This window comes from Marmota flaviventris, chromosome 2 (genome assembly GCF_047511675.1).
Source record: "Marmota flaviventris isolate mMarFla1 chromosome 2, mMarFla1.hap1, whole genome shotgun sequence".
Taxonomy (NCBI): domain Eukaryota; kingdom Metazoa; phylum Chordata; class Mammalia; order Rodentia; family Sciuridae; genus Marmota; species Marmota flaviventris.
Genome location: NC_092499.1, coordinates 145,895,403 through 145,967,491, shown reverse-complemented (window position 1 = coordinate 145,967,491; position 72,089 = coordinate 145,895,403).

Below are 72,089 nucleotides of genomic sequence, written 5' to 3'. Positions count from 1 at the left end.
TGCTTTGTATCTTATTTGTGCTTAAATATAATGAGTGTATCAGTTAGGATAGGTAAGGTTAAGCTGCAGTAAGAAACATCTCTAGGTGTTAGTAGCTAATAATAAAGATTTAATTCTGATTCATGCATAGTTCATTGCAGAGCTGAATAACTTTCCAGAGTGCTGTCCTCTAGGGGACAGTTGTGAAATTCACCTTCTCATCAACATATATTTTAGTGACTGCCAAAATAGAGTAAGAAAGAATTTAAGTATGGCAATTAAAAGCTTCCAAGAACTTCCACTCTTTGTGTCTACTCACATTTCATTAGCCAAAGCAAGTCACATGGTCATGTCTAATTTCAAGGGGATGAGAATTATAATCCTTCCATGTATCCACAAAAGGGGAACCAGATATCAGTTTACAATATATTTCACAGAGGTCTTTGCTAGTACTCTTTGAAGATAATATTTTTTTTCTTTGAAAAAAAGAACATATTTGCACTTAAGAAACATGTGTCTTAATAACAGAAAACCAAATTTATTCTTTGTGACATTACTGGAAGACCTACTGGTATTGTAAATGGTATGGTTTAAATATGGCCCACAGTATGAAACCATTTATTGGTTAGTGTCCCTCACCTAATTTGAACATTTTAATAGTATGGATGAGGTCCTTTTTTCTACACTTCCACCATCTAGAAGGAGCAAACACTAAAAACCTCCCATATATTGTAACATTAATAACTTTTTATTTCATATGCATTCAGAAAAAGAGGCAAATGGAATTGCCTTTAAAAAGAAAAGTATACTATTTTATCACATTAGTAAGTACTAAAAAATTTCCATAGTTGGTCTTCTAATGTATTTTCTAATTACATATTAAGAAAAAGAATGAAAAATGACTATAAGGAAACATTTTTCTAATTTTGGGAAAAAGTTTGGTTAGGGCGTGGTGAAATTCAGGGTGTGTAATGTTGTGGGGAGTTTCCATAGAAATCCTGCTTTGTAAATGGGCTCAGGTAACCCTGCATGTGGTATGCTGCATGTGGAGGAGCACATTCCAATTCATTATTTCTTAAGAATCATCTATGAATCTATCTTTCAGTATGTACTTAAGTGTCTTAAGTCCATGAAAAGGCTAAACTATAATAAAATTCTTAAGATTTAGCTCGCTTCTTTTCTCCTTAAATTTTATTCTCCCATTCCTAGTAATTCCTTCTAGTATATTTAAAATAGCTCCCATTCTCATTGGTGAGGCTGTCCTTGGAAGGCTTTCAACATGTTCATTCCTACTAGCTGCAATCCCTACTTGATGTCTGTGCTCTTCCTTCTTGTGCCTATTGCCCTATTCCATGGCCTCCTGGTCACCAACCAAGGCATCTGAATTACACAGAGGCAATGATTCCTTGATACACAGGCAGTTAATCACACACTTGCGTGATTTTCACTTAAGGTTCTTAATATGAAGCATGAATAAAATTTTACTTTTAGCCACTTTGCACTTCAGCATCTTAAATTCTTTGGGTTCACCTATATCTGGTGAACTGGTTTACTATGAATCTTGCTATTTGGAAGGAATCACTGTTGTGGATTCTTATGATTAATGGGTTCCCTCTTTGGTACATCTGGGGTACCAGGAAATTTTCCTTGTACCTTTTCCCTCCTGGACTATGCTATCTGGCAAAGGATCATGGCGGGAAGTAGAAGACAAGTAGAAACAAACTACCTTTAAGTAAGCATCAAAGAAAAGGGGTGAATTCACATATTCCAGGGATACCATTGTTAGGTGATATCTGTTTTTCCTGCCCTTTGCTTTGTAAGTGGCAATATGTGTAGTTCAGCTAACAGCAGGCTAGAGAGAACGTCAAGTGCAAGAGGGCAGAAGCCCTAAACTGTAAGGTGTTTGCTGGTTTAACTTTTTTTTTGAACACGTTACCAAGGTTGTTGACATGGGAGTAGAAGTGGAGGTGAAAGGGAGGAGAGAACAGTCTTAAGAAGTTATGAGCAATCAGGAGGCCCCTGCTTGTAGCCTGGAAGGTTGGCAGATGCTGCCTGAAGGGTATCTTATTTAGAAACAGCTTTGGCAGAGTCACTTTTAGAGTCATCTCAGAAGTTCTTTTGGGTGTGAGATAGATAAGCGTGGGGAAATAGAAGAGACTAAAGTTTCAGGGCTTCTAAATTGTTTTCACTGTTTTAAAAAAAAAGACATTTGTTTTTCCAAATTAAGGTATGTTTGAAAGGCAGTTTCCAGCTGGAGAACTCTGGATTTTGTTTAATGAGCATCCGTGTATTTGATGTGCTATTGGCATGCACAGGTTGTATGCTCTGCCTTTTGTTTCACTCCATGCAAGTTCATATATTTTGCACATCAATAATGTTCATGCACATGTCTGTTTTAATAGGTTGGTATCATATTTAGTTAAGCTACTGCATTTGAGTTGGCTTGTATGTAAGTTTTCAGATTTGGAGATATTTCTGATTTTAAAGCTTGCACACATTTACATAACGTAATGTAAAGTGTTTACTTTGGTGTCTAAATTAGATATTGGCTAAGGGTTGCCCTCTTTTCCTTCCTCTTGGTTCCTAGATGGATGCAGCCCCCAAACTTTGAGATTTCTGACTCCCAATGCTCATCTCCAAAACGATCAATCCCAGGAAGGTGATTTTCATGTAATAATTTTCTGTTCATAGTTTTAACCTCTTTTGGTGCATTTCTATTATTTCTTTGTCCTTACTGGTGGTTACACCAGCTCCCAGTTTAATATCATTTGCACATTTCATTAATATGTGGCTTACTCCCTCTTCGAGATCCTTAATAAAGATGTTAAATTAGATTGTATCTGACATTGACCCCTGGGGCACTGCAATGCTTTAACGATATCCCGTTTTCCTGTCTGCAGTCTTCAGGGTTCTTGCGGAATGCACGAGGTGCAGCTTCAACCTGGGATAAATCTTCAATTTTAATTCTAAAGCTGAAGTCAAGTCATGTGGTTTGGGATAACTTGACATTGCCAGAACATACTTGTAGTTGCTTGGAAGTCATATTTTAGCAATTAAGTACAGGTTTGCCAGAATTATATGTCATATTGCCAATCTGCTGACAATTATAAGAGATAGTCTCTCTGTCCTGCTTAATGCAAGTTCAGTCAAACTGAAAAGGGTCTTGTTTTTTAAAATGAAACTAGTCTTTTTTACTTCCAGGCTAGCAATCACCTTTCACCAGCTTTTAAACAGCAGGCGTCTTCTGTGTTTCAAAGCAGATTTATTAAAGAAACACTTGTACCAATATACCGATGAAGACAGAAATCGGGAAAATGCACCAATGTCCCAACTGTGATCCAGAAGTGAAACCAGTTTCAGGTTTCAAGAATTTACAACAAATTCTTCTTCCAAAATAGAAACGTTTAATTTTTTTTTAATAGAGAAGGTATAATACCATATGATATTCTTGGCATGAAATTTAACTCATATTATTTGGTTTAATCAGAGAAATCTATGTATTTCATCAGATGCAAAATTTCTCCAAGTAAGTTATAGAATAATATATTTAAAATTAGGTTATGCTACCAAGTCAACAAGAATTTCTATGAAGCTCAATTGACTACAGTTAAATAGAATATGTTCTTTAATCATAAATCTGCAAATAGTGCCAAACGACAAAGTATTTTAAAAGCCTAATATTAGACATTATCATCAACTTTTCTTATTATTAAACTTCCTTAGTTTTGTGAAGTTTTTCTAGTTGCTGTTAGGCATACCCATAAAGATAATTCTTTAGTTTCTCACAGAAAAGGAATGATTGAAAAATGAACATAACCAGAACTTGAAAATGACCTTGTAAATACAATTTCTTTTTGGATTGTAGGCAAAATTGAAAATGCATTTCAGCATCAATTACAGATGCATCTCCCAGGTGACAGAAAGAGAAATGCTCTGTTCTTGTGGTTGTTCATGCTTCCAAAGGATTTTTCAAAGAAGGAATGATTCATTATTTCTTGAAAAGGTGAATTTTCACCCAAGTGTTTCACTGCATTTGGGAACCTGAACTCTGGAATATCCTAGTGAAGTCTCACCCGCTGTCCCCTCATTGTCCTGCACCCCTACCCCATCCCACTAAATGATGACTGGCTGTACCCACTTTAAGAGATAGACAATGATAGGGCAACTCAATCAACAAAACAAAATAATAAATTTGTGTAGTAGATATTTAAATCTCTGCTGTTTGATGGGGCTGGACATTGATGGTAGAAGTTAGAAAATTCCCTCAATTCCTAGCTATATTTTGTGTGAATAATTTACATTCTTCTGACTCTTAAGTATCTAACAGCTTACCTGGCAAGGTAAGATTTGTCTGTAAGAAGAATTAGCATGGCATGCAATGATGTCTGACTTCATCCTAAGACAAAAGGGAGAAGGGTCCAATGTGAAGAACGTTGATGCTCCCCAAGGACTCGCATTTGCTTCTTGGATCTCCTCCTTTTGTACTTTTTTACTGGCTTCTAAGTCTGTATGTTTTTCTAGAGTCCTTCCCTTTGACCTCTCTGTTCTTTTATCCAGTTGTCTACTAAACAATGCCATCTTGGAACCCGGGAAGCCACAAGGGTTCAAACTACCTGTTTTACTCTGCTGCTTAACAAGTTTCAGTAGGTAATTCAGCTTTGGTGTACCCAAACCAGCTAGTCTGCAACTGTGACAATCGTTGTTCCAGCTTCTGTTTGTTGTTGTGTCTTTGGCTAATTAGCTTAGCCAAAGCCCTTTTGATTAAGTTTGTAAGGCAAGGTGTAAATTGCCAGCGGAGCTAGAATCACTGCAGAGATCATGACGCTTAGTTGCTCTTTTCAGTAATTCCACTTAGAAAAATGAGATTTCCCTGCTGTGATTTTTTAATTCTTCCTTTTTTTTAGTTTTAGTTTTTTTGGAACTTCAAATGGGAGGTCAGAATATTTCATTCTAGTTCCTAGAAGTGGAATCAAATGCTAGGGGAAGAATGCCCAGAACTGGTCATTTATTGAGCATATGGGTCAAATAATTGGAGGAACCAAAGAAGAAAGAAGCAGAGTATCATTCCGCTACTTTTGTATAAACTACGATGGGCTTCTTTTCTTTTGTGTGGTGCTTTCTCACTCATTAAAACTGAGCAGAATATTGTAAATCATATTTTTCTCAGATTTTATGTTGATACTACTTCAATTCAGGAAACTTTACTTATAATGTGTATCAGTTTGGTTTTTATTGCTGTGACCAAAGTACTTGACAAGAACAACTTAGAGGAGGAAAAGTTTATTTGGGCTCACAGAAGTTTTAGTCCACGACTGGCCAAGTCCATAGCTCTGGGCTAGAGGTTAGGCAGAGCATCATGGCAGAAGGATGTGACAGAAGAAAGCAGCTCAGCTCATGGCAGTCAGAAAACACAAAGAGAGGAATCAGTGGATAAAATATAATCTCCAAGGGCACCCAGTACTTAGTCCTTTCAAATTATTAATCCATGAAGTGAATTAATCTACTGATCAGATCACAGCTCTCATAATTAATCATTTCATTTGTGAACATTAGCACAAGAGCTTTGGGGGGAGACCTCCCATCCAAACTATAACATAATTATTATTTAGTGTGCAGTCAAGTTATTTAATATGGAAAATATGATGTGATTATGATAGTCTAATCTGTTTTAAGAATAAATAGTGCTAATACTTCATGCCATTCTCTTCTTTGAGCTGAAATGCTCACAAAATTATGCAAAAAAAATCCTTAAATAATAATTTCTTGACATCTAGTAGGCACACATTAAAAAGATGTTACTAAAAATAACTTTTCTGTTAGGCTTCTTTGGTTTACAAACTACCTAACATACATCTTCCCCACCTTGGCATTGACATAAAATGAAAAGCACTATAGTGATATTCAACATGTGCAGTAGTGGACACAGAACTATGGTGGAAATAGAACAGAATTCTGCACATACTTGAACACACACTATGCCTGCAGGCATGGCACATACCAACTCTTGCACATCCTTTTCTTGCCAAGGAACTACATTATGAGATCTCAATTTCTCCATTCATTTAGTGAGTTTATTATACTTTGTGTACGTCCTAGTTTCCATGTTGTCTGTAAGTCATGAAATCAGGTTTTTTTTTTTTTTTTTATCTCCTTGCATTGAACCTCCCCCTGAATCTGTTTTATGGCTTTCCCCAAGTCCTTGAACCAAAAGCATGTCCTTATAATGACTTCACAACTTTGCATAATCTGTTCTAATTTCTTTGCTAACCTCCTCTCTTATAATCCTCTTGATAATGACTTCATTTTAGCCCCATTGGATTTCTTTAAGCACCTTGAATTCGTCTTGACATACTTTTCCCTGACATCTTATGCCAGGTTTATGCATGCGCCCCCACCATCACCCTGAGTCTGTGCTGGCCTGCCCCTAAAGAGCCATCCCTAGGTTTCATTTCCCCTGCCATGTGATAGAAGATTCTCCTTCCTAGGACTCATCTAAGATGTAACTTAATTCTTTATATGCATAAATGATATTAGATTAGGATTGATTTTTTTTTTGTAGACTCTTATCTCCACAGACAGGGATAAAGTCTGACTCAACAGCCCTTCTGAACTCAGCAGGGTAATCTAGTCTGCTCATATTCATTGGATATATGCTCAAATACTCTCAGTGAATTCCTGAAACTTTAATATGGAATCTTATATGAACTATGTTTTTTTCATGTGTGTGTGTGTGTGTGTGTGTGTGTGTGTGTGTGTGTATTTGAGAAAGTCAAGAACTTTCACATTTTCACTTATGGATGGGAAATAATTTACAACTTTTTTTTTGGCACATCCAAATTTCTAGCATCACTACTCTTGTACTTGCCACTATTAAGTAAAATAAGAGTAACATGAAGGTAAGCACTGTGATAATGCAACAGTCAACCTGATAACCAAGATGACTACTGAGTGGCTAACAGGAGAGTAGTATATACAGCATGGATACACTGGACAAGGAGATGCTTCACATTCCAGATAGGATGGAGCTGAATGGGGAGAGATTTCATCATACTACTCATGATAGTATACAATTTAAAACATCTGAATTTTTCATTTTCAGAAATTTCAACTTATTTGGACCATAGTGGACCACAGAGAACTGAAACCACAAAAATGGAAAAGTGCAAATAAGTGGGGAGTTACTGTATTTGACACAGGATATTTCTTAAGTGAGTGAAGGGAAAAAATTAGGTGATGTTGGTGAGATCCAGTTTGAAACTTTGAAATGTTACTTACACATAAGATATGTATTCATGTATGTGAACTAACTCATCACAGAAGCAAAAGTATGAATACTATTTGTAAAAATATCCTCAAAAGTGGAGACCAACTCTTGGACTATCTAAAAGATTCTCTCAGGCAATATGCTAATGCACCATCCTCTAGAATTTGGAATATTGTTATCTTTTTAATATTAGTGCTTCAATGTTCTATTGCCAAGGATATTCATCAATCACAGTGCCTAAAATGAAAGATTTATTAATGAAACTAAAACTCAAGTAATACATGTTTGCTATCACAGTAGTTACCTTCCTTATTTTATGATCAAAAGCTTTTTCCAACTCTGAATTAAACATTTAAACATTATGTTTATTTGCTTCTCGATTGCAATTAACATCTTAAAGATTATGTAGAATTGTTTTAGCTGATAAGTATTGAATGAAACTCTGAGAAACTTTTGTGTTTTTTTTAATCTGATGATCTTAATACTGGTGAATCTTTTTAGGCTTTAGGGCAAATGAAATTCCCATGTATTACAGAGAAAGATTAGAAAGACATGACTTTTTAATCTCTGTAATAATTTTTGAATTTTTAAGATTTGTTTAAAACTCATTTGGCAAAAATCAGTTTAAAATTCCATTCTAAAATTTTCTTTAAAAATAAATATTCAGCAAAGCAAAATTCTAAAGCAGAATAAGAATTTTTTAAGTTTATGGATGAAAGTTGTTCTTATTAAACTCAAGTTTTCTTACTGGGGCTTTTATTATAAACCTATCTCACTGGAAAAATGAGTGCAAAATAACCTTGGCAAGCATGTCTATACATATATATGAAGTTGTTTGTATGGGATGACAGTGGAAAAAGAAAATAAGGCATTAAGTTTTAAGCATTGAGCCAAGTTTAAAGATGATATCAGTCAGAATTTACAGCTGAAGTTTAGGCTGTTTTAGAGGAAAGCCATACATTTTATACACAAGACTTTTTTTTTCCTTAATAAGTGGTAAGTTTGTGCAACAAGTAAACCAGAATAATTTCAGAAGTAAACAGGGAAGAAAGGAGATGTTCATGTATTTATTTATTTATTTATTTATTTACTTTCTGTAAAGTTCAGATCATGCATCATCTCTAATGAGCTTGATAAAGCATAGCAAGGCAAATGTGCCATAATTCATCATGTTTCCCATTTCAAAAGTGACAGGCAATCTACAGGAAAAAGTCTTTATTTTATAACAATAGTAATTTTTAAAAGGCGAAATAATCAGATTTAAAATGGTATCTTAAAAAAAAACAACAAACCTTAAAATCCACATCAAATGTGAAACATTGTCTAATATTGAGGTTTCATTTGGTTAATGCTGTACCACAACTTCCTGTTAGTGCTTGTAAGGAAACACTTGTGTTTTATATGTTGTTGAAATCTGGAAGAAAATTTTTAAAATATTTTCTTAATTTGATGGATAATGTGTTTTTATTGTGAGAAACAGTAATGTTTGGAGTTGTTAGAAAGGCATCATTAGCTTTCATGCCATCCCGTTAAATACTGTGACACAAAATGTTGAAAGGTCTAAATGAAATTCATTCTCTAAAGAACCATAATGTACTTATAGTAATTTTCTGAGGATGTTTGCTTTATTTCTGGAAATGATTCAACAAAATAACATCCCACCCAAAATGCATTTCTTTTTGCTGCAAGTATTCCCTTTGGAAATCAATCACTTTTTCTTATAATATGGACCTAAGCATCTTAGACCTCACACAGAGACAAGAAGTGAGAACCAACGAAATATGTGGGACATAAGCACATCTTTAATGCCTCAAGTTATTCTGCCTTATCTGCAAGTAAGCAAGGGGGGAATGAGACATGATTTGGTCACTCAAAGAAAAATGCAAGCCACTGTCAGAAAGAAACGTTGATTTTTACAATGTCTTGAAACTAAAAACCCCCATGTAATCACAAAATGTATTGTTTTTTATAGTGGCTGAAGAAGGTAATTTGTCTTTATTAAGAAGCTTAAGGATCATGTTTATTTAAAGTTATAATCTGCACAGTCATGAACAAATAACAGGAATGCTATGCAGGCACAGTAGCTTTTTTGTTTGTTTGTTTGTTTAGAATACTAGAAGTATATTTCCAGAAAGATTTAAAATAGAGAAACACATTTGGTTCTAAATCATTACAATTAATAAAGAACTTGAATCTTCACATTGAGGTGCTGGAGGTCAAGGGTTCCAGGGTTAAGATGGAAAGTTCTCTGCAGCTTTCTTTGCACATTAGAACACATTATATTGGGTGGGTTTCAGGGAAAAAAGTCCTGTGGGACTTATAGTAATTGATTTTATATGGTATGAATAGACGCATACTTGAAAAGCAAATGCCATCATTGTTATGTCTTATCATTGGCTTTTTGTTTAATGGCATTCCAGTGGCAAACGGCCCAATCTCTTGCCTCTGAATTACTAATATGGCAAGGCATATTTTAAGCGAACTTTGTTTCTCTGGGTATTCAAAAAGAGCTTTTTTCTACTCCCTTTGATTTTCCTAACAGAAGATAAAATGAAAAATATTATGATTTAAATCCAACTAGTCAACCTGAATTTATTGAATATCATGAAACACCAAATAGAGGTTTCCTCACTAAAGTTATTCTTCTGTGTTATTGCCCAAAGTGGCATTACTTTAAGGATGGGACACTGATTTTGTTCTTCCCTTCTCTGTCAAATACAGGAGGTTCAATTTCTTTCCAATATTCCCTTTTTTGGCAGTCAGGAGATGTGAATAGAAGAACTTTGCTAACAAAGATGGGCTCATAGTTAAAAATGGTAAGTTTTACCCAAGAGAACTAGTCAAAAATGAGCCATCCTTATCCCAGGGACTGGGGATATTTGCCCTTATTGCAATCCCCTGCCTGTTAAGTTTGTTAGTGCTCAATTCCAAGGTAGACATTTGGCTGACCACAGTATATGTGTTCAAATGAGTTCTAATTTACAACATTTTCCCTTTTCCTCTGGTTTCCTGTCCTGTCCAGAGACTACTGTGCTCTTTCTTTTAGGAAAAGAAGGTTTTTTTTAATTTCAATCCAAGTTTCATTAATTTAATAATTTAGTTTTTTTTTTTTTTCTGATACCCTAAAATCTTACATTTTCTGATATTGGTACCTTTCCACAAGTATTTATCTTGTTATCTCTTCCTACTTAGTCTTCAGTTAAAGTCTGATGATTTTTTTTTTTAAATTCTTAATGAACCAGTGATTTCAACCATTGCTTTTTCTTACCTTTATATTTTCCCCAAAGTCCTCTAAATTGTACGGAGCTGCAAAATGATTTTGAATGGGCACCTCCAAATCCTCATAGAACTTGAACTACAATTTACAATCCAGGGTTTAAAAAAGAAGGGGGAAAACAATACTCTGAGTTTTTCATTCTATTCAATGATGTTCAGTTTAAAACTAATTGTAACTAACATGAGAGTTTAACCACCACCAAAGAAAGATCCAATTGGGTGGGCACAGGTGAGAACAGTCCTGGAGACCATAGATTGGAAAGCTCAGGACTTCCTATATTTCTTTGTCAGTTGGGCTGAATGGACAAGGTGGCAGGTTCTTCAGAATTTAAATAAAGGCTATTTGGTATTCTGGAAAGAGGAAAGAAAGGTTGGGGAGAGGCACACTGCACAGTAACACAATCCATTAGTGGAAGATTTTATTATCTGGCCTCTGCTGGTTTAATCATGGGTACAAGGCCTTTGTTTAATGTTACTGTCTTTCGTTTTTCCTTTCTTTCTTTTCTTCTTCTTTCTTTCTTTTTTTTTTCTTTCTTCTTTTTTTTTTAATTATTAAGGCTTTCTCAGTCAGGTTTATTGTCAGCCAGTCAAAGAAAATCTGTGGCCCAATAAGGATGTCATCGGTGAGGGCTCTGGCCCTTGCCTCTCTTCCCCCACCTTGTTAACTTCATCACTCTTTGAGGGATGGCATGAATGGGGACCAGGATGCCCAGCAGTTGCTGAAGGGCATGTTTTTTCAGCTCAAAGTCAGTGGCCTTTGGACTGAGACAGCCAAGCTTGGAAACATCAACTGGGGTTTAGTTGGGAGGCATCTTGCACAGACTGCATGGTTACCAGCTGCTGATCTCTGAATTGTCCCTGAGAAGAGCCTTCAAGGGCTCCCACCTCTCCTCCTTTCATGCTTCAACTGGCAGTTAGAAAAGTACAGAGCAAATGACTATGGGTTGGTCTATAAGGAAGAAAAGGAAGAAGATGACCAACCTGCCTTTCTGGCCTTAAAACTTGGGGAATTACCAAATATTTGAGCTTTTAACTAATTCAGATGGTGAAACTAATAATCTAGTGAAGTATTTCTGTTATTTAGCCTAAGACAAATGCTCTGGCTGTGATACCCAGTCAGGAATGTATCGTACTCGGTCCAGGCAATAAACATCCTTTAAATGATTGTGGGAAGAAATGGAGGCCAACCAGAGTGTTGTAAAATAAAAATATTTTAAATTTTCCTTTTTTTTCTTTAAAAAATTGTGTGAAAGCGAAATTTGTTTGATGTTCCTAGAGGAAGCACAGGAAAATCGAAATGTGTTGGCCTAAAGTGATGAAACCATGGGAGTGGTAGTCAAGTAACTTTCTTTAAATATGCTTATATTTCAGCTTGGACACAAACTTCTCTTAAAAACTTTTTTCTTTCTTACTTCGATTTCTGCACCTTCTCCTACCCAGATGGATAGTGGAAAGAACTCATGTTTGGGCTTGCTGAGGAAGGGGAATATTTGGCCCAGCCATTTAAAACAACTGTATTTTTTTTTTGCCATTGGAACGTAGGAAACCTAATTCCAGCCTGGCAAATTCTCTTTAGTCTACCAAACACAGAAAAAACAGTGACAGAAATTGAAAGGCCGAAAAAGAGAAAAGAGTCTCTAAGACCTAATGAATCTAAACTAAACACCTCTCCACAGAAATGTCAAACATTTCTCTTAGCACAAAACAAGGCTTAAAGAATTCCCTGCTTTTGTCTCTGGCCTAATTCCTTAAGCAGAGAGGGGGATTTTCCTCTGGGAGTGTTATTTCACAAAGAACGAAACAGCAAATAAACAAAAGACTCTCAAAGAGAGAGAGAGTATAAATAAAATTCATGACTCCTTAAAGAGTTTACACTGAAAGAATGTGGAGGATTATTTACAATTAAAGCATAGGCTGCAGAAGAGTTATTATATATATAGACAGAGAGATAGCAAAAGACACAGAGTTCATTTCATGTTGTTCACAAGAAAAGTGCACCTGGATACTTTCAGTTTGCAAAACAATCAGGAAAATTTCATTTTCTAACTATCTTTTGGTTGTCGTTTCTGTTGCCTGTACATTTAAAACATAACTCTGTATTTTCTAATTAATTTATACTTCATTATTTAAAAAAAATGAAGGTGATATGTGTCGCCGTTTGACTAAAAAATTATAAATAAACCTAAAATGTAAAGTTCCAAGACAAAGGTCCCTGTGTGTGTGTGTGTATATAAAAATAATTTCCAACATCTAATGAATCTTTTAAAATGAGCATTTTCAGTGGTAGAAATATTCTTTCAGTTGAACAAAAGAAAAGGTTGAAACAATTTATTGAGAAAAGAAGTTTCAAGTTAACAGAAAAGGAGAAGGGACAAATTTAGAACTACCTAGTTTCCTGGCAAAACATAGCCTATCACAATGGTGTAGTTAACAGAAACCAAGGGAGAATGGATGTGACACAAATGTAAGATCTTGGTATTAATGTAATAGGCAGGCAGAAATAAATGGTTATTAAGATAAAGACGCAAGGCTAAGGAAAGCACTTGATTATAAATTATAGAGCAATTAGTCCTCTTTTCAAGAGTGCACGTGTGTTTACTGGGCATCTGAATTCTACTCTGAGTGTGACTTAAAATAACGTCGATAACGACATTAAGAGCCGCGGTGCAGGGCCATATAGACAAGTGGAGTTTAAAGGTGGAGTCCTGGTAAAAGCCTGGCCTTCCAGAGGCTTAAGTTCTGTGCCTGGGAGATGGGGCAAGGATTTAAGCGCTTGCAGAGTTTACAGCAAAGTTTAGATTGAGTCTTATCCTGACGTGCCTGTCTCAGTGAAATATCTGAAACATTTGGCCCCACGAGATTAAAAGAACAGTGCTTATATTTAGCATCTGCTGCCCCCATCTCCAACTTTGCTACTAATAAAATTCAGCTCTATGGAAAAGAATTTGAATTCCAGCTGGGCAGTTTTCAAAATAAGATGAAAAGTTAAGCAGGCAATTGGTGTGTATTTAGGGCTCAAAACACCTTGCCCCCTAAGAAGACTTGAAGGAGTTAATCCCTTCTCAAGATAATCCACTAAAGAGCATCCTTCATTATGATGTTAAAAGCAAGGATCAGTGCTGGGGAGTCTAACAATAGGACAGGGGGCTTTTCAGTCCCAATCACATTCTTCCCAGGTTAGAAACAGAAACTGCTGTGATTCCAGTTGAAAAGTAGAGCAGGACTTTTCTCTTAAGTTAAATATTCAGATGGAAGGGAGGGAGGGGGAACTACCATATTAACTAAATTCCTCATTGGATAGTTTTTCTTGGCCACTAATCTTTTCAATTTCTTAAAAATGATTGAACCATCGTGAGAGAAACAGTTTATAACACAATAGTTATAGAATTTAAAATCGCTTTCAGTTTTATAGAAAAGTAATTTTTATTAAAGTGTATTCAATGATCCCTCCCTCATAATAAATTCAATGGACACTAAACTCACCATAAACTTTTATCAAAGTTGTTTGCTAAAGTTATTTGGCTAAAATTTTACCTTTATGGGCAGAATTTATTTTTAAAAAGATCCTTAATCATTTCCATTAATAATCAGACAAAATATTTCATTTGTAAGCAAATTAATCTGAAACACCTGATTTGAAATCTTGTGTGTGTGTTTTTTTTTATAATGTCACTGGGCATAGTAAAACAATAAACTGGGCGTTGCATTGGTTATTTAATTTACTGTTTGAAAATAATTGAATGTTTTTACTACCAAATACTTTTATAGAAAGGTAGTTTTAAAAATTAAAAAAAGAGATTCATGTAAAAATCTTAAGGATAAACTCAAATCTTAAGTAAATCATGATGGCAAAAGCTGGAAATCTTTTTTAAAAATTTTTATTAAAATGTAAATTCATTTTTTTTGGAAATGTATATTTGCTTTTAAGGACCTTTATTCTTATCCAACTGAAGAAAGTTTTTTTTTTTTTTTTTTTTTTTCCTAGAAGTGTTTTCCAAGTGGAATCACTGAGATTCTTAATCGTATGTTTGTCTTCTTTGCTTCACATGATCTCTTTTGTGTTCTTCTGATGTTCTAGGCAGCTGGGCTTTGAAGCACCCTGAGCTGTGGTTACAGCCCTCAAGAAGCTGAAGGTGGATCAGCACAATTCTAGAGAGTTTGTTTTTTGGCATGTGGTAGAATGATAGTAAATCACTGGAACTAGAAGGATTTTGCTAAAATAATAAAAAAAAATAACTTATTTATATGGACACATTGTCTTCTTTTCATTTATTCCATACTTATGCTGTTGGGCAGAGCAAATCAATGGATAGTTAAAAGTAGTCATTTTCTAGAATTTTGGACCCTCAGAACTGTGGGTGTTACAGCCAAGTGGTTCAGTATTCCATCTCCTCCCTCCTTCCTCAATGTTTACTCAGGACCCAGCCTCTTTTCCTTTTCATTCTGGAAAAATTTAAGTAACTTCAAAGAGGGCTTCTGCTAATTCAGGGATAAAACTTGCCTCTGACTTAAATTTTATTCATTCCTCATTTATTTCTTGAGCTGTATTTATCATGAAAACAAAGCAGGGTTTACAGACAATTCCTTTTATTTATTCCATTTAATCCTCTCACTCTTCCTGTAAAACATTATTCTCAGTTTTTATCTTAATAGATGAAGAAATTATAAATATATTATAAATAGATTATAAATGTGCCCAAGGACATCGAGCGCCTGAGTAAGAGGTAAAGCCAGAATTGAAGTTTCCAGCCTCCTGCTCCAGGTATCTTCTCCCAGTGTGCAGAGACAGCATCAGGGTCTTCTGCCAACTGATTCTCCCAGAGTCTGATAACCCAGAAATTTTAGGAATTTCATGTTGGTTTGGACCCTCTATTCTCCTAGCCACTTTGTGGATGAAATTCCCAACTTGTACCATAATTCTATGAATCTGATTCTGTTGGGGCTGAGAGCTATCCCCACTAATTGACTTTCTCAAGGAGAGACTGGTGGGGCTGAAGAATTCTAAAAAGGATCTACACACACTAAATGTGCAAATGCCATAGAAGAGAAAGTCCTAGAAGTGAATGACCTTGATTTCTATCTTGAGGAGAGAGTGTGGTGGAGTTGGAAGGATGCCTCCACTTTGTTCAGGAAAACTGTTCCCTGATACACAGGCCAAAGCTGAATCTGAATATTTTTCACCTTCATAGAGTACCATGCATTGGATAAGTGTTCAATAACTACTAATTGAATTGAATTCATTTGACAAAATTTTTAAAAAGTACAGGTTACAAAATTTTCTTAGGTTAAGAAGCAATCTTGAATTCACAGCTTAATCAATAATGATTTGCAGATTCATTATTCCCCATCTCTCAGCCTGTACTTCTGGCTGCTTAGTTATTTTTAAACCTTTACTAGGTACATAAATACTTTCCTCTTTAATGAGAATGAAGCTGGGCAGTCTGCACTTTATCATCAAGTTCCTTTTTACTTGCAAATGTTTCAGTTTCTGGATAGCCCACATTAGAAGCCATTCATTTATTATGCCTTTCTCTTATCTTAAAAAAAAAAAAAAACATAAAGGAAAATAGTAAGAAGATTTTTTTAGCCAGAAGAGAAAATACATTTCCATCAGTTGGACCAATCATTTAATTTGCTAATTCTGACAATTTTAAAGGTCAACTGGGGGCAGGTGAACTTGCCCAACACTTGGGTTCCATTTGCCATCTAATCACAGATTTGACTTTCAGCTATGGGAATCTGGAATCATTGGTGCAATATGGAAAATATTTTACAGATATTATAAAATGGGACTTTGATAGTTATCAGAAAACTTACATGCAATTGCATGTTTGTGTACATGCATTTTAAATGTGTTCTTTAAAAAAATAATAGAGATTTTCCCTCAAAGTGCCTTTTCTAATCAATAATAGAACATTTATATGCCATAACAACTATCACTCACATCTATATTGTGAGGCAAAATTAGAGTTAAAATGCAGTAATAGCCATATTTTAAGAGGTGTTTTTATTTTCTAAAAATATAGGTAGATCATGTGCTTGGTTAAAGTGTGTACACATAAGCCTGTCTGCCCATTAAGATGTATTAAATTCAATGAAATATTAAATAACAAAAGATACAGAGGTGCTTTGCTGGTTCTTCTTTAAACATCTAGCAAACTTAAATGGTTTTAATAATTATAGAAATATTCAAATCAGATCAAACTAATTTAACTAAGAAAATTAATTACTTAAAATGGAAGGTTATTAAACCAAATCAAACTGTTTATTCCACAATTTTGTGGACCTGAAGAAAACATTTCCCATCATGCCCAGAAACATCTTTCTTGAAAAGACACCCTGATAGACATGTGTCAGATGATTATCCACCTTCAACCTCAGTCTCACTGTGGCAGAAAGACAATAATTTGACCCCAAATGATCCCTGCCTCCTGGTATTTGCACTCTCGGGTGGTCCCCTCTCTGTGAGAGTGAACCTGAGACTGACTTTTAACAAGATTGCATCAAAGGTGAGGGGATGCCACTTCTGGGACGTTACATAAGATTGTATCTTCCATCTTAAAAAACGATGAGGCAAGGAACCATGCCAAAGAGTTCCATGTGGCAAAGAACTGAGGTCTGTAGGAACTAAGTCCAACAGCCAGGTAGAGACTAAGCCCCCTAGTCTGACAACCAGAAAGAAACCAAGTCCAGGCAATAGATAACCATGTAAGTAAGTTTGGAAATTATTCCTTTTTCGGTTCTTGTGAGACCCCAACCCTAATCAACTTTCTGCCTGCAGACTTTGACAGACTCTAGAGCAAAAGAAAAACTCAGTTTAGCTGTACCTTTATTCTTAGTCCACAGACTCTGAGGTAATAAATGTGTGCTGAGTAAACTGCTTAATTTGCAGTAATTTTGTTTTACAGCAATAGACCTCTAATACACACACACACACACACACACACACACACGCACATACACACGCACACACACATGCACACACACACACACATACACACACATTTGGGTTTCATAGTGAGGAGAGCACAAGGGAAAAACCCATTTAATATGGATGTAACAGCAGGCCACTCACTTTTTTTTGTCATGACCCATCCTTGTGACCCTCAGGTTCTTTTTCAGGCCTTTGCTCTGAGTATGTGAAGAGGAGCCAAATGATGAAATTATGTCAGGCCATATGGATGCTATTTCATCTTCATATCCCTTGACATAAAAGTCATTCTAGAATTTATCCTAAAGACATAATCTAACAAGAGAATTCCCTTTGTAATATTGTCTATCAACACAAAACGAGGAACAACCTGAATGCTGCTCCCGCCAAAGAGTAATCCAATAATACTGGTATACCTAGCCAATAAAAACAAGGAGATAAAACTAAGATTGTATTTTCCATCGTGCAAGCCAACTAAACTATCTAATAAAATGCAAGAGAATAAAATAAAGACCTTTATTCATGGAAAGCTGTTTAAAATCTATTATTAAATCCTAAAAAGAAGTTAAACATTTCTTTAAAAAACTTAAAAATAAGTAGTTCAAAAGCTACTCAGTCTATATTTGTTATGTATACATGTGTATGCATTTTTAAATAGGACCATTTCTTTAAGCACACTTATTAAAATTGTATTTGTTTTCTATGGATGAAATAAAATCATGTAAGTAAAAATAAAGTAGCTCTGATTTTTATATTTTGTTTAATGGTTATGTCCCTGGATGGATGCTTCCAGGACTTTAAAATATCCACATTATCTTCATAGGTTGAGATGAATGGAAATTTTTTCCTAGAGGACTTAAAATATGTGCCAATACTACCCGTTGAGTCTTTCTGCATCTTCAAGTGCAATTTTGTGAATTCCTTCTTGATGCCAGTTCTTTTATGAATAATAATAATAATAATAATAATAAAATTTCAGTTTCATTTTCTTACATTCTATTTCAGAAGGGGAGTAGTCAGGAGATTCATACCTCACCCTGCCATGTAAGACACAGGGACTCAGAATTTATGCAGGATTTACTTTAATTTACCTAAAACTTAAATTTAATCCAGCTGAAATTTACTGGTGGCATCAAATTATCTCTGATGGTTAAAGAGCATTATCTCCTATGCTATGTGCTCTCTTTCACATAGCTACCTATATCTGAACTAGTGTTCTACTAGAATTTAACCAGGAGATTGAATCTGTGGTTAATTCCCAACACTTTTTTGATGAAATGATGTCAGGCCATATGGATGCTATTTCATCTTCATATCCCTTGACATAAAAGTCATTCTAGAATTTATCCTAATTTTTTTTTCTAGTAAAGTTTTAATTGTTGTATAGGGGAAAATTCAAAGGTGTATGATTCCTTGACATGAATTAAACCATGTACACATCTCCATTCATTCATTCAGTAATGACAATGCCATCTTGATCATGATGTTTAACTAGAAGGTGAGCTATGCCAATTAAGCAAGCTGTCTACTGCACGCAGGAAATATACACACCTTCACCAACTCTCAGACACATGCTGTTAAACAAGCCACCTATGCAGCATCCTTTGAAAACTACCAACTGGTAACCATTGCTCTTGATTCTAAAACCCATTGCTCAAAAAAGTCCAGTTACTATACACAAACACTCGCACATTACTTCACCAATCCTAATATTTGCTTTGATTTTTTAGAATAGTTGCATGTGATTAAGGCCAATTTTAGGTTTATCCTTAAGCCAATCTGGTTTCTCTATTTGGCAGAAACACACATGGTGCCAACCCAGTTGCATGTTCACTTCTTTACAGGGTTGAAAGGCACAAAAAGCAGACATGATGAGAAATTTAATTATAAAATGTTACTAACATGAGGCTCCTCAGATGATCCTTATTTCCATGCAAGGGAATATTCTGCATATTCCATGGTGTTGCTGATATGGCCTGATATCTTTACTTAACTATGCCATCCTCCCACCCTTAGAATAGATTACACTTGTCTCCAGTGACTTAGATTTTGTTAATCCCAAGGAAAAGGCTTGCATTTATGAGCTCAGACACTTCAGTGGAGAAAGTACCCATGTGCTTCTGGGAGAACCTTTTTTTTTATCAGGACACTGGTCACATTCCTGGCCATTCACTGAATATTTTTACCAAGGAAGCATCCAGACCACTGTGCCTGTAAAATGGAGGCTTTCCACAACCACTTCAGAATTAAGTGACAAGAGTTTCATTAGTCAGGGAGATATCTGCTGACCAAAAGCAACAGTGATTTTATTGTTGCCTAAGTGGGAAACCTGATTATTTATGAATTTGTTTTTTAATCATTTGTGGTACTTGGGTGGTATAAAAATGTAAAGATAAATTTGTTTTGAAAAGTTCAAATGATTATTTTAAAACATTTAAATAAAGCAACAAAAAATAAGTGCATTTTTTATGTAGCCTATCTTGAAAAGCTTATCGATGATGCAAGAGATTCTTCTTATTAATTATTAATAACAATCACTACTCATTATATCCTTTAATCTGGAAGGGAAAACAAAAGACCTGACATTCACTATAAACAATCCTCTTTGTCCACTTGAGTTTTTACAGAGAAGATCCGTCAGGGATACTGAAGTTTGTTTTTTCTTATATGAATCTGTCATATAACAGCAGTGTGGACAGAGAAGAAGGTCTTGGTGACATCTTGTGTTCAGAATATCATTGAACAACTCAGTGAGTCTTTTCAAGTATTGTCCGAAATGACCAATTTCTTTTCTTCCCCCAAATCCACAATGTTTGTTAATCAACAACTTTTGAGGCATCTCACTCGATGCTAATTATCTCTAAGTCTTAACACTGTCTCTTTGGTACTCTGCATACGTATCATTTCAAGTTTCAGTTCTCAAGTCTGATAAAACTAATAAACCCACACTGCCAGAGGTGGCACATTAAGCTGGTAAAATGGTTTTCATCTTAATTGGATATGAGCACTGTTATCGCTAATAACCCCAGGATACTTCTAATTGGAGTCTCTCTTTCTCTCTCTCTTTTTTATTTTTGAAACACTAATCTCATTGACCAGCCTTAATTCCTCCATCCCCCGCTCCTCCAATCCAAACCTAGAAATGCAATATGGAAATATTCTAATTTCAGGGGGTTATTGCAGTATTATTTCCTTCGACTAAGTCAAAAAAGGTAAATCGTTACACAAAAATTCATGCTTCCTTTCTAAGATTTCAGAAAAAAATTGTAATTAAAATGGTTATTGACATTGCAATAATGTCTCGAATTGATAGTCTAATTGGTTGCCAGCTCCACCTAAGAACATTAAATTCTCAAATTTTAGTTATTTTAAAAAGACAATGATTCTCTACTGACTTATTATTGTAATTTGAGTGTGAGCTATATACAAGAATGCTATTTTAAAAGTTACCACACGTATAAATATTAGAGTTTTTTCATCATGACTTTACATATACTGGTGAATGTATATGAAAATTACAGAAAATTGGTTGTTGACATTTTATTTAAGACATGAAAAGATGTAACTGATCTTTATCCACAGATAGCTATAATTTGGTTGCTGGTCTATATGCACTGAAAGATATACTATGAAATTAACACTTGAATCAGGCATCACTTTTAAAACTAAATTTGGACATAGAAAATCAACTCCAATTTTTCTTTTTACTTGTCTTTTAGAATCAGTAGACACATGCTTGGCACTAAATGAATGGTTAATAATTGAAAGTCTTAGAGGGATTAAAAAAAGAGTAGAAAGTATAGGCCTTTATAATTATTATCACTATTCCCATGTAATTAAAAGCCTTTATGTAGATATATCATTAAATATTTATGGGTATGCAAAAGAAATGCTAAACCATTTCTACAATCCATAAAATGACAATTGGAAAAACTTCTTGTTACTTTATATTTATTCTGTGGCAATTAAATTAGCAATGCCTGGACCACTGATAAAGGTAGGTCAAAGGGTTTTCATGGAAAGAGACTTCTGCATTATTACCAAAGCTATAGAGATATCACATAAGCCTTTTATTCTGATGTAGAAATTTATATGTTGTTGTAACTAAAATATAGTCAAACTCTCAGTCTTTCAATTGTGTTCATGTGTATAATACAGATTATCTATCATCTCTCTCCAAAAATTTGTTCATATTCACACACACAGTGAAACACAAAAGCATGTGTTTGTGGATACATGTGATATATAAGTCATATACAGATAAAAGGCTATATGTATGTTATATAATATACGCATATTTACTGGTACACATACACATGATGACCATTTTGATGGTTTTATAGCTTGCAAGATTTAATTTATTCTGGGACTCATCCTTGGTTTTCTTCAGTTTGAAGGACTGAAATTATCAGATTTCCTCATGAAATTTTTGAAATGTAGAAGCACTTCCGAATCCCACCTTAAGAAAGGGCACACTTGTTCCATTATTTTGAAGGCCAAGTCCTGTTTCTCCCTCTTACAGTGTGGGGTATGCTGGAGAACAAGGTTGTTCTAAGTTTTCAGGCAACTGAAACTGATCACACACTGATAGGCAGAATAAAACATATATGAGACATGGCCTCTGCCATTCCTAAGTGCATAAATTAAGTGCAGTAAGAACTATCCAATCAGTGAAAAAATATGATGAAAATATAAGGCAGCAGATAGGGTTACATATCATTAGCATCAGTCATATCTAAAACTTTGACCAAAAGCCTTATCAATAAGAAACAAAGAGCTACTGCTGCATACTGTAGTCTTGTTTTATGTATATACATATTGTACACATGTGCTACTATGATAAAATATTATGCATATAAAACATAAACAAAATAGCCACAAAAAGAATGAGATAAAACCCAACATTAATAGCTTTTCTAATCTCTTTCTGTTCACCCACTGGGATCATTTGCTTACTCTTAAGACTACTGACACAGACAATGTGTAGGTTGAGTCATTGTGACTGGATTCACAGATGTGATGAGCCAGAGCACTGCATGCTAATACAAGGGTACGAGACATCTAAAGCATTTCCAAACATCAAAGAGTATCTATTTCCCCCATAACTGCAGGGTTCTATCATTTCTCAAGCTGTAGTGACTTTCATCTCCACATGTCTTTCTCACCACCTATATACCAAAATTTTACTCCTGATATATGGGACCCTATTTCCCCCATTTTTCCCCTTCCCCAAAGACTTTCCCTTTGCTAACCGCCCCCACACCCGCTTTTAAAAATCTCTGTTATATTTTCAAGTTTGGTTTTCAGTGTCATGAAAGATACTGTATTCAGCTTCCTACCTAAACTCCAAATTCAAGGTAAGGAAAAGTGAAATAATTCATCCAAAGTCCAAAGCAAACTGTGATGAGCAAGATAATATCTTGTATTTCCTCTCCTGCATACCATCTTCAAATTAGGACTGTTGTGGTAGGGGTATTTACGGGTATTTACTCGGTGGGTGACTGATGGGTAATTTGTTTTAGAACAGGGCTGTGCAGACACTCTGGTAAATAAGATGGCCACATTACTGTAGAAAGGAAAGTCATATTCTAAAGGTCTGGCAGTAGGTACAACTCCTGGACTTATCTAGCAGGAACACACATTTCTTGTCTTAAAGTTGAAATAAGTTCCACTTTCCCAGATCGAAAAATGGTTCAGTTAAACATATCCAGACTCTATATGGTGTTTACTGTGTGGGTGATATAAATTCTCCAGAGGTCTTAAAGGATTCTGGCTACGCAAACAAATAAATTACACATTTACTGCACATGTACTATGCACTGTGAACATTTGCAGCTACTTATATGAATGATTTCATTTAAGCATCACTAAAAGCAACTACTATAATGGCTTTGGTGGGGCAAACTTGAGAGTATTTGCACATCTGAAAGAGTAGGTGTCCCCCACTGTATAGTTCCTCTGTGAAAAGGGATTGTAGGGTGTTAATTTGGTATATCATCTTTGATTTTTAAATACGAAAATTTTGGATTTTAAAAATGTACAAAATATGTGTATATACAATATATTATACATATTTATTTTGTGTACACATATTTTGAGGTTATATTATATTAATTATATTATAATCATAGTACATACAAATTGGCTGGTTGTAACCTCTGGGCTCAGTGAACCACTTCTGATGTCTATAGCCTACTCAGTCAGGGTGGGCGAGAAGATCTCAGAGTTTTGGTAGCTGTTATATGACAGGGCATCTAGTTCTTCATTTCCTTGTCCGATTGCCACAGTCTGGCTGGGCACAAATGCCGCAGTCTGGCTGGGCACACAATCAAGAGCCACCACACAGCTTGTAGATTCAAACAGCAACTCTTTATTCCCGAACTCACACCAGCCGTCTACAATCACGTTCTGGGGAAATCCACGTTCTCTGCCCAAATCCACGTTCTCTGCCCAAATCCACATCCACTGGTCTTCTATCTCCAAAAATATACTGTCTGAATCCCGTGAGAACTCAAGGGGAACTCAGGCAGCAGGATACGCCCTATTCCCAGCAGGAATAATCTTAAACCTTAAACCTGGAACCTAAACTGGGAACGCCCTAAACACGACTATCTTAAACCGGGAACACCCTAATCTGCCTTGGTCCTTGAGCAAGGTCACCTACATTCAATGTCGCTGCAACATGTCAGCAACATGGGGTACGCTGGCAAGGAAATTGTCATACCTACTTGGCTAATGGCTCCCAGCATCCGATGAAGTCCTATGTTGAGATAGAAGCTAGTGGTACACTACCTAAATAATCATGCTCCTCCAGACTTCAGCTGTGAATCTCTAGAGTTTATGTAACATTAGGGACTGTTATTTAGTTGTTTTTGTTTTTGCTTATTTCATGCTGGGATTGAACCTATGACCTAATGTATACTAAGCACATGCTCTACCACTGAGCTATACTCCCAGCCCTCAATCCTATAAAACTGAACAATGAGCTAAACCCTCAGTAAGGGACATAGGATCCAGACAATTCTCCTCCTACTCCTACCCCTGCTGGAAGCACCTGAGACAGCTCAAGGATGAATTCATTATTTATGTAATAACCACAGGCTTCCTATCTGTATCTTTATTCTCACTGAGTATAAATGAGAGGAACATAAGTTGGGTATTCTTGAAAGGATATTTGCATGTTGGCAGGGAACAGTGTCTTTCAGTAGCTTTGGTAAGACATTCTTCTGAGCCCGGGCATGATATGAGAGTGAGAGATGTTACATCCTCCTTTCATTCGCAGCAGCTCAACAATCTTCCCTGTTTGTCTTTGACTTATGCAAACACTGTGAATAATAAATTTCTTTTTTTTAAACAGGGATTCTGTGGCAATGCAGAAAGTATCTGGAAAAATTGAATGTTTATGGTCAAGTTTTAAGCATCTATTATGCTTTCTTAATTTCCTGAAATAACTTGTGGTGTTTTTCTCACTCACAAATAAATCCTAGAAAAATGAAAAGATGAGAAGTTTTGGGGTAAGCACATTTTTTTCCAGGCATGGAACTATATGATCAAAACTTCTCAGCTGGAATTCTGGGATGGGAAGCCTCCCCTAAACTATGAACATGATGCACATACTGTTTTCCTGGCAGGATGGCTTTGTGCCCATCTGCTCAGGAACACCATGCCAATGGAATGGGGTGTTGCTGGAGAGCCAGTGGCACTGGGAGTCAGCGCTAAGATCCCTCCTGTGCCAAGCAGTCCCTGAGTCAGAGCACATGCTGATTACAAGAGATCACATTTGTTGATAATATAGATAAAGAACAATCAGCAAACATCCAGATTGTGTGCCCCATTTCTCAATTCATCTCCCTTTCAGGAGTCAGCAAACTGATTATATGGTCTTAGCTTACTAGGAGATCCTGGGACTTCCCTGTTTGCTTATTCTGTGTTAGTTGGCTTTTCCTTTACTGAGACCAAAATACCCAATAAGAAAAACTTAAAGGAGGAAAGTTTGTTTCAGAGGTTTGAACCCATGATTGTCTGACCCCATTGCTCTGGGCCCAAGATGAGTCAAAACATCATGGCGGAAGGGCATGATGGAAAAGAGTTGTTCTGTTCATGGTGACCAGGAAGCAGCTGTAGAGAAGATGAAGACTTCCAGGGCATGTCCCCAGTGACCCATCTCCTTTAGTCATGCTCCACCTGTCTATAGTTACCACCCAGTCAGTCCATTCAAACTATGAATGGACTGATTTGGTTACAGTTCTCATAACCCAGTCATTTCACCTCCAAACATTCCTACATTAACACAGTAATTTCTGGGGAACACCTCATATTCAAGCCATAACATATCCTATTTTGAAAAAGAACCAACTGGTTTCTTTTTCTTCCTCACTTGCAAGGTAGAGAAACCTTTTCTTCCAGCCCCATACCAAATCTCCTTACTGTGCAATAGAATCTTGGTGTTTTATTAAGTTATTATTAGGATAGATGAACAGGGGATTTAGTGTCATAAAGCTAAAGAGAAGAGAATGTCTGAATGATTGTTAGGATTTCATTTCTTTTTCTGTCTCTTTTTTCTTTTCTACTTCTTTACCTTTGATTTCTGTTAAGGTCATTTAATGGAAATCTGAGAACCAGGTAGCTTCAATTAAACACATGCATTCTCTTGAAGGGAGTGGCTATAGACAGACAGAACTACAGGTTAAATAGTCACTGACCCTGGGAAGCTGGGTAATATGCATGTACGTGCACACATACAAACACTAATACACCTGCCAGTGTGGCCATGTCAAATGTGTGCGTTGAAGCACGGGTTCTACCATGGTTATTCAGAGAAGGCTGTAAGCTATCATACAAATGTTTCCAACTTTTTAGTTTTTAAATCAAGGGCCCCTTTCATTATTTGGTTGGACACCCCACGAATATCATTAATTGAAGGATACCTCACTACACTTAAGTACATTGTGTAGCTTAATTGATTTTCAGTATGGGGGTTCTTAGGTTTTTCAAACTGTGGGAATGAACGAGTGTTTCCATTGCTCCCTTGGAAATTCTGAAGGGCTACAAGGACATGATTTGCTGGCTTCTGCTATGACCGACAGTCTGCTGGAAAAGAAACCCAGGGATCCAGGTTCTGGTGGAGCCCCAGCTAGAGGCCTGTTTTCAGAACCTCTGTTTTCTCATTGGTAAAGTGAAGTACAAGAAGCATCTGCAGGGGGCTGGGGTTGCGGCTCAGAAGGAGAATGCTTGCTTATCACATGCCAGGCGCTGGGTTGGATCCTCCATACCACATAAATAAATAAATAAATAAATAAATAAATAAATAAATAAATAAATTTAATAAAGGTATTGTGTCCAACTACAACTAAATATATATATGTATGTATATATATATGTATGTGTGTGTGTGTGTGTGTGTATATATATATATATATATATATATAAGCAATTGCAATCCAAAGCTGTAGCTGGACTCCCAGTGTTGCATATCCTGGGTCTGAGCACTGGGGGGGATGTGGGGGTAGATGTCTATCATGTGGCAGTGGTTAGAATGAGTGTGTATTTTTTTTCCCCCTGTTGTGAATGTGCAGTTTTTTTCCCCATCCTCCCTATCCTACATGGAAGAGCCCTGGAAAATCTTAAAAAGAGTTCCCAGAGGCTTGTGGGAGGGAATCCAGGACAGAAATAAGATCCGCTTGGCAAAATTAAATTCATTTCATCTTAAATTGAGTAGGCTCAGTAGGTTTTGCCAACATGGAGAAGTGGTGAGGAACATTCACATTTCTGTGAACTCACATTTCTGTGGAGTAGAGCTCATTAGGATTAAATGGCTTTTAAAATAGGTACATCAAAGGCAAACAAACCAGGGTGTGGGACTGTGCTGTGAGTCTATGATACCTGTTATCATGACTTAAGTATTTCTTAAAACATGGTATTGAGTCCAAGAGACTACTCAGTTATTATGAAACTAAAAACATGTTACATTCCAAAGATATTTTGGAAACAATAGATTTTGAAATTCACTGGTGGCTTCCATCATTTCCACAAACTTGTATTTAGTGAGCAGGTGGTGTCTGCGAGCCTGAACTACAAAACTAGTGTTTAGTGGTGGAGCTGATAATTCTCCCACTTGTTTACAAGATTGAACCAAGGGAAGAGATTTCTCCTGAGCATGTCTTCTGCCAGAAGCCAGAGAAATGCAAAAACTTGTAAAATTTTGTGACGCGGATACAATATGCCTAATGATGTTAACTGTCTCTACCTGGGTAGAAATACACAACCATCGAGTGTGTTATATATTATCGCATGTATATCAAATATAACCTCATGAAATATAGTGTAAAATGCCTTCTAAAGGGAAGACTAAATATTAACCAGCTGGATCACTCTTACAGGAACCAATAGTATGAATCTAATAGTTTTTTTTTTTTTCCCAAAAAACTCTGAACTCTGATTCTACAGAGACCAAATTAAGATAAAGTTAAATTGGATATGGATGAATGGTGTAGTCCTTGTTAGGAGTGAATCAGTTTTGGCCTTAAGACACAGCATTTCATGTTCAATTCATGTCTCAGAAAAGAAGATCTAATTCTAACTACTGGAAATGAAATAATGAGTACAGTTGTACGCCATTACAGGTGTAGCTAGTAGATGAAGAACGATTAACAAGAAGAGCAACACATTCTAGTCCTCTCTTGGATGGACCTTGGCAGGGTGGAACCCTCCTCCTTTGATGGAGTGAGGTCAGGTGGAAAGGGAGCCCGGGGCTTGCTTCTGGCTCCATTCTTCAGTCCTAATCACAAGGACTTTTAGCATAATCAGCAAATCAGTGCTTTATGTTAGAGGAACACAGCTGGGCCAACATCATCACTGTGATGTTAACGAGCTACTCCATCTCTCTAAATTTTCTAAGTACTCTGTGAGTCTTTCTGTGAGAATTAAATGAGATGATATGTGCAAAATGTCTGACACATCATATGTATTTGAGAAACACTTGCTGTATTATCACCATTTATTTATTGTATTTGCTTCTCTTGAAACTAAAGGAAAGGCTACTTGAACACTTTATTAAAAAGCTGCCTCATGAATTCAAAGTATCACTGGTGATAAAACTATTTTTTCTTTCTCAAATTAAAACTTTTCAAAACATCAATGAGAAGATAGAAAATCTCTAAGGGCTTGAAACCTTAAGTTATTATTTTTGACATATCTTAGGCCTGTTTATTTTTCAGTTATTTTTTAAATACATGTGACCATCAGGGACTTGGAAAAAGGATTAGACTGCCTAAAAATAATATGGGATTTATAGTCCACTTTGTTTGAGAATTATTTTCTGAGGCAACTGGCCTTTCCAAAATAAATTTGCAAACTATCCCTTATGAAAAAATTTAGAACTTGGCGATGCAAAAGAATTTGGGCCATGTCAACTCTGTCATTCTAAATTTTAAAATATTTAATCTTACTTCAAGACAAACAGGAACAATAGGATTTAAGTAACCAAAACCAAAACAAAACAAATTACAGCTTTTGAAAAGGTACAAATAACTAGATGTTTTTAAAAATGGCACCAGAAATGTGATTATTATTAATATATTCTAAACTAAACAGTGGTTATAGATTATATTTGCTTCTAAGGGTAAAGTAACCCTGCCTGAGGACTGTCTAGTTTTGGAGTAGATGTTTAGCATGCACACACACTTGGGAGCCATGGATAGCAAACTTTTGATAAGGGGGCCAAGAGCATATGCTTTGGGATAATCAGGATAGCTTAGCAAAAAAGGGTAAGATTTGAACAGAGTCTTCAAGGGTGCTTAAATGGTATTCTCCAGAGGAATAGAACCAGAAGAATGTATACATCATCATAAGAAGGATTTATATTGGATTGGCTCACATAATCAGAGGCTGAAAGTCTCACAATGGCCATCCACAAGAAGCTGGAAGAGTCAGAACAGAGGGACCAAAATGCAGCCCCAGGCCAAGACTGAAGGCCTAAGGCCCCTGGAGAGTCACTAGCTCAAGTCTACATTCAAAGGCTGAAGAATCTGGAGTCTAATGCCTTGAGGCCATGACAGTGTCAAGAAAACACATGCTCAAGAAGAGCTGAGCAGGCATGCAAGTGTGGAGAGGACTATCTCCATTTTTCTATTTTTGTTCCATCAGCTCCCTGCCTATTGGACAGTGCTACCCACATTCAGTGTGTCCTCCTGCTTGCTGACCCCCATGTCAAATCAATCATTTCTGAAAACAACCTCACAGACACACTCAGAAGTGTGCTTTTCCAATATTCTAAGTATCTGTCAAGCCAGTGATATTGAAATGAAAGCTAACCATCATAGATGTGATTATACTACTCCTTTTAGTACAATGATATCTTTGTTTCTTCTCCTCGCCACCTTTGCTATGGCACAGTTTCCATAAACTTAGAGGCTTGAAGTGAGGAGGCAATGGAAATTCATAGGAAACTAGTGATCATAGGAAAATTTTAGTTGATTGATGAATAGCTTTGATGGGAGAGAGAAGTGCAAGCAAAACCAGTGCTGAAGGGGAGACTGAGACCAATGATGATTTTGTGAGTTGACTTTGTCTTCTTCAGGATACTGATATGCTATTGAGTAATTTGAAATACAGTTCTGGTGTGAGGCTGGAATTCCAATCTCTCCACCACGACATGATACTCACCCTCCCAAGTTGCTTAGATTACAGGCATGCGTCACCTTGCCCAACTGCAAAAATTTATTTAAAAATAAAATTAGTTCCCAGGTTTACTGCAGCATAATTCACAATTTCCAAGAAGTGGAAACAACCTAAGTTTCTATCGACTGACAAGTGTACAAAGAAAATGTGGGTACATATACACCATGGAACACTATTCAGCCACAAACAGGGTTGAAACCCCATCATTTGCAATATCATGAATAGAACCAGAGATCATTACATTCAGTAAAATAAACTAGGCACAGATAGACAAAACAGCACATGATCTCACTTTATGTGGAACCTAAAAAAGCTGATCTCATAGAAACTGAAAGTAGAATGGTGGTTATCACTGGATTATGCCGCAGTCTGGCTGGGCACAAAATAACCGGGAGGTCAGGAACCACTTGTAGGTTCAAACAGGAACTACTTTATTGCCAGAACCCCACGGGAATTCTCCAGAACTCCACGGAAACTCCATGAGAACCAACGGGAATTCAACGGGAACTCCACGAGAACTCAACGGGAACTCCGCGCAAGAACTCAAAAGTAGCGGGCACCCGCGGCAGCAGGAGCCGCCCCACTGCCGGAAAGCAGAGGTCCACATACACAACTGAATACACAGCTTGCCCCAATCCAGCATCATCCAGTTACAGCAATCAGTCACCATCCCAATAATTATACACAGCTTAACTTAATCACCATCATCCCAATGGCTCGCTGGCGTTACTTCTCAACCACTCCTTCTGGCAAAATGCCAGGCACCATCCCAACTTGGCTATGGCTCTCAGCAGGGTTACCAATGGCCAGGGAAAATAGTGGGGAGGAAAGCCTGGGATAGTTTATCAAGGAGTACTAAGTTAGAAGTAAAAAGTTCTGGTGTGTGGCTGCACAGTAGGGTGATCTCATATAGCAATAATGCATGTATGTTTCAGAAAACTATAAGAAAGGATTCTGAATGTTTTTACTATGAAGAAATGGCCAATGTTAAAAGAAATATGTTAACTCTGACTTGAAATTTACATGACGTATGTATGCATTGAAACATTAGGTGGCACCTCATCAATATATACAATTTTTATGTTTCTACGTATCACATAAAACTTAAAAATTTAAAAATATCAAAATAGATACATAAATAAATAGAAATCTCTTTTACTTGGCTGTTTTACTTTATATTTCCCTCAGGGATTATGTAAATATAAAAGTACTGACATTTCTGATATCATACAGATATTAGTAGCTAAGTTAAAATATCTACTTCTTAGGATCTATAGATACCCTGATATAGAGTCAGAACTTCATCAAAGTAAGAAAAAACAAGATAATACTTAAGTGGCTTTTTTCTTTTGAGCATCTAAGATTTCAGTAGTAGTAGTAGTTGTTATTTTTATTGACAAACAATGAGATTTTTCTAGAAACTGGTCCATAAGGCTGAGCATATGATGTAGGTTGGGCTAATCACATTCCTTGAGCCACAGCGGTGGTTGATACAGAGATGAGCATGTGGCATAAGCTGGGCCAAGCAGAATTCTTCCCTGGATTTTTGTTTTACTGAAAACAGCAGGGAATATAATCTGTAATTGATACGGATGTGACCCCAAAACTCCAGGTATGCAATAATGGATTAACTTTGACCAACCAAAGGTTTGACATTTTGCTCAGAGCTCCAGAGTACTCATCCTGGAGCTCTTGAAATATCCTGCTTGACAGTAGTCTTTGTTTACCTGGGTGCCTTGAGGCATATCTGATTCTCTATACTAACAATGTAATTTAGGGTAGGGGTTTGGGTCTCATGGTACCACTCAGGCTGTAGAGGATATAGAGTCTAAGATTAGTCACATAAGTGATCAGTGTATCTACATGGCCAACTCCCAATTAAAAATCTTGACAACAAAGATTGGGTGAGCATCCATGGTAAGTAATATTCCATGTGTGTTGTTATACATTTTTTTCTGGGAGAAATATGTGTTATCCACATTATTTCACCAGGAGTGGACAACTGGAAGCCTTGCTGTGGTCTGTCCTGGACCCTGTCCTATGCATTTTGCTTCATTGCTTGTTTTAGTTTTATCCTTTCACCATGATAAATGTTACCATGAGTATAATGGCATTTCTGAGTTCTGTGAGTTGTACTAGTGAATTTTTGAAACAGGGTGGACTTGGGGAAATTCCAAGCATTTTATAGGGCATGTGTTCCTCACTTCTACAAAGGATCAGAGAGAGAAGCAGAGATGAAAGATGGGATACACAAATGGAAGGAGAGAAAGAGAAGAGAATAGCATCATGGTCTGACTCTAATCCTTGACACCCAGGAAGACACACTATTTCCTTAGTTATTGCTTTGACTCTGTGAATTATCCAAGGATATTTCCAACAACTCTCTGTCTCCTTCAGATATTTTGTTACATTTATGAAAGGCCTTTAACTATTACATGTCATTTTTCAATTTCATTTATGTTAAAAAACATATTGTTCCTTCTTAGAGAAGTGGTTGGTTGGGTTAATTCCCCACCCCAATAAAATCTTGCGTATACTTTGTATTTATCAATAAAGTTATTAAAAATATACTCATTTGAAGTAAATTAATCTTGAAATGTGAAGGTCACTCTTACAGGCCACTTTAACCCCCTAGTTGTATTTGAAATGCTGTCAGAATAAGAGATTTGAAACCTGAGCTCAGTATAGATCTGCTAGTTTAATACTTTCTGTAAATGTGTTCTAGTATAAAATTTTCTAAATTTTGAGTTTCAGCACAAAATTTTACTTTTGTTACACAGATGATGGAGTCCTAACACTCTAGGGAAATAAAGCTAAATAAACACTTGCAATGCTGCCCAAAGAGATTAATTTAAAACCAAAGTGACTCACTATTTTTATAGAAAGTGGAGTATTCTTCTACCACTTAATCTCAAACTTCAGGCCCCAGATGATCAACTAGCAAGTATATCCTCTACAAAGTCTATGAATATCAGATTAATGTGACATTTACCTTATTAATGTTTATCATTCCACTGATGGAAAATTGAACCACATTCATTACACACCTAATACCAGTCAAGAGATAGCAACTAGATTTCCAAAAAATGTATCAGAATTCCTTGGGTATTTTGGTTTGAATTTGGAATGTTTCTCAAGCTCTCATGTGTTGTAGATTTGGTCCCCAACACAGCAATGTTCAGAGGTGGGTATTCTGGAAAATAATTGGATCATGAGGACTGAATTCATCAGTGGATGAATCCATTGAAGCCAAGTGGAATACTGGGAAAATGTGGTAACTGTCAGAGGTGGGGCATGGTTGGAGGAAGTGGGTCACTGGGGCATGCCTTTGGGGAATATATCTTTTTCCTGTCCCCTTCTTCTTTCCTTCCTCTTCCCCTCATTAGCCTTCTCCTCTACCCCTTCCATCCCCCCACCCCCCATCCCCACTCCTTCCTGGCTGCAATGAGCTGAGCAGGTTTTCTCTGCCACACTCTTCCATCATGAGGTTCTGCCTCATCTCAGGCCTAAGGCAATGGAACCAGTTGACCATAGACTAAAAACCTCTGAAACTGAGCCAAAATAAATCTTTCTTCCTTTATGTGGTTTATGTACCATATTTTGGTCACAGGGACAAAAAGTTGACATTACACATTGGGCTTTTTAGAAACAAAAAAGAACTTTCTTAGTTAGCAAGTATCTAAAAACACTTAAAAGATCATATTTGATGCTGAAATATAAGAAACATTTTCTATAAAATGAGGAATAAGCAAGTTCCTTTTGCTGAATCTAGGTCCTAGACAATGTGGTATATAATGAAAGGAAATATGAACCATTGGTAGTAGAATAAGATATATCATTACTATAGATAGTGTAATGTTGGGTAGACAATTCCAAAGTGTTTCAGAAATTTTATAGATACAAGGTCAATACATAAATATCAGCACATGTAATTAATTGCATCCCTGAATATCAGCAATGACCAATGAGAAATGTAATCTTTAAGGGATTCCATATCAATATTCATCAAGTATCTAAGAATAAACCTAAGAAGTAGATGACCTGTATGGGGAATATTGTATAATAGTACCAAAAGGACACAAAAAAGACTTGCTTAAATGGATATATTTCATATATAGGAAGATTTATTTTCCTAAAGAGATCAATTTTCCCAAAACTAATCTAAATTTTTAATTAAAACCTCAACAGTTGTTTTTTTTTTTTTTTTCCCCACAGAACTAGAACTAGTTGATTTATCTGGAAGAGTCAAGGAATCAAAATAGTTCCAGTGATTTTGAAAAGGAAGAGTAAAGAAGCAGCACACATCTAGCTAAAGAATGAATTATTTTACAGCTATTGTATTCAAAACACTATGTTGTTGGTACATTGGTGGTAGGATAAAGATCCCAGAAAAAGATCCATATATATATATATAGGGAGTGGATAAGAGGTGGTCTTATGAAGCAGTATAGAAAAATGTGCTTTATTTATGAAAAAAGTAGGTCTAAGTATCTTTTTATATAAACAAAAATAAAATTCAGATAGTAAAATTTAGAAATAGTTTTAAAACTGTTAGATAAAAATGGAAGGTACTATGTTAATAATATCATGATAAGAGATATCTTTTGAATATATCAAAATTGCAAATCATAGATTAATATATTTGAATAAACCAAATTAAAACTCTTTTATTAAAACTCTTCCCTTTAAGTATACCCTAAAATATTTTAAAATTCTACAGTCTGAAATAACATTGCATTACTCAAAACAGAACTCATATCAAGAATATGTAAAGAAGTCCTATGAGTGAGTCAAAGGCAAATAGTCCAATAAAAATGTGAGTAAAAGTTATGAAAGACAAATCATGAAAGAGGAAACTTGAATAAACAATAAATGGTTGAAAAAACATGCACCATACCCTCTTGCTTTGTAATCAGGCAAAAACAGATTAAAATAATGAAGACAGATTATTTCCAATCCATCACATCAGCAAAAAATAAAAGCAATAAAAAAGAATCCAGTAGTACCAAATACTGGAGAAAAGGTGAGGAAAAGAGAGTTTTTATAGGTGCTATAAATTACAGCAATCACCCTGAAGAATAATTTGAGAATATATAACAAAGTTGCTCAGTGTTATGGTTTAGATATGAGGTGTACCCAAAAACTCATAGGTAAGATAATTTAAGAGGGTTTAGAGATGAAATGTTTGGGTTATGAGAGCTTTAACCTAATCCATGCATTAATCAGCTGATAGAGATTAACTGGGTGGTACCTATGAGCAGATAAAATGTGACGGAAGGTGGATCACTGGGAGCGTGTCTTTGGGGTTTGTATTTTGTCTCTGGTAGGGAAATTTCTCTCTGCTTCCTGTATCATCTTCTGATCTGTTTTCCTCCTCCATATCCTTCCACCATGATGTTCTGCTTCATTTTGGGCAAAGAACAATAGAGTTGCCTGTCTATGGACTAAGATCTCTGAAACCGTGAGGCCCAAATAAACTTTTCTTCCTCCGAAATTGTTCTTTTCTGGTCTTTTGGTCTAAGAAGAGAAAAAAACTGACTAAAACACTCATTATATATGCATGCATACATAGATATGTGTGTGTGTGTGTATATAAAATCAGAGAAAACTTTACCAGGTACATCATAGTTTATGATACATTAATAATTGGAAACAACCTAAATGTATGTGAATAAAGGTATTAATGAGTTCAGTATTTTCCTATAAGGAAGACTATATTAATGAAAATTAACGAAGCAGACCTGTAAGTAGTTCATTGGTTTGTAATATTCTCCATTCTGTTCTCCATCCTTTGCAGACTTTCACTTGGGGTTCCCTCTCTCTCTGGAATATTCTTTTCCCCCCCTTATGTTTGTGTCTTATTTCTGAGCTTTGTTTTCTGCTTTCATGTCACCTCCTTGGGAAGATCTGTGCTAAAACAATATAGAACATTGTACCTCCCCAATCCTCCTCACCTCTTGATCTTCTATATTTGTTCTTTGGTATTTTCTTTTCCCCACAATGACATAAGCTTCTTGTGGGTAACACTTTGTTTTGTTCATTACCTTGTCCCTAGCTCCTAGAAGGGCATCTGGCACTCAGGTGATGCTGGACATATATTTGTTAAAACAATACAAAGATACCTGCACAACTTTGAAAGTTTATGAAGTTCCATATATATAATCTCTGTAGTCTCTCACAGTCAGATATTCTTGCAGAAAAGATAGACCCAGGGGATCCCTTTTCATTCTGCAATCTTCTCCCAGTACTAGATGAACAAGAGGATTGAGGTGTACCAGGGCAACCTGTGAGCCCTTCAGTTTCCTGGATTCCTCATTTCTTGCTCTATTGGATAAGTGGTCTATCAGGGTGTGTCCAGCTGGGGAGCACTGGAGGTCCCTTCTGAGGGGCCTGTCATAGGCACCATTGTTTGAGCAAAAGAAAAAAAAATGTGCTCAGATTTCAGTGAACTTATCTGTTTCTCTTGAGCTTTTTGCAATATTGTCTATGCTGGAAAAGATCATTTAAAGCCACAGTCTAGCATAATGTTTACATCCTGAGGGTTGGAAATGGAGGGTCATTAAGTCTTCCAGACAACAAGGTAATGTTCAACTGCTGCTCTTCTAGGTAGGGGTGACATTTAGCACGCTGCAGGGTGCTGATACAAACCGCATCTTGGGAGCCAGAAAGCCTTAGGTTCCTTTCTTCTGACCTAGGGTTCACCTTGTCTTCTCAGGGGTAGGTTGGAAATTTGATCTCCTCATTTCCTTAAGTGAAATAGCTAATTTTATTTTCTTGAATTACATGTGCTAGTGAAAATAATAAGGGATTTGGGATCATAAAGGCCTGGAATTGAACTGTGGCCATTTTACTTTCTAGCCACGTGACCAATTTCTATTGGTCCTCCCTTTCAAACTAAGTCAAAGATGTTATAATATATCTCCTACCTCTGTGTTTTTGGATTGATTTAATGGAAGAGCAGTTGTAAGGCTCCATGATGCTCCAATGTGAGCAAAAAGCACAGGCCCCGAGAAAACTTTTTGGCTTAGATTAAGACTACCTCTCTGTGGATGTATTTAGAAATTCTCTTTAGTACAAATCACACATAATCAAGAAATAAATTTTTTGTCTCTCATCCTGAATTTGTAAGTGGTTTCTCTTTTCTCATTTGGTGGAGTGGGGTAGTTGACAAAGAAAAACAACAGTTAGCAGTAATAACTGATACTGCTCATGGCTTCATGGAGATCCTCTTGTAACCAGATAACTTCCTTCCAGACACATGAAGGAGCTAAATTTAAAATTATAGAAGAGCTAGGACTGAAGCAAGATGGGAGAAGAGCCTGCCTCTGGATGTTGAATATTCTTACCTGGCAGAATCTTAAACAAAATTAAGGTTTCGTTTTGAGGAATTACCCCATAGCCAGTATTCAGAATAATATCTCTATCTTTCTATGAATCTTCACCCAGTCCAGAGAATCCTTACTCAGTGATCACCTAACATCTAAATCAAAGAAACCATAGCTCACTTATATTGATAAATAAGATGTCCATAATATCTGAAAGTCAATTTGAAGGAAGAGGGAACAAACATTTATTCTACATCCCCAGAGTCTCTGTAGAAAGAATAAGCATATTTACTATGTTTCTTAAGCTGGCTCTGTTCTCTTTTACCTAGAATTTCCTCTGCCATGCAGCAGGGTAAGAAGAACACACAGGGGATTGGAATATTTGGACCTGACGCTTAATTGATGCATGACACCACCTATATCCACTCACATCACAGTTTAGAAACTGAGGCCCAAGGAAATTAATACTGGCCTTGGAATTAAACCAGGTATCGTCTGCAAAAGATCTTCGACATAGGAGGTGTCAATTCAAGAACAAGACGCTGCTATTATTGTTATCATGTTATCAATGACTTACTCTCTCCAGAAAAGGTTGAAGGAAGCTATCATCCTCTGCCTCTCTCTTGATGTTAGAGAACCTGAACAACCTAACACTGACACACTATGCCAAGGACTATGGAGACCCCAGGAATTAGAGCTCTGAAGAAAGTTTTTATTTTTAAATGTTCTTGAGGAATGGTAAAGTTTTAGCTTGGTAAACAGGTTGGTTGCTTAACACTTCAGTCTTAATTCCTGATTACTGCCTTTCCTTGTACTTTCAATGTTAGACTTTGAATTTGCTCTTCTCCATTCACATCTTTTTACTTGCACAATATCTTCTTCCTTCTTTGACTAACTCAAGTTCCTTATCTACAGATGCTGAAATCTAGCATTCTCAAGATACTTTTCCATGGTTTAATCATTCCTAAACACTGGTTCTTAAATGGGAAGTTTTTCCTTTGCTCTTCCTCCTCTTTGTTCTCCTCCTCTTCCTCCTTTTTTTTTTCTTCACTTTTTATGTTTTACTTTTTTGCCCCCAGGGGATATTTGGCAATGTCTGGAGACATTTTTGTCCTTACAACTTGGTGGGGAAATTGTTAGCAGCACATAGTAAATATAGGTCCTGCAATGTAAAAGACAGCTCTCATAACTAACAATCACTCAGCTTAAACTGTTAATATTGCCAAGATTGAGAAATATAACTGAGGGTAACTACAGACTTTTTCAATCAACCCCAGACATTATGGAGAGTGAAAGCAGCATGATTAACAATTAACCGGACACAGCCTGCATAAACTGGGACTCTTACTAGCATATAGGTATCTGTAGTTCTCTGTCCCAAGTTCATTTTCTTTTGGGTGCTGAGATATTGTCCATAAGTGTAATTTTAATTTGCATTCTTATGTTGCTTATAGCCTTTTTCAAAGACACATGGCCTAACTTCTACATTCTTCCCTCATCCCCATTGTGCCTTTATACAGAGTACGTCTTGATAAACCTTCTTGATTGATTGTGCTTATTTATAATCTCTTCATAGTTGGATCTTTGACAAAAATCTACTATTACCTTTTCAACCATCAATTATATTATACATAAAAATGTGAGCGAAATGATGAATTCAACAAGTACCATAGCTAATAATGTAAAGAAGATTCTACCTCTTATGTTCCGTAATTTGATGAAATGTGCTAAGCAAGGTACATCCTCTTAATTGCTATTCATTTAAATTACTCATGTTTACTGTAAATGCTCTTATTGCACAAGTGTGCTTCTATTGAATTAGATAAAATTTTATTGTTGAAAGAGTGGTTTATACAGGTAAAGTGAGCAAAAATAAATAAGCTTTCCGAAATCCTCCTCAAGCCATAGATATATAATAAATATTAGTTCCATTTGCTTTCTCATTACATGGAACACTTTCAAAATAATTTAAAGCCACTTATACTGATTTAATAAGTTTTGAAGTATTGATTTGAGGGGATATATAAAGTCACTGAGATGGTTAAAATTGGTTGGTGTACTATTAGTTTGCTAGAGACTTTTTAAACAATCACAGACTAGATAGCTTAAATATCAATTTATTTATCATAGTTCTGGAGGTAGAAGTTTGAAATTCAGTGATCTGCAGCACCAGTTTCTTCTAAGGCTGTGAAGGAGAATCTGTTCCAAGAATCTCCTTGACTTACAGATGGCCATTTTCTCCTTGTGTCTCTTTACATGCCTGTCTGTATCCAAATTTCTTTCTTTCTTTTTTTTTTTTTTTATTAAGGACATTGGTTATTCTGGCATAGGCCCATCCTAATGAACTCATTTAACATGTTTACCTCTGTAAAGTCCCTGTCCCAAATAAGGTTCCATTCTGAAATACTGGGTTTTAGGTCTTCCACGTAGGGATCCTTCAACCCCCACATAGTTGGTAGTTAAGAAATTGCCATAAGGGTTAACTAGGTTATTAACATGTTAAAATGCTATGTAGACGGAGTTGTGGAGTCATTACTGTTTGGAAATGTGAATGATGAGCTTTGCATTATTGTAGGACTCTGGAAAGTAAATTATAGTAGTTTATCTTCAATAAATATAAAATAACTTTTTCTAAGAAAATCACATGAATCAAAAATGTGAAAAAATTTTCCCCCTCTCAAAATCTCTTGAGATAAACAAGGGACACATGCATCAGGTGACAAAGGAGAGTTGAAAGGAAGCAAGATCATTTGTTTCACACCATCTACTCTTTCCTTAAAACAGAAATAAATTTGTTCTCTGCCTTTGCTTTATTGGAGGCGTGCCTGCTTGACTGGTTAGAGCATGAAAGAGATTATGGGATTCCAGGTTTGTTGGTCTTTAAAGGGACTGTATTCACCAATTAATCAGGGTGGAGGTAGGTCTTGAGGGAAGCCCAGAGATCTACCAGGCTGGGCTTGAACCACATTGAGGGCTTTGACATCTCCTCCAGCATAAAAAAGCTGCTGCTGCTCCATCAAAATGGGGAGAGGAAATTTAAAGAAATATTTGTCTGTCTGAAAAGAATGGTGGACAGGGAGCTGAGTTCCAGCCACTAAACTTGCCAAGTGACTTTAGTCAAGTCCCTGAACCTGCTGGGCATCTGTTTTCTCAGCTGTACAACCAGAATGTTAGCCAGGGTACTGGGCAATTCCCCTATGACACTAAAATATTATGAAGGAGATGGTTTCAAATATAAAAGTGATTTTTATGTGGGTGATACTAATGATGAGTTGGCCCTTGAAGAACTGTGATCCTGTAACCTGTTCCTGACATGTTAGCTACCTCTGTAAGACTTGCTGGGGTGGGGGCAGGGAATTGTCAGTGTTTTTAAAACAAGAGGAAGAGTTCTTCAAGATGCCTGCAGCTGACCTTCTGACCTGGCCCAGCAGCTGCCCTTTCTCTGCAGCCCTGCTCCTCCCCCTCCAGTCTCCCCTCCTGGAATTGCCATCAGCTCTGGATGGAACATTGAGGGCTTGTATACCACCAACTCAAACGTTGGGGAGCAAAAACCTCTGCACCCAGAATTTTCCTCTTCTGAACAGTTAACTTAACTCTTACATGAAGGCCAGTTAAAGAATGGGGTGGAAGCCTGGGTTGTTTAAACAGGGGCCTCTTTATCTGCTTCACCCTCTACCGCAGGGCAGCCTCGCAAGTTATCAGAGTGTCATTAACGGGGACAGCTGCTGGTAAACAAGAAGGATGTCGACACCAGCGCCTCAGTCAACAAGAATGTAACTTTAATCTGTCCCTCATTTAAAGAACCACCCCTCTCCTTTCTCTCTTCACTGTGGATCATTTATTTATCTCCGTCAACTTTCAGATAGAAGGCTGGCCCTGAATCAGGAAAACCCGCTGGGATAGAAAATTAATAAGGTGCTAGGGACATTCACCTTAGGTCAATTCACGGGGACGCTGGGAGAGAAAGGGAACTTGCCCAGGAGTTCCCTACTTAGCTGGAAACCAATCCTACATATTTATAAAGGTGAAACTGGAGAGCTGCCAAGCGCCTGCATTTAAGTGATTAACAAATGTTTCTCTTTAAGTGGACACCTCTTGTTCTAAATATATTTGACAAGAATGCAAAGAGTCATCTGGTGGGCAGAGAGGGGCCCAGCTCGGGCCTTCTCTTGCGAGGTAGGCAGGCTGGCAGGCCCGGCTCTGCCTGCGCCTCTGCCGCACAATGCCAGCCGAGTTCACGTCGCTGGTGGGCAGGCTGCCAGCGCCAGCGGCTCCCCGCTGTTTAATGACAATGGATTTACTGCTTCTCTGCATATTGGTGTTATTCTGTATAAACAAGGTTAACACTCCTTTTAAATTAAATGCACCACCTGGTGACTGAATGGGTGACCTTGCCAGCTCTTTTCACCTGGCTCAGAAAAGCCCGGGACTCTCTCACTCTCGGATTTCAACCTGTAGCTCTCCTTGGAATCTCCTTTGCTTCTCATTTAAATAGAGCTCCTGGAGGGAGTTGGCTGATCCCTTGTCTTGTGACCCCGCTGTGGGGGACAAGAACTGATCGAGGTACTAGATGAAGCGCCCCGCGTATGAGCCGGTGTCTGACCGCATTTCACGTGGCGCGCGGGTCTCGGCGCAAGGCTGTGCCCAGGGACCTCGAGGCTGCTGCCAGCACTGGGGAGCCCCGGGGACCGCCCTGCTCGGACAGCCGGTGTCACAAGAGAGTGACAGACGGTCTTGCGGGGCCCTGCCAAGGCTGCCCCAAAATAGCGATCTCCAGAGGAGGCAGCACCGTAAAAAAGGTTCTTTGTGTTTCACTCTAGCGTGGTATTATTGCTCTAATATAGGGCTCTGCGCTTCCCCCACCCTCTAGGAATTTGAACACCTGGAAAAATTCTCCTGGCTTTACATTTGAGGAAATTTAATGGTGTAAACAAACTCAGCAGGAAGTCCCCTTTGATATGAGGAGGCAGTGTGATCTGCGGTGCTGAGCCAAAGGGGCTTGGAAACGACTTCGCCTGGGAATGTCCATTCCAAAAACACTTTGATGGCTTGGACTTGTTTAAGGAAAATTTAGGTAGACAGCACCACTTTGGAAGAATCTAGAAACTTGTCTACCAACTTCAAGCAAAATAGACTTCAGTTACTCGCTCTCCTCCCCTTTGCTATTTGCCAATTCCGGAATAGGGCAGAATTATTCGTCTTTGCTGTGTCAGGTTAGCTGGAGGTATTCTAGACCGGTTTGTCAGCCTTATTGCTATGCAAATAAGGAAGTCAGACCTGGAGAGGTGAAGTGGCCTCCTCAGGGTCACCTGATCCAGAATCCTCAGGCCCTAACTTCAATGTCCCGGGCACTGTTACTGCTGTTTTTTCTATGGAGTTCTGTTCTATCTACCCAGAAAGTACATCGCTGTCTACAGGTGTTAAAAAATAATGGTTTTATTCTTAGCAGCATAGAAATAACTGGGCAAATAGTTTCTGCTTAAAGTTTTGTTGAGCAGCTCAAATCGGAATAATGAAAATGTCTCCCTAAACAAAGTAATTCTAGTTAGCAATATAGTTTTAATTGCTAGAATCCTAACAATTTTATTAAGGTAAATTTGAATACGGATTTACTAATAATACCTTTCAGATTTGGAGGTAAAATGTGCCCTTTCTGGGCTGGGATTGTGGCTCAGCAGTAGTGCATTTGCCTGGCAGGGGTGAGGCACTGGATTCCACACATAAATAAATAAGATAAAGGAATATCAATAACTAAAAAAATTTTTTTAAAAATAAATGTGACCTTTCTTCCCAAATTTTCCTACAGGGTACGTTTTGTTGTGGTTGGGGAAAACCTGAAACAATCGAAAATAAATAAAATCTATTGTCCATGTGTAGTAAGTGTTGTAACCTGTTTCTGAAGACATGGACTGTTTACTGTGGACACCCAGAGTGCTCAGTTTGGGGGACATTAAGATGAATAAGACATAAGGAGATTGGCTAAGGACAGAGAAAATGAAATGTGGGCAGAGGGAGAAGAGGGTAGGAGGCTCCACCCGCATCCAAGGCGACTTTGCAGAGCAAGTAATGCTGCACCCCAGGCAGTTTCTTTTGTGTGATTGCAATGCAGGTCAGGATGGAATGACTTTTAACTGTGCTTATGTCATAATTACCGTTGGCCTGGCCTTGTCCTAAATGCCAGGCATAGTTGGTGTAAGGAAGTTATGAGGCAGAACTACTATCAGCTCCACTTTACACATGGAGAAACTGAGGTAACTTGACCAAGTTTTCACAAAGAAGGATTTAAAATCCAAGCAGTCTGACTTAAGCCCACAGGGATATTTTGCTTCTCTGAGGTTCTGTGGTCACTGAGTTGGTATTGTTACATATTATTTTTTTTCCTTTTAAATACCTTGTCTTCTAGGTACTAACTATCTCCTTAGAACTTATATATATATATTTTAAATGATTCACTGCTAGACATTGTTAGGGACTTTCTATACAATTATCCTATTGTTTTTGTCTTCCCCAAACCTGGGAAATCCATATTATTTTCTCATTTTATAGATACCAAATCTGAGCCATTTGTCATCGCTGTCATCAGCAGCACGATCAACTTTCTCTTCATCATATTAAATAAATTTACATAAACTAAACCCTTACAGGTATCAGATTTTCAAGGGCAGTAACAATTTCTTTTTTCTTTTTTTTTTTTTAGAGAGAGAGAGAGAGAGAATTTTTTTAATATTTATTTTTTAGTTTTCGGTGGACACAACATCTTTGTATGTGGTGCTGAGGATCCAACCAGGGCCGCACGCATGCCAGGCAAGCGTGCTACCGCTTGAGCCACATCCCCAGCCCAACAATTTCAAATATACTTTTCTGCTGAAGACTAAATTCCCAGGGTTTTTGTTAGGAAGTAGAAGATTCAGAGGATAAGATGGAAAATACAGTCAAGAAGATTGGCCCATAAGAAGTGAACATCTTCCCAGAACAAGGTTTGCAGAGACTGTATCAGGGAATACTGGTTGAGAACTGGGGTCATCAAGAATACAAGAGGTAAATTCTAGCTAATCCTAAAGCAGACCTACTTTAAAATACATTGTTTTTTTATCTTTAAAAATTTTTAATTTTTTGATTTGTCTTTTTCAATATACATGACCATAGAGTGTATTTTGACATATTATACATACATGGAGTATAACTTATTTTAGTTAGGATCCCATTCTTGTGGTTGTACAGGATGTGGTTGTGTATAGAACACACAGGCTTTGTTACTTCTGGCAGATGTTCTCCAAATATGTGGCAATTTTTTCCACAATAAAAGATTTTCTTTCCTAGACTATTATCCACTGTGCACCCCCAATCTCCACTCTATAGTGCTTTTGCAAGCTCAGCCCTTTATTTCCCCAGGAAACATACCTGAAGATCAGAAGAGCAAACCACTTGTTTATTTTTATTTTTTAAACTTTTATTGGTGTATCACGATTATTCATAATAGTGGGATCCATAATGCCATATTCATACATGTAAATAACAATTTCATCTCAATCTCCTTCCCTAGTACCTTCCCTTTCTTCCCCCTACTTCTTCCTCCCACTGAGCAAACCACTTCTGCAAACCTGAACCAAGTTAAGAAATCAGAGAAGGTGTCTAACTATTGCTAGATTTGGTTCTTTGTAAGTCATATCTATTGGTTTCTCTAGTTATTTAATGATAATATTATATATTATATATCCTTCTATAATATGTATTATGCCATGAAGTATGATCTTCATATAATTTTATAATACAATAATTTGAATGCATAATATATAAAATCTAAATACCTTAGAGTACATAATGCCATTATGTATTATATATATATAATATATAAAATGTCCTTACATATGCTATTATACATTATATAATTTATAACAATAAAGAAAATTGAGGAAACTATGAATAAGAACATAAAAAGTCACTGAAAAATCACATTTTAAAAAGTGATTTTGTTTTTTTCCCCAGTCTTTTTAAAACATATGAATTTTAAGGAAAAAAAAATGCACAAATACATGATTTAGGATCACTGCTATGCAGTTTTGAATGCTTCTTTTTCACTTCATAAACATGTCTCTACTATCAAATATTTTTTCACATTTTAATTTTAATGATTGCATCATTTTATTACTTTTTTTATAGTTTTACCTCACACAAATTAATAAGTCTCCTATTTTTAGACATTTATATTATTTTAAATTGCTCATATTATAATACACTCGCATATATATTTTGGATGTCTATGTCTATATGGCTTTTCTTTCTTCAGTGAATTCCTCAGAAGTAATGTTACTGGATAAAAATTATTTATTTTTGTTGTTTCACCAGGATAACAAATATTCATAGCATGAGTGGGTTACAAGAGGTTAGGATAAGAATGAAAAGTTGAAGTATTCATATTCTGTGGCCATTCTGGTTAATTGTGAAAAAAAGTGTGTGTGTGCATATATATACACACACAAATACTATGTAAATATACATACATACATTACATATATATACTTTTTTTTTTCAAAAACTGGAAAGTATGCTGAATCTTCTTCTTTATCTCACTCTGAAATTTACATTGTATCTTATGTCACTGCCACTAGGAAAGGAATTCTGTCTGTTGAGGTAGGGAAAGAACATGGTAGGGATGCCAGGAATTTAACCTACTGTTGTTTGTCATTACCCTAAGGGAATTTAGGTATTTCTGTTGTCAATTATCCAGTGCCATTTTCGAGAATGTAGGTTATAGAGACCATAATGCAATGCTTTCACAAGAATTTATAAATCTGGAATAACAACGGTACATGGTACATTCTAATGACCAAAGTTAAACATGAGTTTTTAAGACATCTAACTTCTTCTTGCTTTATGCCTGGATGAATTTGCATTTCTATTTTAAATTGAAGTTATGTTTGACAGTGTTCATTGTAACTTCTTCCAGCATGGAAGAAAAATTACAGACCACCTGCTGTTAGAGACTATGGATCACCCCCTACTTCCTGCTTACCTGTATTGGACAAAGGTGGTGCCCCTGATGTGCTTACCTGTTTGTTACCTCAACTAATGGCCTGAACCTCTGTCTGCTTTCTGCTCCCCACTGAGCCTGATACCCCATGCTGCCTGCCTGTACCTCTGTCCATTGGCCATGATTGGGTCATCTCAGACTTCCACTTGGACCTGCTGAAGGTCACTACACATCTCACCTCTGTGTTTCTGGATCTAATCTTGTACTCCTAGGCAAAAGTAACATTTGAGTGGAAAGCTATTCTACTTAATGATGTCATAGTTCAACAGATTTTGCTTTAATGAGATGAAATGAAACCTGAATTTATCGGGAAGTATATGGCATCAGCAGAAGAAAGTAAGTATACCTTGGGGAAGTGGAAAACCATTGTGTATGATTCAGCTTTTTTCAATACCGGGCCATGAGTGGAAAGAACATTGTCAGTCTGACTGAAAGATCCATGTTCAAAGGGCACCAGGTTCCCACTGAGAAAACTGAAGCCTGTTTTTGCCCAAATAGAGTAGTTTCTCATAATTCCGTGATCCTGATTCCTACTAGCATGCCATACTGGAAATTACAGGATATAGTTCACCCAGCATAGCTTCAGCCCCTTCTATGGGGAAACAGACAGTACCTGTGTGGAGGGGGCTAGCATACAATTACAGTCCGCTATAGTTTGGATCTGAAATGGCTCCCAAAGGTCCAAGTGGTAAAGGCTTTGTTCCCCTGTAGTACCAACATGAGATTATGGAAACTTTTAGTTGGAGCCTTGATAGAGGAAGTCAGGTCATTGTGAACGTGTACTTGAAGGTATACTGGGATCTGGCCACTTCTCTTTCTCTCTTTGCTTTCCAGTCACCATGGTGTGAACAGCTTTGCTTCACCACATGCTCCCTGTCATGACATTCTGCCCTATCACAGGTCCAAAGGCAACAGAGCCAACTCACCATAGACTGAAACCATTAGAACAATGAGCTAAAAGACACCTTTTCTTTATTAAGTTGTTTATCACAGGCATTTTGTGACAATTATACAAAGCTGACTAACACACAGTCCACTAGAGAAACAGCTGCAAGAAAAGAGGAAGTATATGAATTCCCTGTATTTACCTTTTCTGTCTGTTTTGTTCAGGGTTATAAGTTAGTAACAACATCCCCTCTACTCGGGTTAGTTTAAGCAGAAAAGTGATTTAATAAAGGAAATGAGGTAGCTCGTGTAGTTGTTAGGTGACTGGAGAAACAGATTTGAGGTTAAGCTTCTAGAAACACATCCTGATTCATGCCACAAAATTGCAGGAGCAGTAGTTGCCATTGATGCTTTATTGAACAGAGAGTCTGAAATTTTTTTGTAGCTGCTGCTGCTGCTTAAACTGATGGATGCTAAGCTTGCATGGTGAACTTAGCCTTGCAAGCCTAAACTGGAGACTTATCAAAATGAAAGCTCCAAGGGAATCTAAATCCAATTCTCATGTGAGTGTGTCTCATGGAAAGTGGCACCTTGGGAATTCAAGTGAGTCCTATTTCTACATTGGAGCTGTGGGTCACAATGCAGATTTCCTTTGCTGCTTTCTCACATACACAAACATTTTGCAGGAAGAGGTCTTCCTGTCTCTAGACATGAACATATGATCTAGAAAGTGGTTAAAAACATGGGCTGCACAATTTGTCAGATGTCATGTTGCTATCTGGATGACTGTGGGCATGTCACTTCCCCTCTCTCTCATCTGTACTTTTCCTTCCTTCCTTCCTTCCTTCCTTCCTTCCTTCCTTCCTTCCTTCCTTCCTTCCTTCCTTCCTTCCTTCCTTCCTTCTTTCTTTCCTTCCTGCATTGAAGATTGAATCCAGCTACATTACCATTAAGCTACATCTCCAGTCATTTTTATTTTATCTATTTATTTTTTATTTTGAGACAGGGTCTCACTAAATTGCTGAGAATCTTGGGAATTAAAAGAGGCTGGCCTCAAACTTGCAATCCTCCTGTCTCAACCTCCCAAATTGCTGAGATTACAGTCATGTATTACCATACCTGACACTTTATTTTTTCATCTATAGTATCTAGATATTACCATGCATTCAGAGGCATATGACAATAATTTAACCAAGTACATACATTAAACCCATCATATGGAGCTTTTATAGTATAGAGAGCATTCATTATATGGGAACTCTCATTAAATTACTAGTAATAAAGCCAAAAGTATGTGGTCTATGAAAGAAAAAAAAATAGTTAGAACCAAACACACTTCCAATAGCAGTAGTAGTAGTAGTAATAATAATAATAATAATCCTATTAACAATAAACCAGTCTTGACCCAAGCTATCCTGGTTGATGTTTAGGGTTCTTATATTTCAATTCCTACAACGGGTTATGTATGGCAATAGCTAAATGGTGGGAAAGTCGAGGTTGATGTTTCCCCAGCTGTTTCCAAAATAAACAGCTAAAGGAAACTCACTGCCCTGAGCTTTAAAGCATGGGGGACACGAAGTAGACTGTTACTTTAAGGTTAGCACAGAAGGTGTGGGAGCAGATCAATATGTGGCTAAGTGTTTTAGTTGCATTTTTATTATGCTTGACAGCGATGACAACATAGTATGGACCAAGCAGAATGACTAATGCATACACTTCTCCCTTTCACACATACTGCTTCTATTTTTTGAACTTCCCGAGAGTGAAAGGTACTCATACAAAAAGCATGCTGAGTGGGAGTTGCGATTGGACAGGGCCAAAATTGCCCATGGATTCCAGATTTCCAGAGTCACAGAGGGGAACCTAACTATACAAAGCAGGAAGAACAAAAAAGGCAGCATGTCCAGCAGTTAATAGAGGAACTGGGAGAAGCCTGCCTGGCCACACAGCTGTATTTCTTCATCATCAATCTGTGGCTAAACTTTTTTTTTTATTTAATGCTTTATTCAACCAACTTCCCCAATCATATTTAGATGCCATCCAGTTCTATCTCTTTGCTGACACCCAGCTGTTTCCACTTGGATTTGAGGCCCCAGCAGGCAGCATCCAGATGTTCTGAGGGGGCAGAGGAAGTTCTTTCATTTGTGGCAAATTTGAGATGTGAAGATTCATTGATTCATGTAATACTAATCTTCCTACATAAGGAAATTGGAGCCAAGCTGCTTGCCCACTTTCCTGGTTTTGTGTGGGGTCATACAACTGGGGTGGGCAGTGGGGAGCCCCTTTGGCTGGGATTTTATAGAGACGGCATTGAGTTCCAAAATACCACTGTTTCTGATTAGCCCGACACAACCTGCTCTTTTCTCATAAAGACCATTTGGTGGAGAAGGAGGAAACTGCAGACCTTTCTAGAGGTATTTCCTTGCCATTCTGGTCAAGCCATCACTACCAGCTCGCACTTGAACTCCTCTCTTAAGTATGTGCTCTGGAATGCTGCTGCTCACTTAGGAGAAGCTGCATGACTTTTCAGCTCCTGTACCACAGGAGCCTTGACAAAACAGATTTTTCCACTAGTTTCACATTCTTTTTCCTAATTAACTCTGACTCAGTTTCCTTTCATCTGCTTGGGCTCCCAGCTTGCTCTCCTACTTTCTTCCTCTGCTCCAGGAACTACCTCTACTATATTCAAAAAGGCTTGGTGTTCTCCTGCCTGGAAGAGCAGGCAGGTGGTTGAGAGGGTGAGATCATCCAAAATGGTCTTCCCTGGACAGTCCCAGGGCTCTCACACTTTTCATTCAGGTCTCTCAGCCCAACTTCTTGTAAAAACCTTCTTTTTCCACCTTAGGTAAAAATATCAAAGCCCTACCAGTTTCCTCATTTAATTTTCTCTTGGATACCATTTTATATCACCACTTGACATACCAAATAATTATTTGCTTAATTGAATAATTATTTGCTTAATTGATCTTGTCTGTCTTTCTCTAGTGGAATCTAAATTTTTTAAAGGTAGGGGTTGTGTCTGTTTTGCTTCTTCTTAACTATCCAGGGTCTAGAACCATATTGAATATAAACTGGACACTGAATCAATGAATACTTGGATAAATGAACACAATTATTATTGTTGTTTATATTTTCATATGGTTTATAAAAGATGTGCTTATACCCCGTAAGGACATTGGTGAGACCCTTACTTTATTGCTTATAATACTTGTTTTCATGAAGGATTAGTTGAGGAATGGACGGAACAAACTGAGAAACTGAGTCCTAAACTTTTGTCAGAGCAAACATTCAAATAGTACAACAGAATCAAGGGCTTTGCTTCTTCTTGCTGCTTCTTTGAAAGGAAAAATAGGTCCTTAGGTAGCCATCTTGTTTAAAATGGTCATTAGTAGAGATGCTGATCTCCATGGTTTGAAGTGATCTTTTTATGCCCTCTGATTTGCTTATGAGCTGAGGTTACAAGGAAGGTTGAGAGCCTTTCTGTTCCCCCAACTCCACTTGTCTGCCTTGCTGGATGTGACTTTGTACATGTAGGCTCTACCCTGGAAACCTCCCATTAAACTCTCATTTTTAAAACTTGATCCGTTTTGGATGTATAATTTAAAAATGTAAAGAATTTAAATTCCTTTACTCGTTCCACTTTTCTTATTGGGATCTTCATGATTATACTTTGTGATTCTTCATTACTGGGCTTTACTGTGAGGTCACTGAGACCTTAAAAGAAGTTCTTGATCAATATATGTAAACCAAATGTTGATTAATTGGGGCCCAACTTTACAGTACAAAAGTCTAACTTCTAAACTGAAATCTGGAGAATGACAATACATTTCTTAAGGGCTAATCAGGATTCCTTGCAAGTGGCTGAGGACGAGTGTCAGAAGAAAGTGTTCTTTTATGTGAATGAGATAAGAAGATGATAAAGTGCACTTTTTAAAATAAACCATTTGTTTCCAATTTTGAAATTCTCTTCATCAAAATAGTTTTTCACCCTAGACCCCACAAGAGCACTCTGCAGAGATAGGTTGCTATAATCTGGGTTTAAGGCTTCTTACCTTTTTTGTGTGTGTAGAAAAAGGGCAGTGTGTTACAAATGACAAGCCCTGTCCTAAAGAGACTCAGGGAAATGGAGTCTGTGCTCTGGATAAGCTTACTAACCAGGGCTCAAGTGTTGGCCTAAATCACCTCTTATTAATTAAAGCCTAAGGAGAGTATTTGAGAGCTGCAATCAGTTGTGCAAGCTTTGATAAAAAAAAAAAAAAAAAAAAAAAAAAAAAAAAAAAAAAAAAAAAAAACCACAGACACCTTCTTATGCTCTGTCTCCTATGAAACAATTTCCCTCAAGGGTGGGGACACCCCAAAGTCATTGTCTTTGGTTTGATTGACACCCAGGGAAAAACAAAACAAAACAAAAAACTCCCGTCTCCTTTCCATGTAAACAGTTGTAATTCTCCAAGTTAAACAGAGAAAATAAAGATGGTCTTGCAATTGGGAGTCTTAGGCCATCCTTGGATTGTCAAGCTTTGTTATTATATGCATGTGCTCATGTTTCTTGAGTTCTAGCATTTCAATTGTCCAGTGTGCATATGTTTTTATTTTTGGATCTTACTGAAAAAAATGGAGACAATATCTAATCTATTAGAGTAGGACAGATAGTACATTTAGAAATTTAAATGTATTTATTTAAAATTTTTAATCTTTATTTATTTACTGTTAAGAATCATACTAGAATTTTAATATATAACTCTTATGCCAAGTGGTCTAAAGTTTCCATTTACTTAGCTGTGCTTTGTGTAAATCAGTTGCATAAAATCTGTTGATGTAGCTTCAACATCCCTTTTGTAGAAATACTGGGGTCTTGTAATTGTTTGAGTACAGCCATCCAGTCTAAGAGGATGACCTTTCACCCTAGACCCTATAAGAGCACTCTGCAGAGATAGGTTGCTATAATCTGGGTTTAAGGCTTCTTACCAATATGTGCAGAACATGCTTCCTGCCCCCACACAAACAGCGGTGAGAAAGTCTAACTTCAATATCAATTGAACACTTCTCATCTTGCTCTTGAGAAAAACTACTCCTTAGGTGGGGAAAAAGCCTTATCCCACACCTCCTCCACTAAGTTGAGGTGCAAGCATATAGATCTTCATAATTACTTGGGAGCAATTATTATGTGATTTAAAGGAAAAAAGAGTTTAGGACTGAAGAGCCCAGCATGTTACAATCTGGTTCTAGAGTGATAGGACTGTCACCTGCTTATTCATTTGCAAGGCCAGGAGAATGCTGAACCATGGCTCAAGACACCAAGAAGACTACTTCTTATCAAGCAAAATGATGACACTCTTACTTGAAGGGATTTAAAAAGCAATGAATGGAGTGCTCCTCCAAAAGGTACCTTTCAGCTGGAAGAAACATCCCCAAATGAAGTAATACAGTAGTGCTTAAGCAATTCCTGCAATAAAACCAATCTGATGTTTTCCCCCAGGAGAGTCTACAGAACAAAGTTTGATTAATCTTAACATTTGTTTGCTTGTAAGGGGCTTGTCTTTTGCTTTTCCATGTGAATTAGCATGGGAGCATGGATTCTCTAAGTTCTAGCTTGTGAAAACTCTGTTTTCATTGGCTCAAAGCGTCAATGGTATTTCCTTGTGGGCCATAGAAAAAAAAATTTGTTGTGCTTTTCCTAAGAGTGCATCCTAAGGCTTAGATAAGTAAACCTGGCCTTCTCTCTTCTAAGAATTTTGCATGGCAGAGTACCCATCTGTGCTAGATTTCACCAGGGCTACCCTACTTTATCTGTTTTACATATTGTATTTACATAGAGGTTTTATTTTTCTTAGTCCAAATTTTAGTAAAATATAAATACCATAAAGTTTACCCTGATGACATTTAGTAAATTTACAATGTTGTGTTGTCATCATTAATAGAATATTTTCATCACCCCAAAAGGAAACCCCAGACCCATTAAGCAGTTACTCCCTATCCCCACTCTGACCCCAACTCTTAGTAACCACTAATTGGCTTTCTGTCTTTATGAACTTACCAACTCCTGACTTTTATATGCCATATAAATGAAATTATATAGGAAGTAGCATTCTGTTTCTGATCTCTTTCACCCATCTTAATGTTTTTGGTTGAGGTTCATCCATGCTTTAATGTATATTAGAATTTTATTCTTTTTATGGCCAAATTTTTATTCCATTGTACAAATATGCCATTTAAAAAAACAGTCCTTTCATCATTTGATGGACATTTGGGTTGCTGCTTCTACTGTGAAGAGTGCTGGTGTGAACATTGGTATGAACATTTTTGTTTGAACACCTGTTTTAATTCTTTAAGGAATACACCCAGAAATGAAGTTTCTAAGACATACAGGCAACTTCTCTGTTGAACTCATTGAGGAACCACCAAACTTCTTTCCATGGTGGCTGAACCATTTCACATTCCATCCAGCAATGCAGTCGGGTCCCAATTTCTCCATATCCTTGCTGCTACTTGTTACTGACCATCTTTTTGATAACTATTCTAGTATGTGTGAAGTGATATAGTTTAGGTTTGTATCTCCCTAATAGTTAATGAAGGTGCCATCTTTTTTATGTGCTTCTCAGTCATTTATATTATTCATAGAAAAGTTTTCTTTTTTCTGAGAAAGAATTTTGCATTTTTGAAAATGGAGATTGTAAACTCCATTTAAAAGGTGACAATTTTTCTAGCCAAGCCTGGTCTCTTTGAGAAGCTGAGCTTGGCCTTGAAACAAACAGCACAAATCCTGCCAGATGCCAATATCCATGGAATGAGCTGTTGAGCTATTTCATTCTAACCAGGGTCTTATTTTGTGTCTCTTGACTTCTGTAGCTAAAATGTATGTGTTATCTCTTTATCCCTCTGCCCCATCAACATTGTACCTCAGATGTCACAGACTTGATCTGAAGCTCTGCTCCTTATATTCATCCTGGCACAGAATTTAATAGCGTGTGCTTTAGAGTTGGACTGTGAAGTTAAGACTCTCATCAACTCTACTAAACCCTTGGTGGAATCTTGGGAAAGGTACTTCCTAGTTTGTCTGTTTTATCAGCTTTAGAGGTGCTATGTCCATAGTTCTTGAATTTGTTGTGTTAAACAAAGTAATGCATAAAAATTACTCAGCCTAATATGAATTGTAATGCATTCTGCTGTCATATATAACAAATTAAAATTTAAAAATTAAAAAAATAAATAAATAAACAAATTACTCAGCCTGGTGTTCAAATGCTCAACATGAAATATTTTCCCATTGAATGCCAGTCTCCTTGGACTGACAAGGAGACTTATCTGAGTCTCCTCATATGTCCTAGATAAATATCACTCCTAGTATCCTCAAAATACTGTTGTAATGGGACTAAATACATCATTTCTGAAAGTCATGTGAATTCATTCGTTTTCAATTTGTTGTGCTATAATTAAATTCTGGGAATACAGATAATATTATATTTATATTTGAACAGGAAATTTAATAATATATTCTTTTCATTGAGTGCCTAAAATATGTCAAGTACTTATAACTATGTGTTCATGTTTATTGTTTCAGTTCTGAATAATAATCCTTAAAGTTGATATCATTATCTCTATTTAAGAGATTTTTAGTAAATTGAATAGAACTTGTAGAATTATGATTATTATGTACATTTATATCTTGCTCCTGAAAAAAACTAGACTATATAGCAAATGTTTTGAAAAATTTGTTAATGACAGGAAGAATATTACACAGGTTGGGAAATTTGCATTTGCCATGTTTAATGTAAGCCCAATTATAACATTGAAGTTAAAATTAACTCAGCCTTAAGTCATTCAGATAATTGGATAAATATAATTTATATTTAATCGAACTTAATTAGTATATTTTTATACATCCATTTCTAAAGAAGAAAAAACCCCACTATTGTCCATTTTATTCCCATATTGACTTGGGGTAAAAAAAAATTTCACCTCAAGTGTTTTCTGTAGCCTCCCAGATAATGATTTATTTTTTTATTTTTTGAAATTATTGACAGTGCCTTCTCAGATCTTGGTGGGTGGCAGTTGAGAGAGCTTTGTGGCCTCTTGGGTGTGACCTCTGAGATCTATGCTCCACCTCTTGCCAAAACATACTTGACTTTTTCACTTGTTCTCCCACCTATTTATTCCTATTTTTATGTTATGTTGGTGTCTTATATTAGTAACTCACATAAACTCCTTTGAGACTATAATATAATTGACACTGTGGTTGAACCTGTGTTCCCTGTGAGATACTTGAGCTTTGACTGTCCCTTGTATGGCCAGGTTTCCAATGGTAGTTAAGGAGATGGACAAGATTTTAATCCATCCAGAAGGGGCAATTGAGTTTAATCACCTCAGTTCTCATGCATTGATATAGCCATGTAAATGAGCAAGTATTAATGAAGGTGTACACACATATGCATACCTACACACACATATATATACATATTCCAGATGTGTTTAATTGTAAATTGGGAGAAGGGGATGATTCAGGGGTGGAACATGTGCTTAGCTTGTCCAAGGCCCTGGTTTTGATCCCCAGCACCAAAATCAATTAAAAATAAATAAATAAATATACAAAATGACTACCTGGGCCCAAGTTCGGAGAAACGATTCAGGTTATTCAAAAGTTTTTGCAAGGTAAATATACTTGGAAAGGCAAGTAATACTAATACAAATTTAAACTTTAATATTCTGTCAACTAAGTGAAATAGACAATTTGATCACATTCATCAGGGGCTGGAACTCAGGTCCCCTCTACAACCATCTGGTGAATCCTTGTAATGTCAGAAGTTTAGTTGGTAGCAGCTTCATTAGAACCATTCTTTCAAAGCTCATTGTGAGTTTATTTGATCTTGCAGAGTCCATCTGGACATTCACAGAGAAGTCTGCACCTCTGAAAATGAGCATGCTTTTTTTTTGTGTGTGAGCTGCTACAGGATGGGCCACCATGAGTATAGGGAATGGAGAAACTTTGGCTATGGTGCTTAAAAAGCTGGTGCTAGGCAGTAGGGAGTTGTTAAAGCATTGCTTAAAATGTCTCAGTGAAGCATAATCATTTATGGGCTTAATAAGATGCTGTGACTTTAGAGGCTACCACTCTATAAGAATTGAGTGTAGGCCCCATTAGGAGATGTCAGTAGCTGCTACTCATATATGCTTCTGAAATAAAACAAAGTTATATTTACTCACAACAGGAGTGGCTATAAAGAATTAAGCAGACTTCAATGCAGATAGCTACATATTTTTAATTGAACACAGACATTTAAACAGAATATTGGTAAGGACATTTAAAATGTGATACCTGTTTCTCCTATGTTTGGCTTTCAGCTCTAACATCCATGAATATTTCTGTCTGCATAATACACATCACTTGTCCTCTGTCTACTTTGGAAACAAGGAGTGATGGGTGGATCTGGGAATGGCCAGAGGAAATTCTTCTAGATGGAATCATGGTGAACCCATAAATGACTCTTTGGTGGGTATCTCTGATTACTTCTTTTCTAGTGAGAGAAATTTTAAAAGGTTACTAGTGATAGGTCTTGAATCCACTTGTTAACCATGGCTGTGGGTTTGTGGGAAAGCAACTATCAAACAGGTAAAGACTTTTAGGAGAAACAATGGTCAGTTTTTTGGTGTCTATGGTTTTGTCAAGTGGGAAGTTCTGTTTGAATCTGTATCACCAAATTTATTTCTGATAGTGTGTTTTCAGTGTGTTCCTAAATTATCCATGCATGTGGTGTTGCTAAACTTAGGTTGGAATTCAAACAGCGTGGACTTGATTTTCCTTGAGTCATGTCCCTGATCCCCCTATTGCCAGCTACAGTGGCAGGTAGTTAGTGAACTGTTAGTGAGCAAAAAATGCCCATCAAATTTAGCATCCTGACAAATTAAGAGTCGAAGGAACAGAATGACATACATACATTTAAAAAAAAATTGTGCTGTAATTTTGGATCTGGAATAGCTCCAAAGGGTTGGGTCTTGAAGATTTGGTCCCTAGACTGTGGCATAATTGGAAGGTAATGAAACCTTTAAGAGGTGGGGTCTAGTGGAAGGAAGTTAGTTCACTGGGAGCTTTGCCCTCAAGGGTTATGGGATGCTGGTCTCTTCGTCCCTCCCTTGTTTCTTGGCCATGAGGTGAGCAGCTTCCTCTACCACATGCTCTCCCTGTGGAACACAGCCTTGCCACAGGTCCCAAACAGTGGGCCAACTGACAGTGGACTGAAACTCTAAAACTGTAAGCCAAAATAAAACTTTTCTCTTACTAAATCAATTATCTCAGGTATTTTGTTACAGTGACAGAAAGCTGACTATCACAGTCTATAAGAATTAAGCTTCCCTGTAATATTCATCTATATTCATCTAGCCATCATCCATATGGTAGAAAGACAAGCCACCAAGCAATTTATAATATAAGACACATTTTTTTTTCACATAAGGCAAATGAAGTTTGGGGTACTGCATGCTTTCTTCATTCTGAAATGGACACATTTATTTTATAGATAAAATGAGCTTAAACAATTTTTTCAAGGAGTAAAATAATCTTTCCCACGGTAGGCTTCAATGTTTTTCTTGCATGTGTTTTCTCCAAAAGATTCATATTTTTCCTGCCAACCTCTGAATTCAAATGGGTATTCTCACGGCTTTGGAGCTTTTGTTTGCATCATTAGAAATCCCTTTTAAAGTGAATGAATTAATTTGGTGGAATTAGGTTAACAAGTCATATCTGAAGTGTGCCAGTTTACATTGTGGTTTGTGGTGAGTTTATGGAGGTTTTGTGAGAAAACTCCACGTGCTGAAAGCCAACCTTCCTCAGACTGTATTGCCTTTATGTACTAAGCACAGAATTTCCTTTTGTGGTCTGGGGTGATGTGGCATTGGATAATAAATATCTGTAAAGAGATTTCCTGAGGTTGACTGGAAGGCATCATTGACACTTTAAGTGGTTGATTTCACAGCTTTCCACAGTGGAATCAGAAGGTATATATATTGAAGTGACATCACTTTGTAATCATGTCCTAATAGACAATAAGTATCTAATCCTTGGTTAACTCTAATACACCCATTTTTTGGTATGTGTCCAAGAAGTTGTACATACTAGCTTCTGTGTACGTTTTGCATTTCTTCATTAATTTTTCATTATCTTTTGTATTTCCAACTTTTTATAGGAGTAAAATTCAACTTCATGACTCCCCAGTTATCACAACAGGTCTTGTTAGGAGCTTGAAAAACACATACATGTGTCTCCTGCCTCCGTGGAACCCCACAGCACGCTCACATTAACTGTCAGACCTGTTTTCCATTAATGTGTAATCAAGAAGCAGGCAGACCTTTTACTTCGAAAAAATAAAATAAGCAACGATTTCTCTCTCATGTATGCCCTTCCCGATTAGTCTGTTCTCTCAGGCCCCATCGCCAAGTTGTTGGTCAAACTCAGCCTCTTAAAGAAATCAATTCCCCTTTTGTCCCAGGACCAGTAACAAATCAGGAGAGATGGGTTTTTTGGTAATGAGCTAAAATATTCCAAAAGCTCAGGGCTTCCATTGCAGTTGACCTTTAAGACATGTTGTAGCAGAAAAGTTAATTCACTCTGCACATGTTGCAGAGCAACAGGTGGTAGACAACCACAGGGCCTGCGTGCATTCCTCTGTTTTCAAACTCCTGGCCCCTGGTATTCTGGGATTTACACTACCTCCCCCAGGCCCTGACTGACAAGCTAATCGGTGTGCTGGGAAGCACCAAGCTATTGATTCCACTGTAACAGAACACCACCCTGTCAATGAAACTGCAATGAAATGCTTCAGCAACGAAGAAAAGGAGGCATTTGACTGTTGAGCAACTGGAAGAAATTTGGTTGTAGGTAGTGCGGCAGAAATGAAAAGGCTCTCAGGAGCAAGGCCTTGAAAAGCCAGGTTATTAAAAAAGCCACAAAGCTGGAGTCTGGCTGAGTGGAGAAAAATAGTTATGGCTCAGTTAGGCGTATCTAAAAGGCCACGGGAGGAGGGGTACAGCTTTCAAAATTGCGTTAATCCCTAGAGTACTTAATTTCTTTTCTTTTATGGTAGCTTGTAGTATAGCAACAAGTATTCAAGCAGTTAATAATTTTAAACAGTTTAGCTTACCTTAGGCAATATATCTTCTGCCTTAATTAAAATTTTATTTTAGTGGGAAAAATATTAAAATGACATTAAGTTCCATCCTCTTTGATGGGGAAGGATATGATAATATGAATATTTTATTATACAAACTATTATTAAGCAGCTGCTGATATATTCTTTCTTGAGCTTCACTTCAATTGTTTCAAACAGTCACTATTTCTTTACAATGCCCTGACAGTTTCCTTCTGAAATCTCTAAAAGTACCACGTTAATTAGAGAAAGATGCCAACTGCTTATCCCATTTTTTAATAGATTGAGAGGGGATCCATAACCAGGTTAAAGTATTAGTAATTCATTGAAAAGCTTAGCCTTTTGACAGAACCCCAAGTATTCATCCAAAATCACCAGACCATCAACCTTAGTTATCCTGGTAAAATATTCTGCACTGAAAGGAGTCATCCCACCTAGCACAGTCGTCGAAATGAAAAAGAAATATGGAAGGTAGAACTGACATTAGCAACTTTTGCCGCCTTGTAGCTATCTGTTAGCTAAGGGTGTGTGGGAGTAACTGTGAGTGACCAAGTTTTTCTGGAAGTGTTTAAAGAGTTAAGCAGTTGGATCTCATCAGAATATGGAATTTTAATAATAAAACAGATCTTTGAAAATTACCCCAAACTGGACTAGACAGACAATAAGCATCAATTTTCATCTGAATGTCCTCTCCCATCCTTGTACCTCGCGCCCATCACGATGGCACTGAAGTGCTCCTTCAAACTAATTAGATTAATTTCAGTTTCCATTGTATGTTCGAAGGACACATTTATCATCTCCTTCCCTGCCAAAGCCAATAATTGATTGGACAGTGGCAGTTGGTAAGATCCTCCTCCTGCCAAGATGAGGGAAAGCCTGGAGGGTAGGGGTAACTGAGGATTTGTTTTCAAAGCTGGAGTTGTTTATGGTTCTTGTGACTTTGAGGATACAGTAATTCAGTCTGGACCATTTTGTTCTGTACTTGGCTGCACTGTGCCTTCTAGCCAGAGTTAGTGCATATGTGTGCTTCAGGGGATGATAAGTCACACAAAAGAGTAAAAGACAGAAAAGTGTGTGTTTTGGTGAGAGGGTATCAGGCACACAAGGAGGTGTGGGTGTTAGTGCCACTTCAGCTACTAACCTGTGAGTCCCTTGGGAGATTTACTTGTCCAAGAAGGGTTCCAAATATTGGGCCTATAAAGTGGAGAGGGAGGATTTATTCAGTAAATATTTATCAAATGTATTCACTAGATAACAGGTTCTGAGGGTTCAAAAAGTTAGCAAAAAGAGACAGACTCTGCCTTGAGCCAAAATGAGATAAATGAATGCACATACAGAGCAAGGGAAATGTGAGGGGACACAGCCAGACAAATGCTGGGTTGGGAGGCCTGAGGGAGGAGCGGTGGCAAACTTGCTGTGAAAGGTTGCAGGCGAAGGTGTGAGATCCAGGTATGGGGCACTATCAGATTTGAGTTGGAAAGAGATTTGCCGAGAATTTGGCAGAGAAGACCAAACATGGAAATGGGCCCAGTAGGGGGCAGCTGTTGTAGCCAACCAATCCAGACTGATGGTTTCCTGCACTAGAACCAGGCACCTTGGGGTAAAGACGGGTGGGTGGAACTAGAGTTTGAGGAGAATTTGATATATCAAAGGGGAAGATGAGGTCTGTGTTCTGATATCTCTGAAATTCTATGATTTTCTGAGGTAGGATAGTTGCAGAGAAAGGCATCTGGGTCACCTTTAGAAGATGGTATCAGGTAGAGAAGATATCATTAGCTGACCTTGACCCCAGTTTAACTGTTTGCTGGCTGAGTCTAGTTAATTTATATAAACTTCAATTTCCTATTGTGAGTTTGTGCAATGAGAACTCCTTTCATGGTTGAAATGAGCATTAGAGATGACATTTCTAGCATGACACTGAATACAAGGAAGAGCTACACTTTTGTTTTCATTTTAAAAACTTTGTTGTGATGAGATGTTCATGCATATTGTCCTAGGCAAAAACAAACTATTTATTATTGCAGACTGCAGTCTATATATAAAATCTACTTCATAAATGATTGTAGATAACAGTGAGTATTGTTTAGAGGCCCAGCTGCCTGTACTTCTAAGGACATTCTGTTCTATGTGTGGAGCTCAATGGAGTCAAGATATACACAAGGTTTTCTAGAGAAAGCTCCCAGGTCTCTTTGCTAAGACTTCTTTTTGGCAGCAATGGATAAGTGATTTAATGTTATTCTGTCAATGCTTAGGAAAGGTACTTCCTGAAAGCTGCTTGTGGGTAACACAGGTTTTGCCTCCTGTACAGGAGCATGTGTTCCCTGCAACCAGGACAGACTGATGGTGCTCTAGGAAGAAATTGCCTGTGTGTGTGTGTGTGTGTGTGTGTGTGTGAGAGAGAGAGAGAGAGATCGAGAGAGAGAGAGAGAGAGAGAGAGAGAGAGAGAGAGAGAGAGAGAGACTTTGAAACCTTGGCATCTTAGTTACTGTTACTTAAATACTGCCCAGTTTACCTTACAACATATCAAAACTCACAACTTTTGTTACCTAATTGAACTTCTTGTGGCCATGTCCTTCATGAGACATGAAGGAGGTCGAGTGTGAAAGAGTGATGAAGCTAAAATCAAAATCGCACTTTGACACTTTCCTTTAAACACACACACACACACACACACACACACACACACACACACACACAGGAAATTTTGACAGGTTTGAAGATTCTGGGAAACTTATTTCTCTACTACTCTATAAAGCCAGGATGATTATTTCAGCACTTTTAAAGGTTTTTAACTTGATGGTTTCTAATATATAAAGAGGACATGTGCTTTGTAAACTCACTCATTCCCCAGAACATTCTAAACTACCTGCATTTCAATTCTAATCTGTTATTCCATCCAAATGCCATATACACTCTGTTCATTTAAGAAGAAACTCTATTTAAAAAGTAACTCTATTTTCCAGGCACTTAAAAACTTATTACTACCTTCTCCCACCTCCCTCTCCAAGTTTACTTACTTGTTAGTAAATTGGATTACTTTCATCAGTGAAAAGAGCTATAGTCATGGACATAAAACTAACCATTGTTATAAATACTTGCTTAACATTACCAAAATTGTAAGGTCTCCAGCAAAAGTTAGTAAAACTGGAGAGGAATTAATTTGGATGATGCATTTTTTTTTTTACATTTGCTTACAGGGGTTCAAACTGAACTCGGAGTCACCCAAGTGGAAATGCTAGTGTTTAAAAATATTTGAAAAATGTTGGTATGTTATAGAATGGTGGCCATTTGGGGAAGTGAGGAATGTTAGTATTTCCCTTTCAATTTAGTAACTGCTTATTGAGCACTTAAGTGATCAATATCCTGGATCTAGTAAGACGACCCAAGCCTGCTTCAGAGAATTCTGCATTTTATTCTGTTTTAAAGTGAGGTAAGAATGTGCTTATATGAATAATTGGCAGTGGAAAATATGCCAGCTTTATTCAGCATGGAAAAATTAAATCTGGCATTGAATCCAAGTTATGTAGTCCATACAAATAGGGTTTCCTATATATTTTAAATGATGTTGTCATGGCTATTATAACCAACACATGATTTTCTGCATTACTGGAAAACAAGAAAGAATGAGTAAAAAGCTTTGTTGGCCAATCACTTCAACATTCTGCCCAGCCAAAAATTTAAAGGGTCTGGCGAGTTTCTGATTTTTACCTTTATCTTCCTGAAGGGTTGCTAATAAAGTTGTGACTGTGGCCAGCAGCAGGGGAGAAAGGGAAATAAAGGCCTACCTGATAATTATTCCCTGAATAGTAATGAAACATACAGACACTGGCTGCTAAAGAGATGGAATCTGGTTGGTAAATCAATTAAAGCCCTTGGAGGAGTCTGTTCTGATGGAAAACGAGGACGGCCGCCAGCAATTGCAACTCTGTGCTACTTGGGGAATCACTCTGTTCTTCAGGTCTTCTGCTGTCTTCCTTGAGCACCAAAAAGAATAAGACATGCTCAAGTTCATAGAGTTATGTAAACTTCTCCCAATGGAAGCTTTGCAATCTGCTTTGCTATAATTACCACTCTCTTGGCTTCTGGAAACACAGTTCCTTTTCTCCATACTCGTCACGAACTCTGAATATCTGTTTCTTCTCTGAATATCTGCGTGCCTTTCGCTTCTGTTTCTGGAATTATTCACCTCCTTGCTTCTCATAAGTGGGTGACATCTCAAACTATGGCAGCATTTGCTTCTAATCAAGAATAGAAATCATTTAATCAAAAAGCCACCTTGACAAAAAGAGAGGAGAAGAAAAGAAGAAACAGGAGGAGATCTACCTTCTAACAGGCGGTAGATCTTGTAATAAGGACCTGAGGCAGGAGTGAGGGGAGATGGCAGGAACCAAGGTGGCTCTTTCTGAGTTCCACTCATTAGCCCACATGGCTCCCATGGAGGGCTTCCACTCTCTAAGACTCTACTTCATTTTTATATCTCTGGATACTCTTCTTCCTAATGATGACATTTTGCTTCTATTAGTTCTTTTTGCTTTGTATTTATTTGTTTTGAGTTTACCTGCCCCCAGTTCAAGCCAACCACAGAGATAAATTTGCACTGCTGGATCCCAAATCTGAATCCTTACATGACCCCCATCAACTGCGGTCAGTGGTAACGGGATCATCTGCATCATAGAAGCATCTATCTGCTGAGAGGCCTCCATGTGGTAGAGGCGATTGCTGACCGGAACATTCCAATGTCTCCCATGTCCCAAAGTCAGTCCTGTCACCTATGTTCTAGATCTAAAATACAGTCAGCTGTTCTATTCATAGATTTGAGGAGGAAAAAATTCTAGCTCTACTGAATATGTACAAAATTTTCTGTTGTCATTTTTTCCCTAAACAGTATGTATAACTATTTATATAGCATTTCCATTTTATTAGGTGGTATACCAATCTAGAGATGGTTTAAAGTATAAGGGAGGATGTGTATAGCTTAAAGGCAAATGTTATGCCATTTTATATTAGAACTTGAGTATCCATGGATTTTGGTAACCCATAGGTAATCCTGAATCTAATCCCCCATGGATAAGGAGGAAAGATTGTTTGATGTCTTCTATGAGCGAAATCTACCATCCTGTACCTTTAGTCTGACAATCCTCTCCACCTTTCCCATTTCTACAAAAGAAAAAACAAATCAGTAAGAAAATACCATAATTCCCCCCATTCTCAGGTTTTAAATCTCACGTATTTATAACTCATTTTGGTTCATATTTCCTTGTTGTTAGTTAGTCATCACATATCAGGATCCTTGTAAAACACCACAGAGATTGATTTTTTTCCTCTTTTTTTGGTATCATTTCCTAATCCATATTTGTCTTTTCACTTCTCTGCCTTACTAGATTTCCTTCTCATCTACCTTGTCTTGTTTCCATCTTCCCACTTAAGTGATTCTTTCAAAGTATCAACCCAAATTCCATTACCACCATGATGTGGGACACCTGGGAATTTACCTTGAGTGCCATTGTATCAATTTCACTTTCCTTGCTCTAATTTCCACTGTCTTCCAGGCACTCCTGTGAGCTGGACTCTTTTGCCCACAGGCCTGGCCTCTTCATATCCTTCGCCCTTCGGAAGTGTTTAGGTTTTTCTGAGTTGAATTCTTTGCATGGAACTATTTTACCTAAAGAAAATGTTTCCTATTGTTAAGGGCCTTAAGTCTTAGCTTTTAGTAGAATTACTATCTTTGTATTCCTTTGACTGAATTTTCTATTAAAGGAAAATCATCAGCTACACTGATGGATGGTTTAATTAATAGGTTTAAAAGATTACATTTCTAGGTCTTCTCTTTAGAGGCCCACTGTGGGGTTGCATCTTGAAATCAGCCACATCATCAACATCCCCCTTTGGAGGCAAGAAGCCTTTCATGATTATACTTGAGAGGCTAACAGAGGGCAGAACCTAAATATATCAGAACCCTTGAAATATTCCAGCAAGATGCCTGAGGCCCTGCACTAAATCACTTTGTCTGCAAACAATGAAGAAAACCAAGAACATTCATTTTAGGATGAAAATTAATTTTAATGTATTTAAAATCACATTCTAAAACAATCATTCGCCACTAATGGTGAAATGCTAACTGCACTACTTTGACTTTATTACAAACTACTTGAAGTTTTGTTCAAAAGGGGCTGAGGGTCCTCGGCTTACTGTAAGTTTTAGATTAGCTGTGATATCAGAGTTGGCATGACCGACGGCAGCTGTTAATGCAACACATGCCTATCATTTGCTGTTGACAGGCATTAATAAAAACCTAATTTGAGGAAATTATGAAAAACCTACTCATTATGCAATCTGGTTTATGTTTTGGCATGTGGCAATCATTGGCTTGATAGCCGAGAAACCTTCATTTCCAGAACTTTATGGCCTATGTTTCAATTGCAGAACCAGCCAGAGCCCCTCACCTCTCCCATGTGTTTGATCTTCTAATTGCCTCAAGACACACACAGGTTTGCTTTATGATGCCGCAGGACTCAGCCTGAGCCCTGGCGTGATGTACACTGGGATCTAGCTAGCATTGCCATCAGAAACAGGTATTTGGCTATTACAAGAAACTTAATTCGAGCCTGTCTATCAAGAACACTCACCTGAAAGTCCCCTGCCCCCACCCACTAACTTGTTCCTTATGGCCTCTTTGGATTTTCTAATGGTTCTACTGTAGTAGAAAATTCCCCCAAGCCTAGAAGAAAATTTTCCATTAGTCTTTAGTCTGCACAAAGAACAAGTTCAGAGTGAACTATAGATAATAAAAAAAACACATTTAAATATCTGATTTATTTTAATTAAAATAGACTTTTCTTGGAAATGGTATCCTATTAAATTTGGCCAATATATAAAAATGATGGTTGGAAAAGGTTAGGAAAATCTTAAAATAATCTGACTCTAGAGTGTGTGTTTCCTGCTTATTCTGTTTTTTTTTAAATTAATATTAAACTTTAAACAAAACAGTTGAAAATTGACAATTATGTATCTGCAAAATAAGAATTGGTTTTACCAACTGGCCTTTGACTGATGTCATTATAAAAATTCCCAGATACTCAGTGATAGCAAAGCATAAACTTACACTAATAAAACAGAGTTGTTTTTGAAAAAAAATTCTTTTTGTTTTATCTGTCTTATCTTTCCCGGGCTCTTCAAAAGATAAGACATGGTCCTTCCTTTCTCCTTTCCTTCTTTCCCTCTTGTCCTCCCACTTGCCTCCCCTGCCCTTCATTTCTCCTTCCCTCCCTCTGTCTTGTTCATTCCTCCTTCCCTCCTTCCCCCCTTCTTCTCCTCCCTTCCTCTCTTTCTCTCCTTCCTACCCTGTCATCCTCCTTCATCTCTTTTCTCCTTTCTTTCTCTTGTTATCTAATTTCAATTGATCATGCTCTGTCACAAGCATTTTTTTTTTAAATTCCACTTAAATAATTTTAAGTCTCAAAGCAGCAAATATGGACCCAATGTTTTGCTTAACCCATCATTAGGTAAAAGCCCAGTCTAATTAGGAATCATGGATGAGACTTAAGAGTGGAGCTGGAAAGCTTTGAAGTTGGCAGTAAGCACATCCCTTTCTGGTAGACTGTTTGCATTCTGCATCTCTGCTCTTCCTGTCTCACAAGTTCTACTGTGGGATATTCATTCATTTGACTCAAAAACTGTTCCTTCCAAAATTGGAGAGGATGGGAGGGATCCTTCTGGGAAGGGCCACATTTTAAAAACTTCATTTATTTACTTTGATGTATTGATCACATATCTTAGAATGTTAGGGTTAAGACGCCTGAGACCATCTCTGTAGAAAAACTGACTTTATATTAAGTATACTTTACATATAAATCTGTATTCATTTTTGAGTTATGCATTAACACATCGTGTTTATGTAAACAATCAAGATGTATAATATTTCAATCACCCCCAAATTTCTGACATGAACCTTTCTAGAATTTGCTAGAAGTGGTATTATATACCAAGTGCTTCTTTGTATCTGATGTCTCTGAGTCAGTGAACAGTCTTATGATTCATGTTGTTGTGTTGTCAGTAGTTCATTCCTTTTGTTGCTAAGCACTATATTGAGTGCTTGAAGTGCAATTTGTTTATCCTTTCACCTGTTGATGGACACTTGGGTTGTTTTGGGCTGTCATAAATAGAGCTACCACAAACATTCCTGTACAGGCCTTTGGGGGCACATATGTTTCTGTTTCTCTTGGGTAAATACCTAGGAGTACATTGCAGGGTTACATATCAAGTGTACGTTTATCTTTCTAAGATGCTGCCATCTCTTTTCCAAGTGCTTTAACCATTTTAGACATCAGTTCCACTTGATCTGTGGAAACACTTGCTGTTGCCAGTCTTTAAATTTTCTAATTGTTTTAGCATGTGAGTAGTGGTATCTTATGGTTTTAATTTGTATTTTCCAAATATAAATTCTATCAATACAATTTCCACTGATGTTGAATAGCTTTTCATGTATTTTGATGAAGCATCTGTTCAAATCTGTTACCTATTTTTAAGTTGTATTGTCTTTTCATTGTCAAATTATTATCAGCTTATAAAAATATAATTTTTTATACATGCTCTCTGTTGTATATATGCTTGGTAAATATTTTATCCAAGCATCTAATAGCACAAGTCATAATTATTATTTTTAAAAAATATAATTTTATCTCAACTATCTATTTCTTCAAATGTATTCTCTACTAATTTTTGGAAAAACATTACTTTAGAGCTTTAACAAAAAATTATTAAATATATCAATGATCCAAAGACAACGTAGACAAGCTTATATCATCTTAACTTCCAGTCCTATATTATGATTCTCTACTTATTAATTTCTTAGACTTTAAGCAAAATTTATGTTTTTATTGCAGTCATGAATATTTTTGTTAACGATTAAATAGTTTTCTAGTGTATTCTCTGTTATTTTGGAAAGTCTTCATTTTGGAATAATTACTGCACTTCTTGGGCTAAATTATTTTTTCAGTAATGACTCACAAATCTCAGTAATTTAACATAATAAATATCTATTTATTCAAGTACTCTGCCTGTCTCCCCTCCATGTTTCAGCTCAATGACTTAGGTCACATCTACCTTGGGGTACCTTAATATTAACTTATGTTTTCACAATTGCCTTAGCCAGGGAAAGCGGAATGGAGAATTGAGCATTGATTAGTAAAATGCTTTAGCCTAAAAATAGACATTTCATAGACAAAGTTAGTCACATGGTCACCATTAACTTTAAGGCAAGCAGGAAATCACATACCCAGAAGTAGAGAACAGAATATTTGCAAACATTGGTCATGTGATCCATCTTTATTTCCTCGACTCAACTCTACTATTAGACATAAAAATATTTCTTTTGATTTTCAGGAGGTGCTAGGTAGTAGTTCATATTATCTTCAGATAATGCTATTGCCTACTTAAAATTAATGTGTAATTGTTGAAAACTTATACAATGGTTTAAATTGATTTTAGTGATGAAGAGGTTCGATTACATCCTTTAAATTCAATTTTTACTTGAATTTAAAGAATGTACCTCAAACCAATATGTGTGAGTTTTGTTATGATTTGATATTTTAAAAAGCAGAAATGAAAAAGCTGCAAAACAGAATATTAAAAACTCGCACTAGAAAAAGTACTGAATTTTCCCAATCACTTTTAAAAATCTATTTCAAAAATCATTTGTTATTTCTTTCATGGCCTAATGGTGTTTTAAATGATATTAGTATATTGTTTTGTATTTAGTTGTCTTTATATTCATGGACTAAGTAATCAGTTATTTTGTCTTTGAGATATGCTTGATTTATATATTAATGTTTTTTTTTTTAGTATCAAAAATTGAGATGCATCTGGAATTTTCCCTTTTTAGTGCTATATATTTATCAGGTTTCATTTATTGCCTTTAAAAATGAATTGAGAAGCCAGGCATGGTGGTATTCATCTGCAACCCCAGTGACTTAGAAGGCTGAGGCAGAAAGATTGCACGTTTGAGGCTAGCTTTAGCAATTTAGTGTGAAACCCTGTCTCAAAAAAAAAAAAAAAATATATATATATATATATATATATATATATATATATATATATATATATATAAAGATTGGGGATGTAGCTCTGCAGTAAAGTACCCTTGAGCATGAGAGAGATTGGTGGGAGAGGAAACTTTCTTTTCTCATACACTGAAATAACTTGTGTGATCTGGGAAAATTTAAAAGAAATATGTCTATCAAATCATCTAGGCATCTTACTTGGACTTTAAACATTGTAATTTTGTTATTTTTTCCTTTCTCTTTTGTCTGTTCACATGCATGCACATGTAAATTCTGAATTGATATTATATGGCTTACATATGCTCAGAAAACTTTCTAATCTCTTTGTATTTTCAAAGCTTCAAAAATTTAGATATAGTATTTTATATCTTTTTAAAAATCTTTTTTTTTTGTACTGACTTGACATTAGCTACTATTTTTTGTCCCCCAAGTTGATTCTTGTATTTATTGTTCAGTTCTACTTTGTTTCTTTATTCTAGTATATCAGAACCATTCCTTAACTTTATTATGCTTTTTCTCCTGTGTTCTTTGGTCTTTACTTTGTTGTTGTCTAACATCTGATTTGACTTCATTTCCCATTTAATTATATTTGTCTCTATAAATTTCCTTCTGATACATCTTGCCTACTTTCATTACCTTAAGATATGTAATGATCACGTGTATATTGGATTCTAACTTGCCTGTCATTTTATTTTGCTCTTCCCTTTGAGATAATTCCATGGATAGGATGCATAATATTTATTTCTCATGATGTAATGCTTTGTTATTTATATTTAATTGTGCAGATTCAAAGATGTAACATGTATGGTTTCTGTTTACTGATATTTTCTTTGAAGTCTAATATTGCACAATTATTATAGGTCAGTGATTTTCAAATTTCAGGGTACACAAAATTTCTGAGGTTCTTATGGAAATGCCTATGTCCAGGAGTAGAGAATTTCATTTTTTGCCAGTACTAAGTTGATCCCAGTATAAATCCACTCAAGAAATGAACTATATATGATAGTGGGACACTTAAATAAAATCTGTATTATCAATTTATAGGGACAAAGTTTCCGAATTTATAATGAGTTTTCATTAAATTCCTTAAATTCTTAGAAATAACTGACATTTTACGAATGGGATTTAATACAGGAAATAAGGCATTTCCAAAGCATTGGAAACACTGAAGTAATGGAACCCAGGCTAACCATTGAGGGAAGCTCTCAGACTGTACAAGAGTGGACCTGGGAAGGGGGCAGCAGCAGCTGCCTCCTGGCATTCAAGAATGGGTGCTAGGATGCTGCTGCCATCACTGAGTTTCCACAGTCTTGTTTGCAGATAGAAACATCTCAAAGGAATCAGGGAGCTGCTGAATGCAAGGTCTTCCTTCTGCCTCCCATCTCCTATGCAGTGCACCTAACCCAGAGCTAATTCATATCCAGAACTGAAGGAGTCTGGAGGTCATAGCTTTTAGCTTTTCAATTTCTCCCACTAGGACATGATGAGTTAGAATATGAAAACATCAATGTAAGGTATAACAACTTCTATTAGGGATATGATAGTGATCGAGAAGTGGGAAAAAAAAAAAACAATAAATAAGATGCCTAGAAGTGGAAGTTCATGCCCTTTTGATAAGTGGTTTATGATGGAGAAAGGTAAGTTAAATGTGGCTTCAACCTTTCGACCAGGTGTAACCACAAGTCTGAGGCTATCTTTGAATAAGATACTGAAGCCAAAAGCTGTGTGTGTGTGTGTGTGTGTGTGTGCACTTGAGCTCCTGTGTGTGTGTGTGTTTAAAGGGATAAAATTCAAAGCAAATATGAAATGCATTTTTAAAAAAATATCAAGTTCAAGTTAACACTATATTATTATTATTATTATTATTATTATTATTATTATCATTTTGATGGTGCTGGGGATTGAACCCAGGGCCATGTACATGCTAGGCTAGTATTCTACTAACTGAGCTATATCCCCAGCCCAACACTACACTACTGAGAGGACATTTAGAATATAATGGAATATCCGAACTTGCCAGAAAGAAAAAAAAATAACTATAGTTATAAGCCAACTATCCATTTAATATATATGAAAAATCATATCCTATAATACAGACATCAGAGTAAGTATAGAATAGAATATAAATTAGGGACATTATTTTAAGTTTAAGAACATAGGAATGAATGAAAATTCATTTTAGAAAATTATATGTCAGGAAAATGCTATAAAAGGCACTTGTTGTAGTTTTTATTCTATTTTTATATAATATGTTTTATGAGAAAATAATTTAATGTGCTTTGAATTTGAATTTGTTCTCTGCAAATATGGTGTACAAATTAGCTAGTGCTGTGTAACAAAACCCACCCCAAAACTCATGTTCTTGAAATGTAAGCATTTAATTTTCTCATGAGTTTTTAGACCAGCCAGGTGGATCTTCAGAACAAGACTGGGGTTACCCCTATGTTATAATCACTTGAGGTTTGGGGAGGCATCTTTAGCTGTCTATCTCTTTTCCATGTGTATGAGTTGGGTAACTGTGAAC